The following is a 72,089-nucleotide window of genomic DNA, read 5'->3' on the forward strand; positions in this document are numbered from 1 at the left end:
AGTTATTATACCAGGAACCATTTTGAACCTGCCATTATTGACTATGTAACACCTCTGAAGTATAAATATGGAGACATGCATCATTTATTATAATGAAAGTACTTTACTACCATTGACACTTTAAATCAAGAAATGTGATTTAGAAAAAAACTATTTTTAGAACATTTCTTTTTCTCCCTGGAACTCCATATTTTATATGTAAAACTTATGTGAAGCTTTCAAATTATTACCTTACTTTTCTCTTTCCAGTTAAATATAGTAGTATCTTGTCACAAAAAAATTCAGAAATTATTTTAAATATTTATATGGAAAAACTGATATCACTGAATTAAAAACACATTGTGTTACAGATGGCTAACTCTCTAAAATAAAATTTCATTTTCTTCTTTTGAAAAAATGATTTTCCAAAGTTAGGCTCAATTTAAAAACTACCTATGTGTTGGGGAGTTAGGGGTGTATTTCAGTGGTACAGCATTTGCCTAGCATGCACAAGGCCCTGGGTTCAATCCCTTATGCCACAATAAATGAATAAATAAGAGAAAGTTATACAGGAGCAAAACATACATATGCTTCACTAAGACATATAAAAAGATATTCTATATATACAAGATTTCTTTTCTTGCTTTCATTATCTGTAATGTAGATTATAGTATTTCCTATTATATAGACAATTTGACAATTTAAAAGGGCTAATATCTGTAGCACTATGGAAAGTAGCTAGATTAATATGCCTGTTGAATAGAGCAACTGAAGTTCTCATTTATGATTTTGCATTTTATACTGTAAACTTAAATGACAACAAAATATTTTATTGAATAATATCATATGCTTAACAAAATTACTTTGTTTTTATGCAAAAATTCAATTAAAGTTCTATAGATATTTTCCCCTTTATTAATAAATAATAATTCTCCAAGTATTACTGTTTGAAGCAGGTGTTTTATGAAGATTCTGACAAGTTTATTTATTATTATCTACCTAAATAATATACAATAACTAGAAATTACATGTTTTATGCAAAATTAAAATATATACTATCTTAAAGATGTTATTTGATATAAACAAACATAACACCAATGTTTATTTTTATTCCCATAAAATAACATTGTTTTGTAAAGCTAATATATGATCAAAACATGCCTAGTTACAAATAAATTTATCTTCCTGAATGTAATCTTAGATTTCTACTCCAGGTCCATAACTGTTTTTCTAGATTCCTTGGGGCTGGATGTGCTCAGCTGCATAAACTGTATATTATGTGACACCTCCAAGGAGGGTCTGAGGCTTGACTTTGCTATCAATTACAGTAGTTTTCTATGTCATTATGTATCAGCATCACCACTGAGTAGGTTAAATAAAGAATCTACGGTGTTCAGATCTGGTTTTCCTGTCATGAGTTATGAAAACCATTTCAGTTTTCTGAGCAGCTTGAATTTCATAATTACAGATAAGGACTGTGAGGAACACATCAGAACACACAATTGATAGGTTCCCAAATGCTACTGTTAGGTGGGGGCTGAGCCTTGATGAGCATTGATGAGTCTTGATGCTGGAATTTCAGAAGGCAGAAGTTAAGTCATTGGAATGACAATGGGAGACATTAAAATCCTCTGGTTGACATTGATAAAGGTGGTTTCAACAGGTGATGGAAATAAAATTCTTTTGGGAAAAGATTACAAGTAGAGGGGATAGTGAACAGAAAATAATGGCAGTGAGGAGCCTGGCTGTAAGAACAATGAAAAAAAGAGCATTGACAGCTGTGGCAAGGGAGGAGGCTTCCTTTTGAAGAGAGGCATCCCATCAGAGTTTTATGCTGATGGGAATGATCTAGCAGAGAGAATAGAGGCAGACACAGGGAATAAGCAGCTTGCATAGTGACTGAGACTACGCATCTAGAACCAAGTGAGGGGCTTGTTTTGGGTGGGAGTGTGGGCTGCACCCATTTGGGCACAGGTGAGATAAGCCCACCCATGGTGCTGGGAGGGTGCTTGTGGAGGAAGAGTCTTTGAACCTATTTCCTCCATGAAACAGGAAGCAGCATCATCATTAGAGAAGAAGAGGAGGAGAAGAGTTTGGGATTTGAGGAGAGAAGTGAAGACGTGAAATCATTTCTGAGGAAAGTGGATATGTGGATTGTTCAGCCACTGGCAACAACTTCGCCGAGCAGCTCCAGCGTGCACCTGCATTTGGGAGGTCATGAGTTCAGTGATGCCAGCCAGTGGAGCCACAGGTTCTCCAGCCTTTGCTGGTTTCACCACAGAAAGAAGAAATAGATTGTTAAAAGGAAACTAAGACAAAGGAAACGAGAGTCCAGTGAGTTGAAGGTATCTTCAAGAGACTGACTACAATAATGGGCCATGGACAAAAGCTGAATAAGGAGAAAAACAAGGAACAAGGTGGTGGGTCAGGAGCAATGGAAATTTAACATAATCAAAAATTATCAGGATGGAAACTTGGCACACCCAAAAGTTGGGTGCCAGAAGGAATGAACAAGGACAAAGGCTGAGAGAGAGTGAGATACCTAAAATTGACAATAGCAATGGTAGATAATGATAATGAGAGGGTCCAGCATATGATAGAGGGAATGAGTGGGTCAGACAAGGTGGAATTCAAAACCAATAATGAAGAGCAGGTGAAACGAGGGATCAGATTTGGGGAAGAATCACTGATGTTTATATTGATTTCACCAGGAAGGTAAGGATTTAGGGAAAGTGCCTAAGTGGGAAGGGGAAAAGACCAGGGGATGGTCAAGCATGGCTTCAAGAACATGTGGATGATGATCAGGCTGAAAACATGATATTCTGGAAGCCACAATTCTAGGGAGAATTTTTTTGAGGGGTGGTGGTGCGGCAGGTAAATTGATAGATCAAAATCTGTAAGCAGCAGAGAAGCAAAGACTGGTCCTGCCTCTTCTCTGGCCCCACAGGCTGAAGATCAAAGAAGCAAAAATAGCATAATTACAAGAAAATAGCCTCAAAATAAAAACCTTCTTCTCAGCAAAAGAAACAATCAACAAGGTGAAGAGGGAGCCTACCTTTTGGGAGCGAATTTTTGCCACATGCAAGTCTGATAGAGCATTAATCTCCAGGATCAGAACTCAAAAAAGCAAACAACCCAATCAATAAATGAGCTAAAGAGATGAACAGACACTTCTCAGAAGATGATACATAATTGATCAATAAATATATAAAAAAAGTTTAACATCTCTAGCAACTATAGAAATGGAAATCAAAACTACTCTAAGATTTCATCTCGTGCCAGTCAGAATGGCAGTTATCAAGAATACAAACAACAGTGTTGGTGAGGATGTGGAGGAAAAGACACACTCATACATTGCTGGTGGGACTGCACATTGGTGCTACCAAACTGGAAAGCAGTTTGGAGATTCCTTAGAAAACTTGGAATGGAACCACCATTTCACCAGGTATCCCACTCTTGGTTTATACCCAAAGGACTTACAAATGGCATACTATGGTAATGTAGCCACATTAATGTTTACAGCAGCTCAATTCACAATAACTGAACTATGGAATTAACCTAGATGTCCTTCAATAGATGAATGGATAAAGTGTGGTATATACACACAACAGAATATTACTCAGCATTAAAAAATAAAATAATGGCATTTGCAGGTAAATGGATGAAGTTGGAGAATATCATGCTAAACAAAATAAGCCAATCCCAAAAAACTAAAGGCCAAATGTTCTCTCTGATGAGTGGATGCTGATGCATAATGGAGGGGATAGCATAGGAAAAATGGAGAAACTTTGGGCACAGGGGAAGGTGGGGTAGGGTGGGGGTATGGGGGAAGGAAAGATGTTGGAAAGAGATGGACATCACTACCCTAAGTGCATGTATGACTGCATATAAGGTGCAACGCTATATTGTGTACAACCAGAGAAATGAAAAGTTGTGATGCAATTATATACAATGAACCAAATGTGTTCTGCTATCATATATACCTAATTAATATTTAATTAAGTAATTAATGAGAGAGAGAGAGAGAGAGAGAGAGAGAGAGAGAGAGAGAGAGCGCACCATGTTGTGGGCAGCCAGAATGCAGAGAGCAGTGTTGAGTGAAATAAAAGGAAGAGAGGACTGAGGTCTTTCGAAGAGCATCTAAGGGTTCTCAGAGCCTTCATCTGGCCCTCCCTTTTCCAGCTCTCAATCCTGGAACTCTTGTGCAGAGAGAGGCTGTAAATCATTTAAGGGCACAGAATTTGGACCAAGAGAGTCCGGTAACCAACCTTGGAACAGAGAAACAAACACTCTGGGACTTGGTTTCCTCATTGCTACAATAAGGATAATAATAATGCTTTCATAAAGATAAAGCGAATCTTAGATTTCATTTCATTCCAGTCAGAATGTCAGCTATTGTGAAGACAAAGAACAATAAGTGTTGGTGAGGATGTGGGAAAAAATGATACACTCATACACTGCTGGTGGGACTGCAAACTGGTGCAGCCAATATGGAAAGTAATATGGAGATTTCTTGGAAAATTGGGAATGGAACCACAATTTGACCCAGCTATCCCTCTCCTCAGTCTATTCCCAAAGGACTTAAAAACAGTATACTAAAGGGACACAGCCACATCAATGTTACAGCAGCACAATTCACAATAGCTAAACTGTGGAACCAAATTAAATACCCTTCAGTAGATGAATGGATTAAAAAATGTGGCATACGTACACAACGGAATATTACTCAGCAATAAAAGAGAATAAAATCATTGCATTTTCAGGTAAATGGATGGAGTTAGAGAAGATCATGCTAAGTGAAGTTAGCCATTCCCAAGAAACCAAATGTTGAATGTTTTCTCTGATATAAGGAAGCTGATCATAGTGGGATAGGGAGAGGAAGCATGGGAGGAATAGACGAATTCTAGATAGGGCAGAGGGGTGGGAGGGGAAAGGAGGCAATGGGAGGTTAGAAACAATGGTGAAATGTGATGGATGTTATTATGCAAAGTACATGTATGAAGACACGAATTGGTGTGAATATGCTTTGTATACAATCAGAGAAATGAAAAACTGTGCTATATATGTGTAATAAGAATTGTAATTCATTCCACTGTCATATATAAATTAAAAAGTTGATTATAAAAAGGATAAAGTGAATCAAGATAGAATGCACAGAGCAGTCTCTAAGTGGCAATTTAATAGATCATGTGTTCAAAGAACACCAGGTGGCATCCTGAAGATTTGCATGGCTTCCAACATAACAAGAAAGGGAACATTTTGGGAGACCTTATGAAAAAAAGCAGCAGTCAATATTTCCATTTGGTGTTAATATATTCAAAGAATCATTTTGCTTTGGTTTAGAAGGGTAACTTCTAAACTGGAGTTAAATGGAAACATAAAAGTTTAAATTTAGTGGCCAACCTCCCCTACCTCAGCCCTCGTGGGCCTATCAGTCCTGGTGAAACCCCTTCCAGCCACTCCACATATCCCACCTCCTGTCTCCAGTCTCTCCCATGTTTCCAACCTTGCTCCACTCTGCATCATGCTCTGTCCCTGAGCACAGATTGGTAAAACTCATTTAATCTGGCCTAGTGTCTCTGTGTGGTAGAAATCTGGATGATGTCTCTCAAGAACTAAATCTTGAGCTTGTAGAGTGCACCTTCATGGCATTTGAGAAAGAATCTATCTCTTTTCTTAACTACAATTAGAAATTAAGTGGCTGCCTTCATATTAAAGCCCAGGGAGTTTAAGAGATCATAAAGTTTCATGCTTAGCTGTTGTACTTAGGTTTTTATGTAGAAGAGCTTAAAAAGCTAAATGCTATGTTTTATAATCAATTTAGTGAATGTTCACTTATTAAATGCTTAAAATGCCTAGCAGTGTGGGAGCTGAATTGCAGAAGTAAGACTCTTCTTTTTCTTCTCCTTACTTTCTTTCCCTCTTTCTTTCTCATTTCCTGAATGTTAAAGAAGCAAATGTTTTGAATACAGTATTTTTTTTCTTTCATATTACTCTTACCCAGTATCTAGCACATTATCTGCTATTAATGTTCAATAAATATTTAACAAGTTGACATTTTTCTTTTCGAACTACTTTTTTCCCTCTTACAAACACATGAAATAAATTCAAAATTAAAAGGGATCCATATGTCTTTAACATGAGAGATAAGAAAATCCAGGTAAATAGGAAGATTGATACTAAATCAAAATTTAAAAATAAATAAATAAATAAAAGAAGAATGGGGATGAGCCTCAGGGGATAAGCACCCCTGGTTTTAATCCCTAATACTACTAATAATAATAATGAGTTTTCTAAGGAAGGTATTCAATTAGGATTGCAGAAAATGATTTAATTAGGATTCCCCTTTATTCAGCATTCCAAAGAGAATAAGAGCTTCCTCACTGAAGCAAGGAAGAACATAGAAGCAGTAAGATAGCCATGATTATTATTATGATTAAATAAAAATAAAATGAAAGCTGACATTTCTCTATTTTACATTTAAGAACTAAATATCTACCAATGAATAAAGATAAAGTTCTAGTGGGTGTTATAAGTCTTATATTAAAAATAAAATTACCCTCATTGATAGGTGAAATTGATCTGGCGTTTCACAGAAGAAGATTAATGGATTTTTAAAAATGTTTTCTCCTCCTTACATAAGACACTTCAACTATTTATATTATTTAAAAGTTATTTCTCATGGAAATAGAATCAATTTTATATATGTCTGAAGCACATTAATGAGTATTTTGAACTTCTTTCCCTCCACCCAAGTTATAAGTCAAAGCAAAGAAACTCTGAAAGCTATTACATGTAGAAAATGGTTTTCTCTTTGAGAAAAAAGTATTCATGGACTGCTGCTAAATTTAACAGAGGCAATACCAATTTAGTGTGGCTGATTTATTCATAGGAGCAAGGTTTTTGTGGTGGTCAGCTAATGACATAGAAAGTTCCTATTACAAGTTCCTGGTACATTTTAATTATGAATATTTAAATCTGTTTTCTCAATTTGGTGTCAGCCACGCCTCCCATAATGCTTTCCACCCAAACTTCCTTGAAGTTTTCATTTTGCTTTGAGTTGCACTCTCAAAATGATATTACAAAAACAACAACAACAAAAACAAGATAATCTTGAATATGCTCTACCTAATAAATATGATCTGGACATTTCAACATTACTTCACTTGTACCAGAATAAGAATGCTTAAGGCAAATTCGCCACCATTTGGGCATCAGGACTCTGAGTAAGAGTTATATGTACTTGCAAGTTTAGAATAGTTTTAAAAATTAAATATATTATGGATAATTATATTCAATCATAGTTTTCAACTATAAACCTAAATAGTTCTAAAGCAAGATTTCTATTTTCTTATATTTCACATTTACTCTACTTCTTACACTATATTATGCATTTAAGTTTTTTTTTTCTTCCTGATGATGAACTACATCATTCTGATACCTCAGGAATCCCCTCTCCAAGTCTTAACAGCCAGCCACTTGCTGCCCAGTGTTATAGTTGGTCTTGACTAACAGCTAATAACCTTGAAACTATTTTCCCTTTTGGTTTTAGTAGCAAAAAGATGGTAACCACCTAGATGTGAAGAAAAACACCCAAACCAAGAGCAAGCCTAATGACACTCTAAGTTGACATGTAAAACTATGTACTTATTATGTGTGATGTGATGTTTTGAAGCATACACAAACACACACATACACACACACACACACACACACACACACACACACATCATGGTAAAATTAAATCTAGCTAAATGTTTTATCCCACAAAAAGCTTACCAGTTTTTCTATATAAAATTACTATGAGGTATCTCATCAAAATCCTGCACTTGGGTTTATTTTTCATTCATCTTTTAGTGACCAGTCATAGAATCCCAGAAGGCATCTCTGCTTACCTTCCTGCAGGGCTAGAGCCACTGTCTTCACTTTCCCATTGGCCATTTTTACTTATTGAAACTGGGGGCTGCAAAATTCCAGCAGCTAGTGGATCAGCATCGTTTTCTTCTCTACCAATCCATTCTCCAATCACTCGGGGCCTCAGAAGAGAGGAATTGAATTCCACTGTTTCCTTAAGAGAAGAAAATAATGTGCTGCTTTAGATGGCTTTTTCTTGTTCATGGACAACAGGAAAATAACCCTGTCTAGAGGGTTGGCTGCTCACTCAAACCAAAATGTTCTTTTCTTTCTCCTGAATTGACCTAAAACTTCAGTTCTTCTCATCTCTACTCAACTTCTTGTTCTGTGTGGTTTATGCTGATTCCTGAGCATCACTGTGATACAGGATTTAGTAATAAAATCTTGGATTTGGATTTGGAAGGCCACACATGTGTTCTAAGATGAGGAGTAGGACTAGCATTCCTGGTGGAAGGAGGAGGGTGCTTTAGGGCCCACAAATTGAGAGAGTGGTGTCACTCCTGGGAAATGGTACACAATTTCTCTGGAAAAAATTGGGTTGGGGTCAACAGACAAAGTGAAGAGGCAATAGGGCCAGATGGACACATCATCTCCAATTGTGAAGACTCCTGGACTTTTAAAGATCCAGTAGAGGTTTGAAGCAGGGCAATGTCAGGGAGAGGTATGTCATACTAATTCAAAAAATGTTAATCTTTTCTCATAGATTTAAAATGAGGTAACTCACTCAATTGAATGACTTGAACATGATTCAGCTATAAAAATTGTATTGCATGAATATACTGAATATATGTAATTGCTAGGGATATTTTAAGTGAAAAAAGGACAAGTTAAAAAGAAATACATATACATTGATCTAATTTTCGTTTAGAATTCACATGGATTGACATCCATCATTCATTCATTTTCTAATGTCCATTGATTCTTAGTATGTGCAAAAAGCTGCTCTTTACTAGGCAAAACATTGAGTAAAACCAAAGTTTTATAAAGGTTTTATTTGAAGGGAAGAATTGAGGGTGATCTTAAACTTTTGATTTGGTATTTCCATGTCTTTTTAACATTTTATGATAAATATAATCTGGTGATTTTGAAAATATTTTGATCTCAGAAACACATGCTTTATTTAAATTATGTCTAATGATAAGTTTTAGTATTAGAAGTGTCTTGAACAATTTTGAAAATGTAGATCTTATGTTCTGAGTCTTTACAATTCACAAATATATAAATCCAATACATGATACAACAAAAATAATAATATCATATATGTAATAAAATGTGTAGATAAATATAATTTCAAAAGCAGAATATAAAGAATAATGTAGATAATATTTGATAAGAATTTATCAAATATAATTTCAAAAGAAGCATATAAAGAATGATGTAGATAATATTTGATAATAATTTCTCCAAGAGTGAATAAGTAATAAAAGGTGGTTGGATACCTAAATACTGTTTTAGCCTATGAAACATAGTAGATATACTTTAATAAGAGTGTGTGGGCTGGGGATGTGGCTCAGGCGGTAGCACGCTCGCCTGGCATGCGTGCGGCCCGGGTTCGATCCTCAGCACCACATACAAACAAAGATGTTGTGTCCACTGAGAACTAAAAAAAATAAATATTAAAAAAATTCTCTCTCTCTCTCTCTCTCTCTCTCTCTCTCTCTCTCTCCCCTCTCTCACTATCTCTTAAAAAATATTTAATAAGAGTGTGTAACTTTTTTTTTTTTAAAGAGAGAGTGGGAGAGAGAGAGTGGGGGAGGGAGAAAGAGAGAGAATTTTTTAATATTTATTTTTTAGTTCTCGGCGGACACAACATCTTTGTTTGTATGTGGTGCTGAGGATCGAACCCGGACCGCACGCATGCCAGGCGAGCGCACTACCGCTTGAGCCACATCCCCAGACCCAAGAGTGTGTAACTTAACAAGTAATTTGAACTCTCTCTGCACTGATGTTCCCTGGGTTAGAAAAACAAAGAACTCCAATAGATTTCAGCTGTGAAATCATGTAATTAAATTAATTTTTTGAAATAACTAGAAAGTCATATTTATCTGCCAAAATTGAATGTCATTTGAAGTAAAGGAATTAAAATTGAGTATATTGGTAAAAGTTAAATCTGCATTTGCTTTTCAAAGCAGACTAGGGAAAATACATGTTTCAGAACCTAAAAAATGAATGTATTTACAGAGGCAGAATCTAGTTTTGGCAATTTGAAATGTTATTCTCTGAATTTTATTTCATCCAAGCATAAAATGTTGGTAATGGGAATTATTAAATCTACTATAGCAAATTAATTCATAAGTAAGGGTGGAATCATAAAATTCTGTGCATATGCTAAATATAATTATTTATGGACATGAACTCTATTCAAACCATTTCTATGCATATATCTGGAAGAGCAGAATTGCTGCAAGGGTTGAGTTGGGTAAGAAGAGATGTTTGGTAATCAGTATGGGCAGGTGATCAGAAGAGGAATTTGATGGTGTGGTTTAGCAACCTACAAAGTTTTATTTTATAGGTGATGTATCAAAAAGGTGAGATAATGAATTCAATGTTATTTATTTTATTTACATAATGGAGAAGGATTTGGTTTGAAGATTTGTCCTGTTATTGGCTCATAGTAGCCTAATGACTGGTACAAAGAAAGTAACAGCACAACAGAATGAATAAACTTAGGATCCATAAAACAAAAAAAAAAAAAAAAAGAAAGAAAGAAAGAGGATTTAAAGTTGGGTATGATCAAAAACTTGTGAACTGCAGAGAATCAGAAATAACTCTGCAGTTGCTTGCTGGGAAATTAAATAAAATTATAGACTCTACTGGTGGTGGAAAGTAGAGTGCAAAGAGAAGGATAAATGGTTTGGTATCCAGGATATTTAACTCCTCTGGCAACAGAAATTTAATGAGAAATAGCTGACAAGCAAGGCAATAAAAAGCCACAGAATCTTGGAGTGAATTTTTAGCTGGTAGGTAAGTGAGATATGGTGTTTTAAAATAAAAGACTAAATTAATGCCTTTGGCTTTGCAATATAGTGGTTGGCGAAAGCTGTGAAATGCTAAGGAAATTATCATGGGAGGCTTTTTTTATTTTTTATTTTTTGTACTGTTATAGTTAAAGCTTTGTCCCAGGGTTTCATAAACGGACTTCCAGACCACTCACGTATAATCGAATCAAGCCTTTATTGAAGCACACCAGTGGCGGCTGACCAGAACATAAAGCTGTTCCCCTGATCAGCCCTGAACAATTGCAAGAGCACTCCTTATAAGCCTGAAAACCGCAAAAGGGATGTTCAGGGGGCCTAGCCAATGCAAGCAAGCCAGGTAACAGAAGCGGGACAGTGCAGTCAAGCGGAGGGAAGCCTAACCAATCACAGTTAGCCCAGTCACCCCAGTTATAGAAACAGAGCCCCATTACCCTAGTTACAGAAACAATACCCCATTAGGTAGTTCCGTGTTCTTAAAGGTTTCTATAGCAAAAGGAAAAGAACATCTTGCTCCAGTCATGACTCTTCTACTTGGCATGGTTGTTTTACAGGATGAAGTCATAAAACAAAATGGAGTCACATTTGCACCTACTATCACAGTACCAGGGATTGAACCCAGATGTAATTAACCACTGAACCACACCCCATCCCCCTTAACTTTTTTTTTCTAACTTTGATACAGAGTCTCACTAAGTTGTTTAGGGCCTTGTAAAGTTATTGAGGCTGGCCTTGCACTTGTGATCCTCCTGCCTTAGCCTCCCAAAATTCTGGGATTGCAGGTGTGCACCACAGCACCCAGCAAGTGGCTACATTTTGATTCTGACAATTTTCACCAAAAATAGAGGTGCAGAAACAGAATGTTCAATATAGAAATATGAAGAAAGAAGGAATTCAGGAGAACCTCTGGAATAGCCTGGCCCACACTCCCCAAAATAAACAAGAGGAAGCATCTTTATTACAAACAATGGAGCCAGATCTGAAGTTTTCTCCACTCTGCTCTGAAGCATCTTATGGTAAAATTAAACCATGCCTAGTTCTGCTACAGCCAACATTTTTCAAATTATTCAGAAGGTCTTATGTAAAATAGTGTTCAGAAAGCATTTTAAATGAAGGGACCTGGGTTTTGGCATGCTAGAAACTATTGTCTCTTGAAAGCACAGTTCATCCCAGACCACCCTTGGGAAGGAATAAGGGAGACAAACAGACTGTTGTTCAACTCATAGCTTTAGGTTGCTCCAGCTAAGTTTCATTAGAAGAATTCAGTCTCTTCTCTGAGACAGGTGGCAATTTGCTAACAACCGTCAGAAATCATAGTTCAATCCAAAGTGATTTCTACTAAGAAATCTTTATTTGGGCATTTCTTTTGGTCTCATTTTTCCATTTGGCCAGGAAACAACATATTCTACAGTTCAAAAAGTCAAATAAAGCTAGGCAGAATCAGGTGATGCCTTTTATGAATGGATGAATTTGTAAAGTGACCTCTTAGGAACCCTGTGGTTATACTTCCTCACAATGCAGATATAAAAGGCCCAAATCTCACTTTCCAATCAGTTTCAGAGGTCTGGCAGTATTGATTCAAGAAACAGAAAATAATGTCTTGTCCATTTCAAAATAAATAGAACAAAAATGAAGCTCACTCATGGTTTAGTGCCTACGACATTTACAATAGCACAGTGCATACACAACCTTCAAGGCACCATCTATCAATGACATGGCCATCCAACAGAAGAGCCAAAACAACTGCAGGGAGCTATCTAAGGTCTCCTGCCATGATCCCAGTGCTGGGGGACAGCCAGCTCCTTAAATTACCTCCCCAAGTTACCTGGAATTTAAATTTCATTTCACTAGGAAACAGGAAATGTTTTTAATTGATTTAAATGAGCATTCCAAGTCCCAAACCAAATGATGTTTGGTAAATTTTTGTAGATAAGGGCAACATTGTCCTGTTTGAGTGTAGGACAAGAATATATACATGACGAAGAATGGGGAATGGAGGTGATGGGGCAGATAACTCTTTAGGATTTTAAATGGGAGCAAAGGTCTCAAAAAATGGTAATGGTGGGCTGGGGATGTGACTCAAGTAGTAGTGCGCTCGCCTGGCATGTGTGCGGCCTGGGTTCGATCCTCAGCACCACATACAAACAAAGAGGCTGTGTCTTCTGAAAACTAAAGAATAAATATTAAAAAGAAAATCCTCTCTCTCTCTCTCTCTCTCTCTCTCTCTCTCTCAAAAAAAAATTAAATGGTAATGGAAGTGAGTCTATGCTTTAGAAAGTCATTAAGATCCATTTGCTCATATCAGAAATCAGCAAAGATGTGATGTGTTAAGTTTGATAACCTATTGCTGAGATCAGTGAGAAACTGCACAGCTCTGAAGACCAGAGCCTGTATACCACAGGCAGGTATCAAGAATGTTGGACAATCTGAAGGGAAAGCTGGGTCTCGTCTCCAGGCATTCCAATAGATGTCACAAAGAATCACAAACCAAATATGTAGTGGCAGGGGAAAGAAGAAACAAAGGAAACACTATATACATACTTGGCTGAGCTAATAATGCACATTTTATTGCTTATTATTCTCTGAAAATCTCTACATTTTTATTATTTGATTGATGCTTGTGTATGAGGCATACTCACCTCCTGGTGAGTTTAATGTCATTAAACTGACTTTGGGCCCCAGGTAGAAAATTCAGCAGTTAGGTTAAAAAGTGTTCTATAGTATATTTCATAATTATTGAATGTATTTCTAAGAATTACCAAAGAGTTAATTAACTAATCAGAAACCCCTTATTTCTAACAAGCTGCTAATTTATTCCAATTCTTCTTCAAAGATCAATTTATTTTTCCATTTTTATACTTATTTATTCAATTTATTTAAGTCAGGCTTTCACTCCTTCTCTTTTGAATATTGCCTTTAACTGTTCAAAGTTGGCCTGAAGTTGAGCCTATACCTTATTGCCAGATAAAGAGTCCTGAAATTTTCATCTTATTTCTCCTGCTCAAACACTCTTTTCTGTGTGCACTCCAATTTTAACAGAATAATACTCAAATTCTTTGGTGTCTAATTTTTAAAATAGGCCAACATGCCAACATATCATGCAGTATAGTAAGAGTCTACATTAAAGGAAAATGTAAAGCCAAGGTGCCTTCCACCCTGCTTGTAGCACATGAACTTGCTGAATTCAGATGGACTTTGCTCATTATCACATTTTGGGTGCTCAGTAGCTAATCCTTTCTAGACTTCACATCTCCTTTAGCTTATATCTCACCCTTTGGGTTTCATTGCAGATTCTGCTTTTGGGTTTCATTGCAGATTCTGCTTTTTTCAATTTGTCCTTAATATTCCCTAGTGGAATTCGACAAAGATTAATATGGGACTGTAGGAAAATTTTGTACAAGTCAGCAATGGTGTTCTTCCTTTACAACTTCTACAGTTTTCTCTTTCTTTATTTTTCTTTTTTTAATGGTGTTTAGATGTAGTTGGACACAATACCTTTATTTTATTTATTTATTTTATGTTGTGCTGAGGATCAAACCCAGGGCTTAATCATGCTAGATGAATGCTCTACCCCTGAGCCACAACCCCAGCCCTCTACAATTTTCTTTTGATATCTTAAACCCAGATGTTTGAATGAAGCCTCTATTAGGCTTCCTTTTATTTGCAATTTGTGTAGACTTAACTTGCTCATGTCCTGCGTGGGCGAGGAGGGTGGGTACCCCTAGGAGTGATGGGCTGACTGTGCAATAAAAATTATAAAACTAATATATCAAGAAATTAAAGACAAACAGGCAAGAATATATGTAAAGCAGGGACATGGCCACTTGAGCCTACTAGAAGGGTCTAGCTTCTAACAAAGAAGAAGCCTGTGCCTGCTTTATTTATAGTGGTACAGATCAAAGGGTATCAGTATGTATAAGGTTTCCATGTGGGGGGAGTCTTTTCTTGGTACTTGCTTCTTTAGGTGGCAGGGATGCCACAATAAACAGGTTATTTGGCTTTTGGCAGGCAACACCCATCCCCAGGAGGCTCTTTGATCCTAAGGCTGTGAGTTAGGACAGCATGATCCAGGCATTCTTGTTGTGGGGGTGGGGGTGGGGGTGGGGGTATTCCACACAGGAGTTTCTGAAAGAGTGTCCTCTCTGCCTTAATAAATAGAATAAATATATATTTATATATAATTATATATTATATACATGGCCTCCAACAGACTTGGTCAAAGATGATTCTTTATCTCAATACTCTGAGTCTAGGAAATTTAGAATGTTACAATACTTGTGTTATGAGTTGGAATTTTTAAAGGAGTCATTTGACTGATGAGAAACCACTTGGAAATAAATTCAGTACTAATATATAGCTACTGTAAATGAAGTGAAATCCACAATTATAAATATATAATAAAATACATACCTTCATTAATGCAATTAGGCATGTGCTGTTTAACAATGGAGATATGTTCTGAGATATAGAAGTATATCCCCTAATGGGAAAATATAACAAACTTGAAAGTGTACAGGTCATTTCATTTTCCTTTTGCTTAAAATATTAGTTGAAAAACACTGGTACCTGAATAGAGCATCAGGTTACGTAACTAATTTGGGTGCAAAATCTACCATTGAGAATAAAAATTTTGAGCTTACCTCATATCATTAAAAGCAAAGAGAAAAATCACTCCACACAAAGAAAATCTGACCTATGTTCCCAGCCTGTTAGTATATTATTAATGTCATGATGCCATTGTCCTCTGGAAGGTAATATTTGGTTGCTGTTTGCATTGTTATTATTGAGTCTTTATATAGCACATTCATCTTTTATTGGTTTTAAAAGGTCACTTGTGATCTAAGCATTTTCCAGGTTACCCTTCTTTTCTTTTCTTGAACTTGGTGATGGTGTTTGTTTGGTTGGTTGTAGTCTGAAAGATTCCATGCTCTGAAAGATACTCTGGACACTGAGGATATATCCAGGATACCTGTCTTTAGAGCCTGCCTCTGTATCTGTGGGAAACATTAAAGATCCATGTGTCCTCATCTGGTTAGAACAAGGCTCCCATCCTCAGCATTCATCATCAGTCTCTGCAGATTTTTGTCCAAAGTAGATAGGTGAAAGAGGTAAATTGTGTCTGCCTCAAACTTCTCTCTCTATTGGAGAGAATAAACTTGCTCTTCTTCAGTAGGTAAAATAGACTGTCTCTAAAATTCATACACTGTTTTGCAATTATTTTTAAGGACTTGCACCTAAATGACTTAGATTGTCAATGTGTTCATAGCCACAATTCTATTGATCTGTGCCACTCTTTGACCTGCTGCCTCAATTTTATCTGGTCATGCAGTTCAAGGGAGCTAGATTTTGAAAATTTTTATAAATTCTTGCCAAACGTGATAGGGATCTGATTTCAGTATTGTGGCTTCTCATGGTTATATAGAATTTGAGTTTCCTGTGTACAGGAAAAACTACAAGACAACTTATCTTTTCTTTCTACATTCTTCCAACTCTCCATTTACCACTTCTGGTCAACTTTGAATTTACCTCAGATCCATGCTAAGAATGGAATTAACCCTGAATCCTAACACAAGTAAACCCATGGCTATCACTTGGATAAATTTTCACCAAAACCTATGTCTGAAAGAATTGTGGTTATCAGCCTTTAGTGTTTCAGGGAGATGGTGGACCCTTTAGGAGGTGGGGCCAATTGGAGGGAAGTTAGGTCATTGGAGCAATGCCCTTGGAGGGTATATTGATATCCCAGACTTTTCTTGTCTCTCTTGGCTCTCTGGCAAACGTGCAGGAGTGCTGCATATTCCCACCATGATGGACTGCCTCACCTCAGGCCCAAAAGCCATGGGGCCATGCAACCATCTGAAACTGTGAGCCAAATGAAACTTTCCTTATTAATGAAGATTATCTCAGTTATTTGGTTACAGCATTGGACAAACACCTATTAACATCAACTGATCCAGCTAATGCCCAAGATGATTCCACCTGGCAGTCCCTACATAAGATAGCACTCCTTTGTGTGCAAATCTGTTTGTATGAAAACAGAAAAACTCTAAATGTGTCACCATGACTCTTACCTGGCTATGCCTACTTCCCTCCTAAGAGGCCTCATATTTTAAGGCAGAAAGTCAGCCACTGGGCAGAGATTATTGTCTGGCTTATAGAGCTGAGTACTCCTGTCTGCATCAATAGGGAAACATTTTAACATTCAAGCTCTAGAAAGAGTTTGAAAATCAACTACCATCAAGACCTTTATCCCTGGCTTTAATCACCTTTTTCATTAGCCTGAGCCTGTGCAGTTCCTTTTCCATTTCTATTATTCTCAACCAAGGACTTGTGTTTCCAAATCTTTGTTCTTTTGAGCACCTAGCTATTTCTTCCCATTTTATTCCACTGAACTCCACCTCATACACAATCTGTCCACTCCAGGCTCACAAGTCCTTGCCTGAAGTATGGCCACCTCTTTTTGATTAAGTCAGAGCTGCATCCTGTCTGCATTTCATCACTTCTAAGCAATTCCTTGTTCCTCCTTCTATAGGGGATTGTATGCTGCTTATTAAATCAGATTCTTGCATATACCCTGTTACTGAGATTTACTTCCCATTTGATCCCCAACTGGGGTAATTTTCAGATTTTTGAAAATATTCACACATGACTTAAAGCTTTGACAGCACCACTAAACCTCACCTTCTTCCACCCATGTCAAGATACAATCACAGTTACTTGCTTTTCTCCATTTCTTTCATCCATTTACTCCCATGGCCACACCCTAAAACCTGCCATCCCCCAAACTATACCTTTTCTGATGCTTTATATTTCAGTACCTCATTCCTTAACCACTTTCTTTGGTGATGTTTGTCACTCATTGTCTTCTCTTCAGTTTTTGGGCATCTCCCTTTTTGCACACTCTATCAGCAATTCTCTGACCTTTCATCTTTTTTCTATTGAGCCTAGACCTCTTCATCAATTCTACTTTTCCTGTAAATCCATTAGGCTTATCTCATTATATATTTCATTATATACTCCAGTTGGCAAATCTTGCTACAGAAACCCACAACTTAAAAAATATAGCATCCTACCTCTGGACTCTCATCAGATACTGAACATATAATTGGATGCTATTTTACCATCCAAGTGACATATATTATGTTAAAAACTGAACTTACTCTATCAAAATTTGGTTAAGCTTGAGTGAAGAAACAAATTGCGGTTTGTAAGATGTTTAAAATCATTATCTTTTTGCATTTAAAAATGAAGAAATGTCATGCTATATTTGGCATGGTATCTTCTAGACCAGGAATGGAAAATATACTTCTTTTTCATGCCAATTTCAATTGCTTAGAGTACCAGTAACTCATTTGTATTGACTACGGAACACATAATGCACAATTTGGTTAACAGGATTTGGACATTAGAGGATTAGAGAAGGTAGACTGTTTTCCAAGTAGTGCTTAGCTGATATGTATTCAATCATCAGGTTTCAGCTTAAACAGTATTTCCTCAAAGACAATTTATCTTGAAACTTGATCTAGATCTTACCATGTGGTCCTTATCATAGCTCTTAACTAATATCCCTGCCCTAATAGACTAACAGGTTTCTTAAGAGAACTTTTCTATCATGCTTACCATGGTATCCTATGCTTAAGTGTCTAGCAAATGCTTAATAAATATTTACTGAATAAGTTGCATGATTCTAACCTGCAAACCTGCTTTGTACATACATTTTCTAGCCAAAAGAAGCCATTTGTTGTCTCCCTAAGGACACCATATATCCCAATTTTTATTCCTGCCATTTGCTCAACACTTATAAATGAACCTTTATTAAAGACACTTCAGTGCCGTTTGTTAGACACTTCAATATTTTACATGTTTTCAATGTACATTGTACCAAAATTTCTATAAATAAATAAATTTGTACATAAAACTAATACTTCCTCTTTCACATTGCCTCTCAGAAGCAGCAAATTCACATATTTTGTGGAAGTAACATTTATCAGTTAACTCTTGAGGACAAAACAATGGATCAATGATGACCTCTGGAACAATGATGACCTCTGACAGGAACATCTGACATAGGTAGCCATTTGGCTAATATCTCCCTTCAGCTTTTTGGCTAAAGAAATGTACTTTGAGATTTTTTTAAGGACCTTATTTGTTTCAATGTAATTTTCAGTGAATTACACATTGGCACTCACAAGACAGTTAGCTACAGGTCTCAAAAGTGCAAACACACCCAGGTCTAGGGCTCAATCTTATGTAGTCCACACCCAGTCCCGTCTATGTGAAGGGAGGGCATGGATGGGCCTGCTCAGGCTCCTCAGTAGACATGAGCTAGCCCTGGAAGGTGAGAACTTGATCTTTTTTACCCCCAATGTAATATTATATTAGCAGAATTAAAACATCACTATTGAAAAATCCACAGGTACCAACACCAGCAGTCTTTGCCTTAATAAAAAGCCTCAGCTAACAATCCGGCGACATGGACAAGATGACATTTGCTTTTAAGAAAAAGTGAGCTTCAGAGAAGGGAGAAAGGCCTACCGTCCTAACTCATGGCTTATGGTGGATTAGCAACCTTCACTCCACCCCTCAAAGAAGCAAGCCTCCAGGGAAAAGCCCCTCACAGCAAAGACACATTGCAGGAGCCACCAACACAGGCTAAACATAACTGCAAAGAGCACACAACACCAAGGACTCCCCGTCCTTCCAAACCCACCAGGAACCCCAGGAAACAAATGTGGTTTTTGTCTCTAAATTCCCACCATGCACTAAGGCACCAGAACTATTCCTAACCCCCCTCCAAGGAAACAGCAACCTGCAGGAAAGGCCAAGGAGGCCTCTGGGAGCTCTGTGCTGCCTGAAGGGCACACAGGGCAGGGCTGAACATCTGTGGGGTCCACGTCGCACAGCCTCACTATAGAGTACAGGCAAAGCCCCCTGGGGAAAGAGAAGGCCGTCAGAGCCAAGTTCCAGCATGACCAGCTGTAGCAGCTAGTGTAGCTGCCAGGGAGGCCAGGAGGATAGTAAGGGATCACCTTTTCCATCTAGGGACACCGCCGGCTTCCTCAAGGATGTCGGCATTCTATTGTTTGCTGGGGTACAGGGACCTGTCCCCGGCCCCACTGCAAGGATGATGTGGAGAGTCTCCTTGGTCGCCCTGGCTGGGATCCTGGCCACACAGTGCACTTGGCTGTGTGCTGTCCCTGCATGTGGGCTGAGGGTGGGGGGCCTGCTCCTTGGAGTAACTGTCCACATCAGCATTGCAGTCACTGCACACAAGAGGGCCACTGGGTTCTGAAGGAGAGATGGGCCAGGTCAGAGCCACCCCCACAGAACAGGCCACCCACCTGCACCCAAGTGGGGTCCTGCCCCCGGCCTGCAAACGCCCCCTCCCCAAAGACCTTCACAGAAAAGGCTGGACACATGCCACACCGTTAGTGGAGATGGGCTCCTTCTTGCTCACATGCCCCAGATTAAGCTAATCTTGTACTTAGAGAATGTAGTCACACTACTGTGATCAGAGGCAAAAAAAAAAAAAAAATAGAAAAAAGAAAAACCCCAACAATTTAATTAGGTACCATGCAGGGTTAAGAGTCTTCTGAACAATTAGAAATTTAACCTCAAAACAGCCCTGGTGAACAGATACTAAAACCCCCTATGTTGCTTATTATTCTGGAAAATTATTGCTCGGGTTTACTGTACCATAAATAGTAACTAAGAGACACACTCCTCTAGAATTAAAAGGGCACCAGGCCAGAGCTTCCTGTTTATATACTAAATACCCAATTTAGAGAGTGCTAGACAGAAATGTAGGCGTCTCCCCTCTTCATTTAGTGAGTGGGTCAACCCAGATCTTGATTTCAAAAAGGCACTGCTTTTCCTGGTGGAAGCATCACCTATCCATCTTAGGTGGACCAGGTGTCCCAGTGGCTTTTTCTGACACTTTCCAGGGCTCTTTACTGTATCTAACACAGAGCTTGGGCTGCCTCTGCATGATGTTGTGGACATAACCTCTGGGAAGAAGCCCGCATCTCTCAGACACACACCTGCAACACACTCCCCAGGTTAAAAACTGCAGAGGAGGTCTCAGTGAGTTTGATGAGCAGGACTGGTGGGGCTGCTGCTGTAGTCTCTCTATCAGTGTGAGTTACTACTGTGCCACCACAAAGCTGGCAATGGGCCTGTTTTCTAGTACCACTTTCCCAGCAAGCAGTCTTTGAGCATCTGCAGCCATGTTAGAGGAGCAGCTCTCTCAGGCCCGGCCTTCAGCTCAGCAAGCACTCACAATCTCCCACCAACTGAAATAGCGCCCCCTGCAGAGAGCTTTCCCTGTGAGTCTGGAATACAGAGCAGGTCTGGGCACTGCCGCTGCACTCGCATCCCTTGGTACCTTCATGGTGCCAGAGCCCCCACACAGATCCCAAAATTCAGGGATGCTCAAGTTCCCTTGTATATAATAACACACCATTTGCACATAACCTGAATACACTGTCCCATGTAAGTCACCCTAGATTAAGCATTGTGACTAGTAAAATGTAACTTTGTGTGCACAGCTATTGGACTGTGTTTTGGGGGAATAATGACAAGGAAAAGAAGGCTGCATGTGCATGCACCTTCTCCGCCCTGGATATTTCTAGTGTGTAGAGAATCGAACCCACAGATACCAAGGGCCAACTGTGGAAGCAGGGCTTGGTTTCAGGGCCTGGGGGTACCCTTCAGCTGTTTCTGACAGTGGTCCTACCTTATCCCAACTGGGAGGCTTACTGCTAAGCCCAGATGGTGACCTTCCGGAGAGACAGGATGTTGAAACCTCTGAAGAGCTTGCACAGACCAGGACTGAGCTGAACAACAGAGGCCTGGGCCAGCAGCTGCCTTGTTCACCTGATGCTCCCTCCCACCTAATGCCAGACACCTGAATAGGGAGCTAGAGGCCATCTCCACCTACGGAGGACAGTCACCTAGATAGAGCTCCATCTCACTGTATCAGAGGCCTTACTGTTGCTCTCGATGTGCTTGTTGGCCCAATGGCCACCCTCAGTCCTGATTGAGGTTTCTCACCAGTCAGAAAGGGTCCCCTGAGAAGAGAGGTAGCTTGGAACATCTGGTGGCACAATAGTTTCATCTGCAAGGAGATAAGACAATGAAATATTCAGGATTGCGGTGACAACAGATGCAGATGTGCATTCACTGTCAGGCCCCGAACAGGATCCCCTGGCAACAGCCATCGAGGCTACGCAGAGACCAGGAGTTGGTGCAGGTAGGAGGCCCTCCCAGACCTGAGCTGAACCTGAGCCCAGGTCAAAAGCATGTGAGACCACAAAAGACGGGGAAGAATGACAGGAAGGGAGACAAAACTAATAAATCCACAGCACTGTGATGCTTCAGGGACAATTCACCTCCGTTTATGAGGAGGACATCAGCAGGAAGTTCTTTTTTTTTTTTTTACTTGTCAATAGACCTTTAGTTTATCTATTTATATGCTGTGCTGAGGATCAAACCCAGTGCCTCACTCATGCCAGGCAAGTGCACTACCACTGAGCCCCAGCCCTAGCCCCAAGGCAGTTCCATTTCTGGCTCTGCCCTGAGTATGAACCCAGTGTCCGCAGGACCAAGGCTTCAGTTCTCCAGAACCACATTCCCAGAGGTCCTGGAGTTCCCAGAGCATGAGAGCTCTTGAAGAGTGTGGACCTGTCTTCTCCTGCCCCGGAAATGAACGGCCACCGTGCTCACCTGTGTTGGTGACACTGTACTCCTCGCTCTTCTTCCTGGTTTGGTAGATGATGCACACCCACACCAGCGACATAAGAACAATGCTGCACACCACGGTAATGGTGAAGATGCCATGGTGGTCCTTCCTGCAACCAGGCATGGACAAGATGCTCAGCTGGCTGTGAGCGTGCTCCGTGCCCAGCATGTTGAACATCTCGCAGGTGTACTGGCCCGCGTCCTCCACCACCACGTTCTGGACCACCAGCAGCTGGTTGCCGGAGGTGAAGTGGTGCCTGTCGGTGAGGCTCAGGAGGCAGTTCCCCTTGAGCCAGGTGATGCAGGGGGAGGGGCTTCCAGTCACTGCACTGGAGGGCCACCGTCTCCCCCACAGACACCATGATGTCTTCCAAGGACGGGGTCTCTGCAAGAGATCAAGAGACAGCACACTCACTCTGGGGCCTCAGTGCTGTGGTCTGCTTGGTTCTCTAATAATCCCATCTGAGGGCTTCCATCAGCGTGGCAAGCTTTTCAGAAGATGGCTGATCTCTGGTCATAAAGGTTCCTGTTCCCAAACTGTGCTGTGTCCCTGGTTTTGACTAAGACCACACCCCTCCTGCATGCTCGTTGGTCACCAGTTGCTCAAGGTTCTGGCACTGCACTGGCCTTTAGTCTTTTTAAAGAGATAGGAGCCAGGGTGGTGGGGCATGCCTGTAATCCCAGCAGCTCAGGAGGCTGAGGCAGGAGGATTGCAAGTTCAAAACCAGCCTCACCAATTTAGCAAGGCCCTAAGCAACTCAGTGAGACCCTGTCTCTAAATACAAAATAGGGCTGGGGATGAGGCTCAGTGGTTGAGTGCCCTAGGTTCAATCCACAGGACCCCAAACAATTTTTTTTAAAAAGAGGAAAAAAATCCTAAATGCAGCCCCAAATTTCAAACAGTAGCAACACCTTCCCGTAACCCCAGGGTTCACAGAGCAACTCCGCAGGCCTTCCCCTCAGTGCCATTTCAGACTCCTACACATGCGCGCACACACACACCCCCCAGAGTATACCAAGGGTCGAACCTAAGACAGTCAGGGTGGCATTCGCTGACACAGAGCCTGCTGAGTTCTAGGCGGTGCAGCTGTAAATGCCCATGTTATCTATTTTCACATTAGTGATGAAAAACACGTCGTCGTCTGGCATGACATGCATGTGACACTCCCGAGCCGCAGGGAAATATGTGCCTCCGTCATTCTTCCAGGCAATCTGGGGGTTGGGGTGGCTGGTGGGCGCACACTCAAGGGGAGCCATGGTGCCAGTCTGGATGGCAATGTCTCGGGGCATTTTGGTAAATGCCCCGAGACATTTCCAGTGCTGCCGCACTGGAAAACACACACAAAGGGGGAGGTCAGGGGACAGCTGGCTGCAAATGCAGGGAACACCTCTGGGGCAGAGACCCCCAGTGTGCGAGGGCCACTGCTCAATACCTCTCCGCCCTGTGCCACCACCAGCCCAGGACTGCTACAGCCACCTCAATCAAGAGCAGTAGGCTTCCCAGGGAAAGTGCCAGCCTCTCCCCACCACGGCCTGGCACTTCCTCCACCTGTCCACTTCATCTGGGGATGGATTCCCAGGCTATGGCTGACATTCTGCCTACTGCACCTCATAGGAAATGGGTCACACAGGTGGGACCCTGGAAGTCGGGGCCTGAGGCTTACCTGCCTTCACAAGCCACAAGGACAGAGCCTGGGAAACAGAAATACCTGCTCACTAAGCTGCAATAACAGAGGGAAGGTCCATGCATCCCCAGGGCAGCCTGAGGGCCATGCTGCTGAGCACACATAGGCAGAAGCACTGGGCTCACTGGCTCAGGTTCAGCAAGCAGTGGGACTCCAGAGTCAGTGTCCAGCTGCATGGCAGGCATCGCCACGCTTCCTGTCCAAGCTGCTCTGGTCCGCCAGGTACCATGGCCCTCCCCTGTCATCCCAGTGGCTCCTGAGGCAGGAGGATCATGTTCAAAGCCAGCCTCAGCAACTTAGTGAGGCCCTAAGCAACTTAGTGAGGCCCTAAGCAACTCAGTGAGACCCTGTCTCTAAATAAAATATAGGAAAGTGCTGGGATGTGGGTAAGCACCCCGGGACCTTATTTACCTGGTGTAAATAACTAATGCCCTGGCAGAGAGTCACTTAGTTGCCTGAGTCTTGAGGTGGCAGTGTGGCCTCTCTAAGAATACACCAAGACAACCTGAGTGTGGTCAAGTTTGTTCTGTGGTCTGCGGGGCTGACTGAGCGCAGCCTGCTGGCACTTCTGATGAACTTCGAGCCAACTCTGTCACTGGCACTTTAATGATGAGAAAAATTTCCCCGGGTTCTCAAGGAGATGCCCACTCACACTCCTCCCGTCCCCCTCCAAAAATAGCAGCCCTGAAGAGAGCAGCTCTGACAAGCTGGTTTCTGAGTACAGGACCTCATCCCACCCTCCCCCACATCTGTCTTGCTCTCTGCTGTCTTGAGAGGTGGGGACCTGCCCCTGCCCAGGCTGGCCTGTGCTTCCACAGCTGTGCCACCCACTCAAGGGCACAGCTTCCCCAGGGTCTGGGATACGGGACCTAGAAACTGAATTGTGTGGTTCCAGAGAAGTTTAAGGCTCAGCTCTGCCACTCACCCTGCCTCCCAACAGTCACCCAAAGCCCAGGGAGAGGGTGCTTTAACCTGCAGAACCTGCCCTGGGCAAACCCAGGGTACAGTGCAGTCTGATCGCAGGTCTGCCTTCGTCCTCTCCTAGGTGGGCAGCTAGCAGGGCAGGGTGCCTGGGAGAGACCAACGGGGGCACCTACCATTCACCGTGAGCTGGGCCTTGTTAGAGTAGGTGGAGCCAAAGTGGTTGGTGATGACACACTGGTAGCAGCCCTCCTGGCCAAAGGTGACCCTGTGGAGGTGCAGGATGGTGGTGTACTCCATCACTTCCCCATCCTGGCTGCGCACATGGAAGAAGTTCTCCATGTCGGCATTGGCCAGAACCTCATTGTCCTTCTTCCAGGCAAAGGTCATGGGGGAGCTGCTGCTGCTGGCTGCTGAGCACGTGAACCAGATGTCCTTGCCTACCACAGCTGTTGTCGTCTCCGGCTGGGTGATGATCTGTGGCTTTGGGAAGTAGACTGGGGAGAGAATGGCCACCATGAGGAGACAGGGACCAGCTGCTGTCACACTCGCACAAAACCAGGCCAGGGACACCAGGCCCCACCCAGGTGAGGCCATGAGCACGCCCCTGGACTAGAAATGGGCCACCAGCACTTGGTCACCCAGCCCTCTGGAAGCTTCCTAGAGGCCCACACCCACTGCACCTGTTGACACGGCTACACAAGAGGTGCCACTTGTTGTGGCTGCACAAAGGACTTTGGCACAATGGCTTCCAGAACGTTGGGACTCCCAGAAATCTGAACTCCCTTAAAATGATGAAAGTACTGCAAAAATTGGTCAAAATCATGGGTTCCAATTTCTGGAAAATCAAACACAATGATCCACAGGGTGTGGACTCAAGAAAATGGAGGCCTCTTGGAAAGAGATAGGAGCTCTCTGGTGTTATGAGTTACCCAAGTCCTACCTGCCTCCACCCCACTCTGTGACAGCCTTGAGACTCAGCAGCTAGCAACCATTGAGGGGGCAGGTGTAGCTCCCCCAAAAGCCCCATCTGAGCAGTGGCACTGTGTGATCTGTCAGGCCAAGACCTAGAAAGCCCCACTCATGAAGAAGGCTCACCACAGGAAGCCCTGTCCCCAGGCATCTGATGAAAATAGTGGCCACTGTGTAACCATGCCACTGTCCAAGGTGACTGTGCCCGTCGGGGTGAACAGGACAGTTCACTGAAACTGAAGGAAAGTCAGGTGGAGGAGAAAGCACCAGTAGGCCCTGTGAGGTCCACCAGAGTCCTGGGAATCAGGAAGTGCACGCCCACATGCAGGGTGGACACACACCCTGGAAAGACTTCGGGGGAGCCCTCATTTCTTGCCTGGGCTGAGATGGCAGACACACACAAGCAGGAAGTGAGAGCACACGCCAGCACATACATACCCGGCCTGGGTGAAGGACCCAGGATTTGCTGATGGGCGTGACTTAAGGACTTCTGTGTCCAACTATTGGCTACACACTAGCAAGCCAAGCAGGAACTCAAGGGGTTGTGCAGAGCAGGCTCCACAACACTCATCTAGGAGAGGCCCTAAAGGAACGGTGATGGGCTAGCAAGCCCTGGGGGAGGACAGGAAGATCTGACTCTGGACTTGCCATGTCATTTTACTTTTTTTTTTTTTTTTTGAACTGGGGATCGAACCCAGGGTCACTTAAACATGGAGCCCCATCCCCAGCCCTATTTTGTACTTTATTTAGAGACAAGGTCTCACTGAGTTGCTGAGGACCTCCTCTAAGTTGCTGAGGCTGACTCTGAACTCAAGATCCTACTGCATGGGCCTCCTGAGCAGCTGGGATGGGGCCTGTGTTACCGCACCCAGCATATTATTTTATCTTAAATGTCCAATTTTCAACAACAAATTATGAAACAGGTAAAAAAAACCATCAATACAAATTGTCCCTGAGGAAATTGAGATCTTGGATTCATTAAACAACCTCAGAGGGGCTAGGGATGTGGCTCCAGTGGTAGTGCGCTCACCGCGCATGCGTGCAGCCCGGGTTCGATCCTCAGCACCACATACAAACAAAGATGTTGTGTCCGCTGAAAACTAAAAAATAAATATTAAAAATTCTCTCTCTCTCTCTCTCTCTCTCTCTCTCTCTCTCTCTCTCTCTCAAAAAATGTTTTAAACAACATCAGCTATTATAAAACTACTTGAAAAACTAAAACTAGTCTAAGAGAATTAAAGCATGAGAACAGAAACTATAAAAATGAACCACATACAAACCATGGCATTTACAAGTATAGTAACTGAAATTAAAAATCCACCCTAGGGTGGATATAGCTCATTGGTAGAGTGCTTGGCTTGCATGCACAAGGCCCTGGGTTCAATCCTCAGAACCAAATAAAAACAAAACAAAATCCACCCTAGGACTAGGGCTGTTGCTCCCTAGTAGAGCCCTTGTCTAGGATGGGTGAGACCCTGGATTCAATCTCCAGGACTACATAAAAAAAAAAACCTAAGTAAAATAAAGGTATTGTGTCCATCTACAACTAAAAATATTTTTTAAAAATCCATCCTAGAGGGCTCAGTAGCAGAACTAAACTTGCAGGTGAGTCAGTGAACTTGAGACAGGTCAGCGGAGATATCCAGTCTGAGAATCAAAGAGAATGAAGAAAATACACAGAACTTCAGAGATCTGTGCAAGAGCATCCAGCATCTCAACACACAGATCATGCAAGTCCAAGCACAGGACACAAGGAGGAGGGAGAGTATGTTTGAAGCCCTGATGCACCCAAACTTATAAACTGGATGAAAAACATGAACCCACATATCTGAAAAGTTTAATCAACTCTAAGCAAAATTCATTCAAAAGGCTAGGTTCATCATATTCAAGTGTTAAATGCCAAAGACAAAGCATTTTCAAAACAGCACAAGAAAAACAACTTATCAAGTACAGGGGATCCTTGAAAATATTTGTAGCTGATTTCTTATCCAAAACCAGGAAGGTCAAGAGGGAGAAATATTCAAAGTATTTAAAAAGTCTGGAAATCTCAGGTGCAGCAAAATTATCTTTCAAAAATAAAGATGAAATTAAAACATTCCCAGATTTTAAAAAATATCCAAACTGAGAGAATTTACTGCTACCAGACCCTACCCACAAGAATTACCTGTGGTGGTGCATGCCTGTAATCCCAGCGGCTCAGGAGGCTGAGGCAGGAGGATAATGAGTTGAAAGCCAGCCTCAGCAAAAGTGAGGCCCTGAGCAACTCAGTAAGACCCTGTCTCTAAATAAATAAAATACGAATTAGGGCTGGGGATGTGGCTCAGTGGTTGAGTTCCCCTGAGTTCAATCCCTGGTACCCCCTCCTCCAACAAAACAAAACAGTAAATGAATTAAACACTCTGATCAAAAGGCAAGGAGAACCATAATGGATAAAAAACTATGATCCAGTATACACTACCTACAAGAGGCAGTTTAGATCCCAAGACAATTAAACAGTCACCCAATATGAGACAAAATATTTTATCATGCAAATGGGTCAATCCATCAGGAAGACATAAAAATTATAAATATGTGCACCTAACAGAGCTTTACAAAATGTAGAGCACCACCTGTCAGAACTGAAGAGAAGAACAGACAATGTAACAATAATATTCTTATTTCCAATGAAAAGCTAGGCAGAAAAACTAGGCAGATGAACAAGGATAAAGAAGACTTGAACAACAGTATAAACCAACTAGTTCTAATATACACCCATGGAACTCTCCACCAAACAATAGCAGAATATTCTTTTGAAATGTACATGGAACAATCTCTAAGATAAGACTATATTTTAGGTCAAAACATAGGTCCAATAAGTTTAAAAAGATGGAAATCACACAAAGTATCTTTTTTGATGACAATGGAACAACGTTTAAATCCACAGTGAAGAGAGTATTTGGAAAGCAACTTGTGGAAATTAAGCAGTGCACTTCCGCATAGCAGAGAAGTCACAGGGACGCTGGAAGATGCTCTGAGTTGAATGAAAACGATGTGTTTAGTTTTCAAGTCTCGGAAGCTACGCCTAAAATGGTGCTCATGGACTTATTGCTGGAAAAGCCTGTATTAAAGAAGTTTAGGACTAATAATCCAGTTTTTTAACCCAGAAAAAGAAGAATAAACTACACCACCACAAGCAGGAAAAAGAAATTAATCATGATTTGAGTAGAAATGAAAGGAGGAGGACAGGAAAATGAGAAAATCACTGCAAAGCAAAAATTGGTTCTTTGAAAATATCAACAAAATTGAAAAACCTTTAGCTCAACTAGTAGGCAGGAGGGAAAAACAGCAGGCACAAAAAAGGGCACCCTACTACTGACCTTCTTCCAGCCAGAGGAAAATAGGGAACACTCTAACAACTCTATCCAGCTAACCAGACCACCTGGCTGAAATGACAAATTCCTAAAACTGACTCAAGAAAAAACAAATTCTGGCTCAACACTAAGGAGACACTTTAGAATTTAAGAATTTTTAAATGGGGCTGAGGATGTGGCTCAAGCGGTAGCGCGCTCGCCTGGCATGCGTGTGGCCCGGGTTCGATCCTCAGCACCACATACAAACAAAGATGTTGTGCCTGCCGAAAAACTAAAAAAAAAATAAATAAATATTAAAAAATTCTCTCTCTCTCTCTCTCTCTGTCTCTGTCTCTCTCTCTCTCTCTCCACTCTCTCTTTAAAAAAAAAGAATTTTTAAATAATGTAGAATTAAGAAATTCCTATAAAGAAAAGCCCAGACTCAAGAGAATTCTACCAAACATTTAGAGAGAGAACCAATCCAAAACTTCCAAAGCATTTTTTTTCCTCTTTCTTTTATTGGACAAGTAGATGTAAAGAGAATATCTTCCAACTAATTTTATACAACTATTATTCTAACAACAAACACCTAAGAAAAACATCACACACACACACACACACACACACACACACACACACACATCAACAACAACAACCTAGAGAACAATGTCTTTTATAAGTATAGATGCAAAAACTTCAGCAAAAATCCCAGCAAACTGAAATGTACAGCACCTAAAAAGAATCACATACTATAATCAAGTTAGGTTGATCCCAGGAAAGCAAGGTTTACCATTCAAAAATCAATGTACTAGACCATTATCAATAAAACAAAGGGGGGGAACTCTATACAGTCATCTCAGAAACACACACAAATATATTACACACAAGACAGAATCCAATAGATTTTCATAATAAAAATATTCAAAAAATTAGGTTTAAGAAAGGAACTTATTTAACCTCATAAAGGTCATCTTTGAAAAATCCACAGTTCATATTACACTTAGCTGGGCTCAGTGGCATGCACCTATAATCCCAGCAGCTTGGGAGGCTGAGGCAGGATTAAAGCCAGCCTCAGCAATGGTGAGGCACTAAGCAAGTCAATGAGACCCTGTCTCTAAATAAAATACAAAATAGGACTGGGGATGTGGCTCAGTGGTTAAGCACCCCTGGGTTCATTCCCTGGTACCTGCCCCCCCCCCAGAATAAAATTATTGTAAATGGAATTCTTTTCTTGTTTGTTTATTTAGTGCCTTGCAATTGCTGAGGGTGGCTTTGAACTTGCAATCCTCCTGACTAAGCCTCCCAAGCTGCTGGAATTATAGGCATGCACCACTGCAACTGGCTCTAAAAATATTTCTAAAAAAATTTTTGCACAACTGTCTAGAAACTGAAAAACCACCACCACAATTCACAGACTAGGAAATTGTATTTACAAATCATAGACCCGATGAGGTCTAATATTCTGAATATTCTAATATTCAGAACTGACAACTCATAACAAATATAGATCTGAATGTGCTAATATTCAGAATTGATAACTCATAACAAAATAGAGAAATGAATAAATGACTTGAGTAGCTATTTTTCCAAAGAAGCTATGCACAATCCAATGAGCATCTAGAAAATTATTCAACATCATAAGTCATTGTGGAAATGTTAAGACTACCATGAAATTCTACTGTGTTCCCACTAGCAAAATCTGAAATAAAAAAGATAGCAAGTGTCTGCAAGCATGAGGAGAAACCAGAATCCTGTACATTGCCAGCAGGTGTGTAATATCCTGAAGCCACTTTGAAAAAACAGTTTGACAGTTCTTTGGTCACACCTAGAGCTACCACAGGACCCAAAGATTCCATTCCCAAGTGCAATCCCAAGAGAATTCACATAACTAGTGCATGAATGTTCACATCAACATTAATCATAAAATCCCCAAAGCACTATCAAATATCCGCCATCTGATGCATGGATGAAACAAAACCTATATCCATACAGCAGGATGTCACTCAGTCACAGAAAAGGAACTGATGCTTTAAAACTATGCTCAGGGGTTGGGGCTGGGGCTGGGACTCAGTGGTAGAGCGCTCACCTAGCATGTGTGAGGCGCTGGGTTTGATCCTCAGCACCACATTAAAAATAAACAAATAAAATAAAGGTGTTGTACCCAATTATACCTAAAAAAATATTAAAAATATAAAACAAAACTGCTCAGGGGTTCGGGCAGCTCAGGCCCCAGATCCAATCCCCCCACTCGGGGAGAAGACCCAGCAAAGTGAGAAAAGAAGAGTTCCTCAGGCCACATGCCATCCACCAGCACTCATATTAACTGTCCAGAGCAGGCAGGTCACACACACCCGTGGACTAGTGACCGCCACGGCTGGTGGCCAGGAGAAGAGGGAATGCCTGCTAACTTGTGGGGTTGTGGTTTCTTTCAGAAGTGATGAAAATGTTATAAATCAGTGAGGACACAAATTTTGAAGACTCTAAATCCAAAGTTCATGTTTTAAAGAGACACATTTTTATGACATGTAAAAATTATATTTATAACACACACACACACACAGAGCTTTACTGAGCAACAATTCACCTATACTACAGCTCGCCCATTTCAAGTTCACAACTTAATGGTCTGTGGTGCATTCACGAGTAGGTGTCATCATGACCACAGTCAATTTTGAGATATCTTTGTCACCTCATGAAGAAGCACTTTGTAGCTACTCCCCTTCTCTCTCCATCTCTCCCCAGGCTGGAGCACCTCCTAGGGCACGTCTTACCTCTACAGATCTCTCTGTCCTGGGACTTCCCTGTGACTGGGTCATAGAATCTGCGGTCCTTTGTCACTGACAACTTTCCCTTAGCTTATCATTTTCAAAGTTAATCCAGGCTGTGGGAGGGATGGGACGGGTGGCATTTTATGGCCTGATAATCCTGCAATGTCTGAACCCAGAGCACTTAAGCACTGAGCCACATCCTCAGCCCTTTTATTATTATTTTTTTTTATTTAGAGACAGGGTCTCACTGAGTTGCTTAGAGCCACAATAAGTTGCTGAGGCTGGCTTTGAACTTGCAATCCTTCTGCCTCAGCCTCCTGAGCTGCTGGGATGATAGGCGTGCATCACCAAGCCAGCTTCCCCATAGTATTTTTTTAAAACAGTTTAACTTGCATCTACCCATAAACGATCATAGCTATTAAAAATGTGAGCATAAAGCAATTACAAGGGTTTGTTACTCTGGAAGTTCTTCCTCATAATCACAAAGGCCCCAGGAAGCCTCAGTTTCTTAAGATTCCTCATTTTGATAAAGGTGTCCAGCTGCACAGACCTGATGGCATTCTCTCCCAGGTCCCTGAAACACAACACAAGGACTTGTGCCAAGAAACCCCAGGTGCCCTTCCAGCCAGCCCTGTGTCTGAGCCAGGAGACTCGGAGGTTTTCCGTGACAGCCTTGGTTTCATGTGACCCAGAGGTGATAACTCCACAGGAGGTGGCTCTCACAAGTGTTGATACAGCACATGCAGTGACACGGGGACCCAACCTGTCTGAGGGGCAGTGCAGAGGCGGGTGCAGGCCTGCTCAGCAAGTCAACTGCCACAGGCTCTCCCAGAAGAACAGGGGTTGAACTTGGTGCAAAGAAAAAACAGACTCAAGCCCACCCACTCGAAGGAGCTACCCCAGAAGGATGTGAAGGTCTCAGGGCTGGCTGGTCCCCTTACTCCCAGGGCCAGGCAGAGAAGCTCCCAGTGGGGTGGGGTATGTGTCACTCTGATGGCTGGCCTTCTGGGGGTGATGAGGAGACCAGGGCCCAGGGAGGAGAGGGGGAAGCAGCGACACAGGGCACTGGAGGGAGGAAGGTATTGTCTACACACCAGCTGCATTCATGGGTATCACATCGACTGGCCATGTGTTTTGTGATTGCTCTGGCACAGGCAAGATAAGGGCCAGCAGCTGCTGCTTCTAAACAGTCTGTTTCTCAGTTTACAAAGATGCCATTCAATTCTAGCTGACTTTGCCATGGCCACCCTTGGCAGGCCTGGGGGTCAGGCAAGGTCTGGCAAGATACTCACAGGTGCTCCAGTCCTTCCAGCCCCGAGAACGCTCTCTTAGCCACGGACTTGATCTTGTTCCCAAACAGAGTCCTGCAGATTCCAAACATCCAGGAAGAGACAGGGTGGGGGAAAAGGGGGGAGAAATAACACACAGTCAGCCTGTCTAGTGAGAGGCAGGGGAAGCTGACCTGCACTAAGATCCCAGGGTGGACACACACAGTCCTGCCCCTACTGAGAGGAAACACTTTTCCCTCTATTAGAATTCAGGAGCAATGACAGGCTGAAGGTGCATTCACTTTAGGGCCTACAAAGGCCCCCTGCAGACTCCATCTCACTTCGGTCAGAATAGCGATCATTAAGAATACAACTAACAATAAGTGTTGGTGAGGATGTGGGAAAAAGGCACCCCATACATTCCTGGTGGGACTGCAAATTGGTGCAACCACTCTGGAAAGCAGTCTGGAGATTCCTCAGAAAACTTGGAATGGAACCATCATTTGATCCAGGTATCCCACTCCTTAGTCTATATCCAAAGGGCGTAAAATCAGCATACTACAGTGACATGGTCACATCAATGTTTATAGCAGCCCCATTCACAATAGCTAAGCTATGGAACCAACCTAGGTGCCCTTCAACAGATGAATGGATAAAGAAAATACAGTGTACATACACAATGGGATATTACTCAGCCTTAAAGAATGAAATTATGGCATTTGCAGGTAAAAGGATAAAACCAGAGACTATTGTGTTAAGTGAAATGAGTTCATCCCAAAAAACAAAGGTCAAATATTCACTCTGAATTGTGAATGCTAGCCCACAACAAGGACGGTTGGGGGAATAATAGAAATCTATTGCATTAGAAAAAGGGAAATGAGGAGAAGGGAGAGGATGGGAATGGGAAAGACAGTAGAATGAATGGGACAGACCTTTCCTGTGTTCATATATGAACACATGACCAGGGAAACTCCACATAATGTCCAACCACAAGAATGGGAAGTTAGACTCCATGATGATCTGACATATGTATGATATGTCAAAGTACACTCTACTGTCCTACATAACTAATACCCATTGGACACACACTTGTCCCACCTGGCCCTCTGTCTCCAAGGGCCCCTGAAGGGGGTTGGGGGTGAGGCAGGAAATAGAATCACAAGAGGCAGGCTGGGTAGTCTCTCAGTGAGGAGAAACAGAGAAGGTAATGAAAACTATGGATCTGAAAGCTGCTGCCCACTTCTTAGAACTGTGTTCCAGGGATAATGGTTCCCAAAAGAGGCAAGAAGGGGATAGGAAAATGGGTGGCTTGTCAGGGTGGCTCCATAGCTCTTTGCACCTGAGATACATCCTGCCATCTCAGCCTGCAGAAGATGCCCTGTGCTGTGGTTTTTGAGCAAGATCCCAGATTTTATATGATGTCAATCCATCAGACATGGGTCCTACCAAGAACCAGGTAAGAAATGTGGAATACAAAGGCCAGTTCTACCTCCCTCCAGAGAAGCCCTTGAGCACCAAGTCCTCCTCAGGGATGCCAGGAAAGGGAAGGTGAGCTCCCCAAAATAAAAAATGGCAGGGTCAGGCCATTGCCAGCTGTCTGAGCTTCAACCTAACAGCAACAGAGCAAAAGCAGCAGGTGTCCTCGAGAGTACAGGCCAAGCCAGGACCCAGAGCTCGGACAGGGAAGGCTGCTCCACCTGCTCCCCAGACACCACCAGCCCACAGGCCAATGTCTGGGGCAGCCATGCCACAGGGCTCCAACAAATAACGACTCAGGGGGGGCACCAAACTCCAAGCAAGGCTGAGGGCACTGCCAAACTCTCCACTTGCTCAGATCCCCCGCAGGCTGAGGAACCGTGCACCCCAGGTCCTAGTAAAAACGCATGGCGCTGATCATCTAGACTGTAAACCAGATCCAGGGAAATGCCAGGCTTTATTTCATCCACTCCATATTAGTCACGTTGACCCTTTTTACAGTGAGGCCAGGCTGTTATTCCTAATGGTGACAATAACAATAAAATGAATTCTCAATTTCGCAGGGCACGTCGTGCTGTGTGTGGACTAAAACAGGCCTTCACCTTCTCCCTGCTGGCGTGTGGGGGCTGGGTGGCGCTCCAGCTAGACACTGCAGTGGTTCTAACAAACAGCCACTGGGTGGGCAAAGGGGAACTGGAGCTCTCTGCTGGAGGGATGTTCTTGTCCCACAGTCAGGGATCCCAGGGAAGGGATGGCTGGCCCCTCATGAGTCTCCTGGCCAGTCAGTCATAGGCTCCCAAAGGCTGGATTAGTGCTTTCCCAAGCCACAGTGGCAAGGCACAGGGGGATGGTGCAGTGGCACTCATGTCCCTGGGACTAGCAATGACATGCACAAACCCCTTTCCCCATGAATCCCACTATGAAGGCCCTGCCCACTAGCTACAGGACCTCCTACCTCATGGGAACCCAGTGGCTCTGCATCTCCCCCGACACTCCCTTTACATGGACCTCTGCTCCCACCCAGCCTCCCAAAGAACGCCCCAGGCACAGGGCAGACCCCTGCATCGCCTGTCCTCCCCATGTCACTAACATTGCCATTGAACTGCCTCTCCTGGGGTCCAGAAATTCTTCCTTCTCTCCTCATATACTACCTGTGCAGGTCCCCAGCAGGTGACACCAGAGCCATTTTAGAACAGGATCTCTGGAGTGGGAGAGTATGACAATCCCACAAACCTGGGGGAAAGGAACACTCCAGCAGCACCAGAAAGCCAGATTGAAGAACTATCAATGGCTGGGCTTGAGGGACTACCTGAGCTCAAAACCTGGAACAAGGAAGGGCAACGTCCACCTGGTTGTCACAGAGGGCTCTGCTGCTCTTAGTGAGAAAACAACTTTATTTAGGCCTGCCCAGTGGTGAGCTAGGAAGGACCTCAGGAGTAGCTCACCTCCCCATTCAGAGGCAGATCCAGCAAGACCAGCCTCTCAAGCTCTCCAAAGGCAGGTCCAGGCCACCTCTCTGGGACTCCACATGGCTCCTCTGTGCTGGCATGCTGCACACTGCCCAGGGGAGCCTGCAGACTGGGGCCAGCCCATCGAGATGGGGCAACGCAGTGTGGTGGCCACATCTTCCAGCACAGCCATGCCACAGAGCTCCCAGTGACACTGGGAGGAAACCCAGCAGAGGAGGGGATCCAAGCAGCATGGTTCCCTCCTTAAGTGGTCACTCAACACCAAGCACAGTGGTCAACCTAGAGCTGCGCACCAAGATCCACTTTTCTCTTTCCTGTCTAATGCAAAGTCTTCGCATACCATGACAGCAGACAAAAGAGTATCGTGAACCCCAGGTGGCTGCCACACACCCACAGGTGTCATCAGATTGTGCCAATCTCATTATCACCTCTACCTCTACTCTTTCACCATTTTCTAATCCAGCTGGATTATTTCAAATCCAAATCACAGGCATCAAATTATTTTCTTTTTTTTTTTTTTTGGTATCAGGGGATTGAACCCAGGGGCACTTAACCACTCAGCCAAATCCCCAGCCCTATTTAATACTTTATTTAGAGACAGGGTCTCAATGAGTTGCTTAGGGACTCGCTAAGTTGCTGAGGCTGGCTTTGAACTCGTGATCCTCCTGCCTCAGCCTCCTGAGCCACTGGGATTACAGGCATGCACCGGCGTGCACCACCACACCAGGGTAGAGCCCACTTTCTGCTGCAGGACTCAGACACAGGACAAGGGAGCTGTCCAAGGGGGTTCCAGTGCATGCCAGCGCTCAGAGAGCCAGGTACTCAGAAATACTCACAGCTTGATAAGGCTGTCGAGGCCTGTGAAGGCACACTGGTGTCCTCTAATGTGCCTGAGATCTCATTATGGTCCAGGTCCCTGGGGAGAAGACAGAGCATGAACCTCTCAGTCACAACCCTCAACCTACTTTATTTGAGAGAGAGAGAGAGAGAGAGAGAGAGAGAGAGAGAGAGAGAGAGAGTTTTAATATTTATTTTTTAGTTATCAGCAGGCACAACATCTTTGTTTGTATGTGGTGCTGAGGATCGAACCCGGGCCTCACGCACGCCAGGCGAGCACGCTACCACTTGAGCCACATCCCCAGCCCTCAACCTACTTTTTTTCATTAGTTCTACATGACAACAGAATATGGCATCATTTTTAAAGCATGGGATATAGTTTGTTCTAATTCAGTTCCCAGGATTTCCCTCTCCCACTCTCTTCGGGGACAGAAGAACTGCTTTACACTGGGTTTCTACTTCACTGCTCAAGGCACCCAGGTGCACTCTAGGGGGCCCAGTGTCCTGTACAATCATGAGGAGTCCGGCTCTGTGAAGCAGGCCCCACTCTGTACAGCCTGCAGCGTGGCTAGGCTCCCACGGCCTTCCAATGCAAATGATGCACACCCCAAACAAGCAGCTTTCCCTGGCTAGGCCTGGGGGTGGGAAGCAGTACAGAGCACATTTAGGAAAGCCCAGTTTGTAATCTGCCTGCACAGAGTAGACACCTGGCCGTGGCATGGAGGATTGGTTGACAAGTTCCTTGAGGTTCCTATCTTTTCTAACTCAACCAGAGTCCCTTTTTTTGACCCAACCAAGAATCTGGAACAAGGCACGTAGAAGAAAAAAATTGAGCAGTAAAGAAAGGAACCCTGGCCTTGTGCCCTGCATGCTGGCTGGTGAGTCTGGGGCCCAGAGCCCATCTCCTTACATGGCCTGCAGAGAGCTAGACATTGAGCCAGGGAGGACATCTGGGTGCTGAGTCAGACTTGTGACTCACTCGCCAGGGTGGGAGAGATGGGGCCAACTAGACAGGCCAGGCTCCTCCAGCAGAGCAAATCCCAAGGCCAGTGACTCAGCCTGCTTCCCAGAATCCAAGGGCAGGTCAAAGTGCCCAGGCGGGACATCGCACCTGGTAGCAAGGCCCTATTCTGCATGCACTCTGCCATCTCCAACTTTCCACCAGGCCCTCATGCCTGCCCTTCCCTCTCCTGAGCCCTTGCACAAGGGCCAGGAACAGAAAGGGATGCTCTTGGCTCCCAGGAAGAACTGGAATGGATGGTGCTAGAGGGAAGGGAGCTCTGACTGAAGGTGAACCATTTACTGTGACCTTGCTTGAGCAAAGTCGGCTGCTGGAGGGGCTTCTCCTTCCCACAGTTCCTGCCTATTATCTTCAGACTGAATGAACCCAGGCCTGGGGCGGTGCCTCTGTGTGCCTGTGTGCCCACTCCTGCTGCCAACCTTTTCCTCTTCCTCCGGCCTGCTAAGTCTCAATGCCTGGCCTCCTTATCCTGGCCTTGTAGGACTTCAGCTTGAATAGCTTTGCCTGGGGTGCTTTGCTCCCCCAGGCAGTGACTCCACTGCCCCCACTTTAAAACCAGCTCCACCAGGTACAACTGCAGAGGAGCTTCCTGTCCCAGTTGCCTGCAGCAAGCCCCTGTCCACCGGGAACTCATGCCTAGGACAGGGGCCTCAGAGCCCACCACCACTGTCTGCTGAAAATCACACACCCCGCTCTGGGTGCTTTCTGCTGATGGTTTGGAAACTGTCTGAGGCCAACAATCCCAGAAAAGCATCTGCGATGACTTCTGGTGACTTACCTAATGGGACACTTAGAGGGACATGGCATTGTCACCTCCACCTGGTTGAATGACTCCCTAATGAGGACAAGGAAAGATACAGAGTCCCCAACTCCACCTCTTTTGGAAATGAGGCACACTGGACACCAAGTGTAACAAAGGAGTTTTTGCACTAGTTTTTGAACTAGTTTTCTGCCATGACTTTGAGAAAAGATATAGAGGGTTTAAAAAAATGAAGCTGGGCCCAGTGTTGCATGCCTGTAGTCCCCAGGGCTCAGGAGGCTGAGGCAGGAGGATCATGAGTTCAAAGACAGCCTCAGCAAAAAGCGAGGCACTAAGCAACTCTGTGAGACCCTGTCTCTAAATAAAATAGAAAATAGGGCTGGGGACGTGGCTCAGTGGTCGAGTGCCCCTGAGTTTCATCACTGGTACTGAAAGAAAGAAAAAAAAAATGATTGCAGGGACAGTGTGGCAGTGGTTGCCGACCTGGGGACACTCACTTCAACAGCAGGACCCAGCGTCCTGACAGGCACAATGTGCAGCTTCTGCTTCATGGCACCACACTTTAATGTTGTCATTCCCTCAGGCACCATCCCAGGGGAACAAGACATTCAATATCAGCTATGCACACATAACACATCAGCTTGGGGTCCAATTCCCACCCAAAGCCATTGGGAGTGGAGTTCAGAGAACTCCCAGAGAGGCCTTCGGGGGCCGGCTCTGTCCTCTTCTGCTGTCCTGCCCAGGACCCCATCGCTTGGTCACCCTCACAGTGAATGCCATACAAGATGCGCAGGTTCTTGAGTCCCTTGAAGGCGCCTTCGGTGATGTGGCTGATGGAGTTGTGGCTGAGGCGCAGGATGCTCAAACTGCCCAGCTTGGCCAGGCTCTCCTTGTCCAGCCGTGTGAGGTTGTTGAAGGACAGAATCCTGGGGAGGTGGAGGGGCACAGGTCATTATCAGGCTTCACAGACTTGCTTACAACAACCCATGGGGTCTCCGTGGGCAGGGAGTATCTCACAGTGGACGTGCAGCTAGGTCATCCACCTGGCCTAACAACAGGGATGGCTGTGCAGGTCCCAGTGTGATTAAACTGTGGGGATGGCACAAGGTCATGCAATACAAAACCTCCCTGCTGGTGTCCAGGCTGGTCCTGATTCAGACCTTTCTTGGCAGAGGCCCGACACCCTGGATAGGCCCCTTGTGGGTCAGATGCTGCCACTCCACGCACTGGACAGCAGAGGGCGCCATGCATCCCTGCCTGGGACAACCACTGCAGGGCCTCAGCCTCAGGCTGGAGGCTCTGGCCTGAGTGTCACCTACCCTCCCTGTGAGCAGGACAGGACACGCCCCAAATCATCCATTTAGCCTGCATGTGAGACTCCAACCCTCCTTTCAGACACCCTTGCATTTCTGACACAACCCTGGCACTGGTCTCTTGGCATACGGTCACCTCTGGTTGAAAAATGGGAAGTTTGGGCTGGGTCAGGAAGAAGAAAAATAGTATCAGTGAAGATTAATGAGTTTTTAAAGGGGGCAGCAGGCAGCCTTCTTTCCCTGCTGGAGAAATAAGTCATGGTGTCTGTCAGTCACAAAACCTGGCAAAAGACCAAAATTATATCCTCACCTGCATTTAAGGAATTTGGCTTAGGGGAGGGGCGGGAAAGCAACCCTCAGCCTGCCTCTGAGGTGACCTGAGAACGGGACAAGCTTCTAGGACTGGTCATGGCACGCTGCAGTGACCCCCGGTCCCTCTAAAGGGCACAGCAGACAGCGGTCCACAGCGAGAAAGGGGAGCAGGGAGCTCAAAGCCCCATCAAGGCTCTGGAGCACAGCTTCTCCCAGGAGGTCACACACCCTCTGCTGAGTCACGGGACGGTGGCTCCTCACCCTAGGAACTAGACAGGCTCAGGACTGTGGGACTCAACCTGCCCTGCTTCCCCAGGGCTCCCTGACTAGGACAACAGAGAACCACGTGTCCCTGGAGTTCCCTCATGCGGTCCTCACCTGAGCAAAGAGTGTGCCATCCGATACCACAAGAGGAAGGAAGCAGCACCCTAAAGCACCAGGAGGGTGAATCTAACACCCCAAGTCCAAGGGCAGTGAGCGGGAGGGAGAGGCAGGCTGTTGCATGGCACATGCTCTGACCACTGTCCCAAAGAGACTGAAACGCCAGGTCAGCAGAGGGATGCTTGTGGGCCCGAGATGCAAGGGACACACAACGGGAGGGACCAGTTAAGGACTCGGGCTGCAAGCGCAGCATGAAGTTCCAGGTCCCTGTGAGTGTGCCTGGCACCCATACGCTTGCTCACATTAAGTGACGATTTTTCTAGGCCAAGCCTATGAAAAGTGGGAAAGGAGAAAACCCTCCCAAACTCTCCTGAAAAATAAGGAAACCCAACCGGACTAAACTAGAGCATTATGAAACTGAAAATTTCCACCTAGCGAGGACCTGTTCCCCCAACACAAGCAGAAATCTAGAAACGGGTGCAGACACGGGAACATGGCCATGTTCTCTGACCTTTGGCTATGCAGCTCCGGCTGTGCATGCAGGACAGAGAGGGGACCACAGAGAGGGGACCCAGGTTCCCTCTCCAGGGGTCACCACTGTGGCTCTCAGCTTGGCCAATAGTGAGCTCAGGTGCCCTCAGGCCCAGCCTGGGTGTCCTGCCTGGGTATCTTCCAAAGGAATGGAGGGTGGGGGGACACTGTGAGCCTCCATGCACATCCACCTCCTCCACCAGGCACGACAGGTAAAGGGAAGAGCCAGGTCCCTGGGGAAGCTGACTGAGGTGCAAGCGCTGAGGACACACAGATTCTTCCAGTCAGTGGGTCGCCATTGCTCTGTTCATGATCCCAGTGTGGTTCAAACACACTGTTTCTCTCTCTCTCTCTCTCTCTCTCTCTCTCTCTCTCTCGTACTGGGGCTTGAACCCAGGGGTGCTCTACCACTGAGCCACATTGCCAGCTTCTTTTTTTTTGAAATAGGTCCCACTAATTTGCTGAGGCTGGCCTCAAACTTGTGATACTCCTGCCTTGGCCTCCCAGGTCACTGGCATTACAGGTGTGCCACACCATGGCCCAGAGGCCTAAGGTACCATCACTCTGCAAGAAGCTACAGTGAGAAGGGTTCTTTAGGTTGCCCTTCCCAGACAGAGCCCTTGACTTCAGGAGCTTTTTCCACACCCATGAAATCCCTGGGGACAGAGGCTCTTCATGGGGACCGACAGGCTGCACCTCTGTTATTTCAAAAATAGGAGGTAGGAAGGGCCTGGAGCTCAAAGACCTGACATTCCTGCTTTGGGCCTGGCTGGCCTGGACATCTATCCTTCTTTCTGCCAGAACAGGGCCACTGGCCTGCCTGCCTCTGAGCTGCCTTTGCCCCCGAGGCCTACACCCCTTCTTAGTCCACTACTCTCTGGGCTCTGGAGGATCTGCCTCCACAGACCAAAGCTGAGGGCACTTACAACTCACGCAGCTTCTGACAGAAGTTCCAGCCATCGTGGTGGATGCATGAGATGGAGTTGTGGCCAAGGTGCAGCTGGTGCAGGGCCGTGAGGCCAAAGAGGGAGCCGCTGTTCACTTCCACCAGGCTGTTGTGCTCGAGGTGTCTGCAATGACAGTGCCCGGGGTCAAAGGGGTCCAACCTTTACCCAATACCCGGAGTGTGCCTGGTCAGCACTCCGATCAGACACGGCGGTCACACTGAGGGTGTAAGAGCACATGGGAAGCATGGAGACCCCCTGGTGTGCATACACATGGTGGAGAGAAGACAGGCAGACCCCAGTGGAGGGTCTGCAGGCCAAGACATACTCAGAAAGTTTGGAAGGGCAGGGGATGTTAGCCATAAGTCACTTTCAGCTAAGTCAAAGTGAACCAGGCAGATGAGTGGGCAGAGGAGCTCTCAGCAAGGGCAAAGCCAGGAGAGGAACAGAGAGAGGAGGGGAAAAGGGAGGCAGCCCTTATCCTCATCCAACTGAAAAAATCCACTGTGCCAGGAGACATGGCATTAGCTCTGGGGTCCAATGACTGTATGATTTTTGTTTTTCTGGTACCCAGGATTGAACCCAGGAGTGCTTAACCACTGAGCCCCAGTCCCAGCCCTACTTATATTTTTTATTTAGAGAAAGGGTCTCACTGAGTTGCTTAGGGCTTTGCTAAGTTGCTGAGGCTGGCTTTGAACTCACGATCCTCCTGCCTCAGCCTCCTGAGACGCTGGAATTACAGGTGTGTGCCACTACTCCCAGCTCCATGACTACAAGATTTAAATCTTGATTTTGCTATTTTGATGGCTTAATGAGTCTGAACACCTGCAAAATGGAAATATCCAGAAGAATCCACCTCATGGTGCTGTATGGAGAGGGAATAGAGAATGTACCTCGGGGTTGTGGGCAGTGTGAGGATCTGGCTCCCAACAAGCTCATTAAGTATGCAAAGTAGGTCCCTGACTTACAGTATTCCAACTTGTGATGTCCACACTCAATGAAGGTGTGAGACTAACACACATTCTGCAGAAACTCCGCTTTGAATTCTGAATCTAGATCTTTCCTAACTGGTACAATCCTTTCTCAATGCTGGCGGTGGCAGACAGATGGCTCCCCCTCAGCCCTGTGGTACCCAGAGGAAACAACTGACACTCTACCATGTGTTGTGCTACAAGCTAGGATGCCCTGGGGAATAGGAATTAAGTGTATTTTCAACTTATGACATCCTCAGCTCACAGTGGGCATCTCAGGATATGACCCCACTGAATGAAGAGCATTCATGTGCCATTCCCTCACTTCTCAGAATCCTCACCAATGACAGCTCTGCCTAGACACCTGGTTTCTCTCATGGAAGTTACTGATGCACATTTTGCTCTTTTTTTTGCTACCAGGGATTGAACTCAGGGGTGCTTAACCACTGAGCCACACCCCCACCCTTTTTTATATTTGATTTAGAGACAGGATCTCGCTGAGTTGCTTAGGATCTTGATAAGTTGCTGAGGCTGGCCTCAAACTTGCAATCCTCCTGCCTCAGCCTCCTGAGCCACTGGGATTACAGGCATACACCACCATGACAGGCCCTAATTTGTATAAATTTGTTCCACATAAAAATGAAATGGTTGAGCCTCACACTGTTTTCTTCTGAAAATTCTCTTAATCCTCAGACCATCATCAACTTAGAACTTCAGATTCTAAATGACAGACTTGAGGAAGGAAGAGTGTTCTGAAATATGCACCACAGAGCTCCAGCCCAGCTGAAGTGGCAAAGGAGGAGAAGCCACTAGCATCCTGGTCATGCAAAGCAGAGATGCTTCTGCAAAGTACACTGTGGGGCCTGGACCTAAGCTTCTGGGCTTGGTTTCAGTTATAAAGACAAGTAGTAAAGGAAAGAAGTGGGTAGATACTGGTGAAGATGTGCCAACTTGGAAGTAACCACCCGCAAACCTGAAAACAGAAAAACCAAGAGGAAATGCTAAGACCCAACTGTCTTCTGGGAGAAGAACAGGGATGGGGAGGGAGGGGGAGAGAGGGGACGAATGATGGGTAGGCAGCAGCTGTTTTCCTTTACTCTCTGATTCATTCACGCAGAGGCATGACCTCTAATGAAAAATAAACAAATTAAATGTTGAAGGACAGCAGATTACATTCATCTCCTTTTTTTTTTTTTGATGTTGCCTTTGTTTCTGGCAGGCCTCAGCTCCGCTATTGGATTTATCTGGCCAAAGAGAATGTTCCTTTGATAAAAGCTGCACATCTGCACCAAGTGCCTTGATGAGCTCACAAGACATAAATAAATCTCCTGTGATGAACTATATTTTGGGTCAACCTACACATCAAGGAAGACTGTCAAACCCAAAATGGGGAGAGAAGGAGCTTCCTGTGGAGTGTGGGAGTGGAGAGGATGTGAGGAAGGATCTGTTCTGCAGCGAGGAAGTGGCGGTGGGAGGAAGCCCAGGAATGGGGCTCCTTCCTGCAACACCTGACCTGATTCAAAAACCTCCTCCAAGAGATGTTCCTACTCTGCTATGGAAACATGAACAGATATGGTTGAGTCTGCAGAGACACTGAGTTGGGACCACAGGAAGACTCAAAGGACAGGTGGCCTTCTGGGTGCGATGGCACAGGACTGTAATCAAGGCAGCTCAGGAGGCTGAGACAGGAGGATCTCAAGTTCAAAGCCAGCCTCAGCAAAAGTGAGGTGCTGAGCAATTCAGTGAGACCTTGTCTCTAAATAAAATACAAAATAGGGCTGGGAATGGGGCTCAGGGGTCGAGTGCCTCCCCAAGTTCAATCCTGGTACCAAAACAAAGAAACAGAAAGAAAAAGGAAAGGTGGCCTGCTCTTCACCTAGTGCTCAGCTGAATGGACACACACAGGCTGCCCCACTCCCCACAGAGGCAGGGTGCAGAGGCCACGGCCTCACCCTTGGGCTGGAGCCCTGCCAGGGCCCACCCACATTTACAGCACATGCATATTGGACAGCCCACAGAAAGCGCCATCCATCAGCTTGCTGATGTTGTTTTTCTGGTGCTTCAGCACTTCCAAGCTGTCCAGGCCCTGGAACGTGAGGCCCTGGATCAACCGAATCTGATTCCGATTGAGGTTCCTAAGAGAAGAAGCCCACAGGGTCAGAGCCTTCCTGTGCACATTACACACACACACACACACACACACACACACACACACACACACACACCTGCCGAGTTTCCCAGCCAGTGAGCCTGCGGGTATCTAATGCAAGAACACTTGCAGTCAGGGCATCTGACGGGATCTCCATGTATGGGGCAAGAGCAGCGGGGGACCCCCATGAAGCACACACATTCAGCTGCTGGCTCTAGTACTAGAGAGCCTCGGGGGACTAAAAGGACTCTGGGTGGCCTGGAGGGGCAGGGAAAGACACATGGAGCTAATGGGAAAGCCCTGGTTTCCCCCAACTATTTCTGGAGCATCTCATGACCCAACCTCCTCAGCATCATGGAGACCTTCTCCGCAGACAGCCCAGGATCCACACCCCACTGAGCCTCAACAACTGTTCTCGTCAATTTAAACCAAATTTCCACTACTGGCTTGTTTTCCTGACATTTATTCTTCCAATAATAAAAAGAAGTCAAAAATCAATCAATCAATCAATCAATCAATCAATCAAGAGCCAAGCATGGTAGCACAGGGTTATAATCCCAGTGGCATGGGAGGATTGTGAGTTCAGAGCCAGCCTCAGCAACTCAGCAAGGCCCTAAGCAACTCAATGAGTCTCTGTCTCTAAATAAAATACAAAATATGGCTGGGGAGGTAGCTCATTGTTTGAGTGCCCCTGAGTTCAATCCCTGGTACCAAAAAAAAAAAAAAAAAAGCGAGAGACAATCATAAATCAACCACCTTGTAAGATTTAGGAGATACAAATTGCCATCTCCTGCTTACCGCCTTTAGCCGTGCTAACTTCCTGCCAAATTCAAGAAATGTCGAGGATGCCATCAAGGCTGAGGTACTTATTTTATGGGTACCTTTAAAACCAACACTAAAACCTCTGAGATAAATAAACAGAATGCATGCAGCCTAAGCACTAGCCACGCCAGCTAACCAGCAGGATTCCTCATGTCATCGAGGAGGACACTAGCATGAACCTGCACGTCCATACTCAGTGGACCTCATCCCTGCAAGATGAGGTGGCCCACCGGCCCCAGACCCAGCTCCAATCTGCTTTTACTAGGTGTTGTCATAGGGGCATTAATTACAGTTCATGCAGAACTTTACTGGGGGCAAGGTGGGAGGGGGAAGTAGGGGTTGCATTTGGTGCTAGGTCCTTGGGGAAGTTTGGCCCCCATAAAATTGGGCTATAACCTTAATTAAAGTGCTGGTTTCTGTACTCACAGTTGTGTCAGCCTGGGTAACTTGAATGCTTTTATAGGAAGCTGGGTGATTCTGTTTTTGCTCAGACAAAGAGTTAGCAGCGACTGTGATAGGCCATCGAATGCTCCTGACTCCAGGGTGCCAATGCAATTGCTGGCCAGGTTGCTGGAACGAGTCAGGAGAGAAAATGTCACAGCTGTAGGAGGCCTTCCTCGTTCTGTTACAGACACCAGACCAAGCTGGATCCGAGCTGGGAAATCACGCTAAGACACACCCAGAGGGACAGGTTTCCTGAGGAGATGTCTGTTATCACGAGGCTTCAGAGCCTGCCCTGACTCCCGGATGGGAAAGCACTGCAGGTGGCAAGACAGTCCAAGGTCAACCTCCACTCAGCCCAGAGCATACAGCACCTGTGGCTAGTGGGCCCAAGAGGGCGGGAGTGACCGTCAGACATCTCCACCCCCAGCCCTCCTGCAAACCTGCCAACCTTGGGCCACACCTGGCCCGCCACCCTAGGCCGACAAGAAAAGCCCTACACAAAGCACAAAGTCAGCTCAGAGACCAGGTCAGATTCCATTCCACGATTTGGGGAAACAGTCTTTAATCCTGAAGTGGGTCTCATTTTTGGACTTACATAATAAGTAGGTACAAGCCAATTCCTTTAAATGATTTTAAATACCTGAAAGAAACCCTCTAGTTAAAGACACTTGAGCCAAGTTCTTTAGAGAGCAAGCCATTCCACGCCTGTAATCCCAGTAGCTTGGGAGGCTGAGGCAGGAGGATTGAGAGTTCAAAGCCAGCCTCAGCAAAAGCGAGGCCCTAAGCGACTCAGTGAGACCCTATCTCTAAATAAAATACAAAATAGGGCTGGGGATGGGGCTCAGTGGTTAAGCGTCCCTGGTTCAATCCCCGGTACCCCCGCCCCCGCCAAAAAAAGACAAGCAATACTTTCTCAGGGCCATCTCCTTTGACTGTACTGAGCAGACGGACTGCAGTGTATAACACAGACAGGTGTGTCACACTGTGTGAAAGCATAGCAAGCAGTGGAAAAGAAAAGGGAAAAAATAAACGGAATAAAATAAATCAGTATTCCTATGAGAAGTTACCCCTCAACACCCTTCTTACTGCTTTTCCTAGACAAAATTTTGGTGTTTTTTTTTTTAAACAAAACACCAACAACAAAAAACAAAAACAACAACAACAACAACAAAAAAAACAGCGCCTAAGTGAAAAGGAGAAAGCTCAGAGAATCTTCTACCCTGGGGGGAAGGAACAAGGCTCCTCTGGATTCTTTACCAGGCAGAGCCCCAGCACAGGGCACATGAGGATTCTCTACAAACTGTTTGTTCTTGACATTCCAGATTAGAGAATAACAGCCTCTGGGAAGAAGATAGAGCAGCCACAAGCTGCCAAAAGAGAAAGTCCCTCCTGCTTTCTTGCAGGGACAGAAGGTCAGTGCAATTCCATTTCGCAGTTGGTGGTTTCTTGGTTCTGAACAAGGGAGTGTTGGGCGGCAGCTGGACACCTCAGGACAGGCTCCACTTGAGGTTAACAAAGGCCAAGGCCTCCTGTTCCTGATTTCGGCACCTTGATGCAGCCTGAGAATAACTTGGAAAACCTAGGGGCCAAGGTTCATCTTCCCTGAAGAGATGGGTCATGACCACCTCTAAACAGGACTCGCAAATGAGCTCCAACATGACTCCAAAACAGTGATGACAAAGCGAATGTAAACTCACTCAGATTTGGAAATGTCTCTTCAGATTCCTCCCCAGAGCAACACTTTCCTACCCACAGGCCATGGGTGCTGCAGGTTTTATCATTTTTAGTCTTGTCTACCATCCACATCGCAGGTAAGATGGGGCCCGAACACAGGTAAGAGACACATCAGCACAGTCCTGAGAACCCACAGGACCAGGAGCTGCCTTCCCAGACAGATCCCTTGAGCTGTGTGATCACTGTGGGACGCTGGAGCGTATGCAAAGCGCTCTCCCTGCAGAGTGGGCCTCTAAGCTCCCCTGAGCCTTCTCTCCAAGCTCTGCTGGGAAGCAGCCCAGTAAATGGGAGTAAAAGCAGGCTTTGTTGTCAGGGCAGACCTCAGAGTCTTAAACTCTTTTGTCTGAGGGGTGAGCTCCCTGGACAGGCAAGTCCACCTCTCCCTGTCAAAGGTGTCCACCTTGGGTGTAACACAGATGAATACTATGGGACTGGAAATGTTCCATCAGTGGGCATCAGAGGCCAATCCCTCCTGTCTTGTACCATCCCCAGAGCTGAAAAATTGTTATGGTTTAGATGTGAGGTATCTCCCAAAAGCTCACGGTGAGATGGTGCAAGAAGGTCCAGAGGAGAAATGACTGGGTTGTGAGAGCCTTAACCCAACCAGTGAATGAACCCCTGATGGGATTAACTGGGTGGTGGGGCTGGAGGCAGGTGGGTGTGGCTGGAGGAGGGGGCATGGGGGCATGGCTTTGGGTCTCTATTTGTCTCTGGAGAGTGGAGTCTGTCTCTGCTTCCTGATCACCATGTATGCTGCTTCCCTCCACCACACTCTTCCTCCATGACCTCCTGCCTCCCCTTGAGCCCTGAGGGATGGAGCCTGCTGTCTATGAATGGAGACCTCTGAAACTGTCAGCCCCCAAATAAACTTTTCCTCCTCTACAATTTTCTGGTCGGGTTTTTTTAGTCACACAGTAGTGAAAAAGCTGACCAAAGCGGAAGTGAAATATGCAGACTGTGTACAGACCTGGGCAATGGAGAGGCCTCCAGCTGACCTAGAAGCAGAGAGACAGCCCCAGCCACAGAAGCACTTACAGCTCTCTCATGTACAGTCCAGGGGGAAAGCAGGCGCTCCAAATTTCCATGATATTATTCGAACTCAGATCCAACACTTCCAAGGAAAGGTAGGCCTTCAGCTGCCTCCCGTTCACACTGCGGATCCTGTTGTGCTGCCTGAAACACACAAGTGGAGGTGACTCGGGCATTTCTTTTTGCAGAGTAACTACAGGAGCCAGGCATAGTGGTGGATGCCTGTAATCCCAGTGGCTCAGGAGGCTGAGGCAGGAGGAACTTGAGTTCAAAGCCAGCCTCAGCTTATTGAGGCCCTAAACAACTCAGTGAGACCCTGTGTCTAAATCAAATATAAAAAAGTATAAGAATTCTCTTTCCTATTTTACTAGTTGTTTCACTCTTTCATAACATGACCCTCTAGTGACATTCAAAATGAGCTTTCCTGTTGTTCTTCCCATCCATGATCAGCTGCTGGCTTCAGAGAGTATGCTGGATTTTCTCATATGGGACAAGCTGTTTAAAAAAGTATGGGAAAGAACATAAGGGTGATCTCTAAGTACACAATCATGGCGTTACCTGCATCTACCTATATACCCACCATAAAGGATGTACCAGTGCAATTGGGCAGCTCCAAACCAATTACCTTCTGCAATCATCAGGACCCAGTCCACTGCCATAATTTAAAAGGCTTGTAGGCACCAGCCTAGGTTTAGTCATATGGCTGTGTGCAGTATTGGGGATTAAACCCAGGGCCTCATGCATGCTAGGAAAGTGCTACACCACTGAGCCACATCCTCAGACCTCTCTGGGTCAGTTTAATCCAACTTCACAAATCACTACGTACTTTCAGAAATCACTACTGACACCTCCCATGTGCCAGGCCTGGAGACATACAGGAGATTAAACACACACACACAACACACACACACACACACACACACACACACACAGATAAAATTATGGTAATCTGCCACAGTCTGGCTGCAGCAAAATAACTGGGGGGGGGGCTGGGGATGTGGCTCAAGCGGTAGCGCGCTCACCTGGCATGCATGCAGCCCGGGTTCCATCCTCAGCACCACATACAAACAAAGATGTTGTATCCGCCGATAACTAAAAAATAAATATTAAAATTCTCTCTCTCTCTCTCTCTCTCTCTCTCTCTCTCTCTCTCTCTCTCTCTCCCCTCTCTCACTCTCTCTCTTTAAAAAAAATAACTGGGGGGTGACAAACAACTTGTGTACATTGATACAGCAGGAGTGGGAGCCGTTTATTGTAGGACAAGAGCGGTATACATACATTCCACACAGCTTATCTTAATTAGCATAAACTAGATACAGCAGTCAACCAATAAGGAATCTCCACACGTAATGGCTCCCTGGCATTACTTCACAAACCACTCCCTCTGGCAAAATGCCAGGCACCATCTTGACTTGTTTACAGACCCTAACAGTAATCTTCATACATTGCTGGTGGGACTGCAAATTGGTGCAACCACTCTGGAAAGCAGTATGGAGATTCCTCAGAAAACTTGGAATGGAACCACCATTTGACCCAGTTACCCCACTCCTCAGCATAATACCCAAAGGACCTAAAATCAGCATACTACAATGACACAGTCACATCAATGTTTATAGCAGCTCAATTCACAAAAGCCCAGCTATAGAACCAACCTATATGCCCTTCAACAGATGAATGGATAAAGATAATGTGTTATATATACACAATGGAATATTACTCAGCCTTAAAGAAGAATGAAATGATGGCATTTGCTGGTAAATGGGGGGAAATGGAGATTATCATCCTAAGTGAATGAAACATGCCAATTCCAAAAAAACCAAAGGCTGAATGTTCTTTCTGATATGCAGGTGCTAATTCAAAATGGTGGGTGAGTAGGGAAGAATAGAGGTATATAATAGAGGAAGAATAGAGGCAGAGGGGAGCAAAGGGAAGGGAGGGTGTTTTGGGGGTAGGAAGGATAGTATAAGGAATGGGACATTATTACCCTGTGTGCATATATAATTATATGACTGGTATGATTCCACATCATGTACAACCAGAAGAAGTTATATTCCATTTATGTTGGATGTTTCAAAATGCATTCTACTGTCATGTATAACTAATTAGAACAAATTTTAAAAACTAAAATCCTGGCACTCTGCAAAGGGAGAGAGGAGCTCACTGCAGGGTCTCACTGGAATCAAATCCCCTGAAGCTCTAATGGCGTTGTTCCTCAGTTTTCTCATCTAAATGATGGAGCTGAAACCTGTCATTTCTGGAATACGGGCAACCCAACTTAAAACCATGCTAAAGGGGTAGCGGACATTAAGGAAAGTGCTCCGAGGGTGTCCTGCCCACCTAGGAAGGCACTGTCCACTATGACTTATTTGCATCTTTAACCCTCGAGGCCTCTGGCAAAACCCAAATCTAACCAAGGAACCAGCAGTCATTAATCAGGACAAAAGTAACTAATGCTGAGTGAGGTGGGGCCATGGGCCTGTTGTGAACATGGCTGTGCCTCACAGATTCAAACTGGGACAGGAGATGCATGAGAATCTGCTTGGTTTCCAGGTGCAGTGTGCCTGTCATCCCAGTGGCTCTGAAGGCTGAGGCAGGAGGATCGCAGGGTCAAAGCCAGCCTCAGCAACTTAGTGAGGCCCTGAGCAACTCAGTGAGACTATCTCTAAATAAAATACAACATAGGGCTGGGGATGGGGCTCAGTGGTTGAGTGCCCCTGAGTTCAATCTCTGGTACCCACCCTCCTCTCCCCACCTTAAAAAAGAATCTGCAGGGTGGCAGTGCTGTCCTCAGGCTTCAGGCACACACTTCTGCCAGGTTGAGAAAAGAGGGGCAGCTGTCCAGCCAATCGGAGTCAGGAAGCCAGCTGTTCCTTACCAAGTGGCATCTCCTTTATACCAACCCTTGAACATTGGTTCCAAAAAGGCAGGAATGAGGACCTCTCTCCCAGAAGTTTGGGGGCCTCCCTTGGCTCATTTTGTTGTTGTTGGTGTTGGTTTTTCTTTTCACAAGTCTCCCAGGCCCTAAATTCAAAACTAGATTTACAAGGGCCCAACTCTGCTGACAGAGGGAGCCTCCTTCCAATGAAAGGACCTTTCCCCCCACCTCCCCTACTCACCCCCGCTCAACAAGCTACTTCCTTTGAAGTCTGTATTCAGTTCTTTAATAAACATAGCCTCTTACAGTTTTCAGACTCCCAAAGCAAAAGAACAGAAAACCTTTTAGATAGAAACAAAAGTCAGTTTGACTTGCTTTATCTTAAACACTTAGCAAAGACAGTCAAAGCCAAAACACAGCTATTCCTGGGCATTTTAAATAAAATAATAGTTAAATGTAACTTCCATAAATAAGTAAACTGGAGGCTTCAAAAGAGATTCTCAGACAGGAATGCCTGATAGCTATCAAAAAGAACTCCCAGAGTAGTTTTTAGTTCAAGGCCTTTATTTCTAACCTACGCAGGTAGGCTTAATGTTTGCTAGTATGGGTATTCAGCCCTAAGTAACAGAATTAAATATTTCTCTATTAGACACAGAGGTCATACTAGTAAAAGGATTTTGCAAGCTCAGATAACATTAAGTTATTAAACTGTATCTTAAGGAAAAGGACATCTGTAACCCTAAAAGTTAAATGCTGTGTTTACATCCCTGACAATTCTGGCAATGTGACAAATACCCTTAAAGATTTACATGCTCAGACAGAAGCCATGTCCTCAGCAAATTTGTCATGAAAACAATATCTTAGCTCCTGGTTGTTGGTACTTCCTGGTGGAAAACATTGTTAGTCTTTGTCTTTGCCATCATACTAATTGGCATATTCCTGTGCTATGGGATTTATTGCTGCATCAATCTGGTTCCAGTACTAATTAATTCTTGTTTCTCTTATAGACCACCCATCACTCAAATGGCCTTCCAGTCTATTACTTCTCAATCAAACTTCTATCATGGACCACTCGATAGACCCGATTTTTAAAGGGGGACTCCAAACTGCTTGCCCCACACCATCCCTTTTCAGCCTGAAGAAGCCAGAAAGATCTTCTTCACCCCCCTTCCTTACAGCAGTAAGGAGTTCCCAAATTAGAGGGGGGAATGAAGCCAGATTTAAAATTAGGTAGTCAGTGTAGTTAGGTAAATTGGGTCTAATATCGAGTGAAATCTAAAATGGAGACCATGCTGGGAATGACTCAGGGAAAACACAGAACAACTCATGGAATGTTAATGAAGTCCCAAAAAGGCCCTAGGCCAAAGTCCACCTCAAAGAAATGTTAATGGAGCTCAGGAAACAGCCCCCAACAGATTTGGAGATAGCCCATCCTAGAAAAGTGATAAGCCCACCTGTGCCCCACCCCTCGAGACTCCAACATACATTCTGTCACCAAAGTATAAAAAGGGGAAACAACCGCACTTCCATGGATTCCACCTCTTGGGTCCCCTTCTTCCTCTGGGAGAAGTCTTTTCTGCTGTACTTTAATAAACTTTTAATTTCTATTCTGAAAAAAAAAAGACTGCAGGCCAAACCCCCAGTGAAAGACTCTGATGGTCATTAGGATTCACAATTATAGGGACTTGTGTCACTGTTACTTTTAATATCTGCTCAATTTCCCACAAAAGATGTTTTACTCCTTCTCAGATCAACTAAAACTCATTAATCTCAGAAGCTGGGCAAAGATAGATTTTTATCTTATCCTTTAAACTTTTTTTTAAAGACTCCCTTAGCCAGCAAGAGTGAGGGCATGCTGCTAAACTGTCTCACCTACTTTTATCATACTGTATCCACTTTAGGGATCCAATTTATGTGGTTAACAAAACTTTCAACAAATTCATTTCATCCTCACAACAATTATACAATGGGGAGATCAACTTAATCTTCATTTTACAACATGGGAAACTGAAGAACAAAAATATCCCATAACTTATATAAAGTGGCATGCCAATAGTGGCACAGAATGGATCTGAACAGTCTTGCTTCAGTAGCAGGATTTTTCCAACCTCAATAGACACACAATTCAGTTAGCAATCTTATTAAATTCAGATTCAGACTCAGTACCTCTGGTTAGGGGAAAACAACATTCTGAGTTTTAACAATCACACCTGTGATACAGATGTTGCTAGTTTGAAGATCACCCTTTAATTAGCAAAGTTCTAATCTACACTGGACAATAGTGAGAGATATGGCAACCATTAGAAACACAGTTTATCCTCAGAAAATTACTCTTATGCGCAAATTGCAAACTTCTGATTCAGAACTTAGGCTACTTCTGTTTCTTTCTTTTAAAAAGGGAAGTTAACAAAATTTGCAAGTATTATAGTATTTACAAGTATTATAGTAGCTGATTTCAGGTTTTGATAGTCAACATATGATTAACATAAAATTGAAACTCTAATATCTACCCCCCATAAGACCTTCCCCTCATCCAAAAACAATTTACAGATTTACAATTACTCTTGAATATAATCTTTAACATAGATTCAGTCCAAACCCATTAATATTTATGAGTACATGTTTGTACCCTCTATACAGGAAAAGAAATTCAAGATTAACTTAGTAATCCAGCACCTTTCTAAACTTTTGTTGTTTACACAAGTGCTGACCGTAAGTGAAGGAAGCACATCCTTTGATAAATAGAACGTAAATGTCAACAAATTACTAAACAACTCTCGTCCATAACTTTCTGTAAAACAAAGGGTTGTTCATAATAATTTCCCTTCACACTTACTGGTGAATTGATTTTTATACCCTAATCTAAAATATAGAATGTAAAAAGTATAAACATAAACCAAAAAACATATATTATTTCCCTGTGTTTAAAATGCATTGGCCCACAGGTCTTCAATACTTAAAACCTAAAATACCATCAAATCATTAGAAATTAATTGTTTATCAACCTTTTATACTAAAAGAAAAAGAAGTATTCCTATTGACATATAATCAAACACTTTTAAAGTCATGCATTTAATTTGACAATGATATCTACCCAAAGGCCATCCTGGATGTGTATATTAGACCTAATTATGTAACTAAAGAATAACTTATTAATTAAAACAAAAGATGGGATTTAAGACAAATCTCCCTAGTACAAGTAATTCTGGTTTTCCTATATCTCATTCAACATTTTCCTGAATGTACCCAGATACACTTAACATTTCTTCCCTGAGGGATAATTAACACTGTCACATACTTTGACAAGTTTATACACACACACACACCTTACCAAAAGCCATAATTAAATAATCGCACCTGGAAGTAGCAAGCATAAGGTTTCAAAGGTCTCATGCAATATTAACCCACAAATTCTAAGTGTACTTATGATTGTGGAATCCCATTTTTAATTACAACATAAATTAACAAATCTAAATAATACAACTACCATAAAGCTAAAATTCTCATTTATGCAGCTATGAGTTAAAAGAATTATAATACCAAAATCTATTGCATTTTCTGGCATGAAAGCAAAAACACAATACAAATTTAGACTTTTCTATCAAAATTACAAGAACTAACCTTCTACCCAGAAGAATCCAAAGACACACAAAAGCATCTGCATTATTTTACAAATGAGGTATATGGAAAAAGTCTCTCCTCAAAGTAGTAAGAAACAACTTCTAATTTCCTAAGAAACTTGTATTTTACATTTTTTTTCCTGAATCACTTACACAGCCACAAAGAAACTCAGATATTAAAGAACTAGAGAAGTTAAAAGATTTTCTTTTCAATAGCCAACAGTGACCAAAGACTGTGACAAAAGAAAATAGATATAAGTATTCCATGTTACTGTGCACAAGCAAGCCCAAAGTTTTACTGCTTCACTAGTTAAATCACTAAATGTTAAGCAGTATTTCATGAATTTAAATGAAATCTGGTATATAAAGAGAAAAAATATGCAATAAGTGAAACTTACTTTCTATTTCACAGAAAGATTTTACTCCATCTAAAATAATCCTGTGACCTTGTGGAAACAGTCCTGGGTTAAACACTTAATGTACATTCCTTTACCAAATGTACCAGTAAATTACTGCTCTGAAATCATTCAATATGTCTACTATGTTCTTTAGATGTATATTCATACACTGGTTTAAGCCATTTGCAGAAAATCAACAGAAACCCTTAAAAACGTTTGACCTGACATGCAACTTTAAGACATGTGAGTTTTAAATAGACAGATCTTTACATCTTTCGTAATGGAAATTATCAGAATATACTCTGAAAGTTAACTGATTCTTCCACAGAGCAAATTTAACATGACCTCCTAAATGGTACAGATTTGACACACCATTTAGAAGGCTAAAAGAAATACTGATTTACTTCTTCTCTAAAGCAATACTGTTCAACAAAATTATAATGCAAGTTACACATGTAATTTTGAATTTTCTAATAACTATGCTAAAATGATAAAAATACAATTTTTAAAACATTTAATAAACATGCCAAATATTATTTCAACATGTAATAAATATCTTTAAAATATTTATTCTTTTACAAATTGTACTAAGTTTTCAAAATCCAGTATGCATTTTACATTTACAGCATATCACATTTTCAACTAACCACAACATCCTGGTCCATAGTCAGAATGTGGCTAGTGGCTACACTATTGAGCAGTATACTTTTTAAGTAATATTTTGAGATCTGACATACCACTCTGTTTATAATCAGTTCACTTTCATGTCTCCTTTTTAAACTGAAATGGCTGCGACTACAAATATAAGCAAAACTGTTAATTCACTAGATAAATCAGGATCAGATCCCCCTTATCTGGGATCTGGTTAACACACACAAAGTAGTAAATGGATTATTCCTTATTATGTCTCAGGTAGACTTCAGAGATGGTGCTGATCAACAAGAGCAAACACAATTTGTAGCCCAAACACAGGTTAAACACCAAAATATTTTTATATCAAATCACAACACTGCCTTAATTATAGCATTTCTTCCCCTCTCATTCTTGAGCAAATATTTCTATGCAATTTATTTATAATATTGCTCTCTAAATTTGATAAATTTTGTCAACCATACAGTCACCATTCAAAAAAAAAAACCAGAACACTATATAAGACACAAATGAAAAAAAAAATCAACCAGCTACTTTTAATACAATTTGTCAACCAATCTTAAATTCTGAGTTCCACTGAATTTGATTCTTCTCACAATTGCAATTAATTTACTGATAAGAAATTTCCCAAGTCGTCAGGATATTTGCTTAAAATGTAAACAATTCCAACAATGTGCTTTCTAGAAAATAACAACTACAACCATAGCTTAGCACATAAAATTTGTCCTTTAGGCAGGTTATTGAATAAATCCAACAGATACAACTATACTCCTGTTTAATGCTTTTACATTTTGTAACACCATATTCAACAATTTCTAAATTTGGAAAATCAATTCAGATTGCACACAAGCACTAACTTTAAAACTTAAAACCTTACAGGTTTCTACAAAATACTTGTGAATAAATATATTCCACAGAAAAACAACAGAAAAATCAACACCACTCAAACAAATCTCAGCAAGAAGCACAAGATCACTATATTCATAAGTACAGAATATATGATACATGCTAAGAGTATTTTTCTCCTAATTTAATTTAATTCACCTAGGCAATTTTTGTTTAAAGCACTTGCAAAGCTTTAAGGAAGCAAACATAGCTAGCTAGCCTCTTCTGCTGCACATACATACAAGGATAATACATTCATCTGATATTATTCCACAATTTAGAAATCAAAACAACAAAATTTGTTTCTTACCTGCAGTTAGGAGAGGATTAAGGGTTATTTCAGCTAGATCCTTCTGAATTCCGTTGGTGAAATGGGAACAGACAAAAAGGATTTGAGACAGTCTACAGAATAACCAGAAATTCAGAATGCCCTCTACCATCATGCAGGTAAATGCAAGGCTGGTTTTGCCTTCAGTAATGCTAACATGGGTGCTTCCTCTTTGTTCTCAGAGGCATAACTCAAACTCCTTAACAGAAAATTGCAGCTTTTTTCTCACTTGCTACTGAAAATAGGTAAGTCATTTACACCTGATTTGAGAAAGTCCTCCACTACCACTAAACAAAAGGATATAAAATCTATTTTAAAACTCTTTTTACCAAAGAAATTCTCTTTTCAAACTTATATTCAAATGAGACAAAATGGAAGGAGAAAAAGCACCAGAATATTTTTGACAATGACTTCAATCCACTTTTATTGTGGTAAAAAATAGAAAGTTATTGCAAAAGCACATTAATAGTTTTATCAATATTTAGCTGTTTAAAAAAAGTTTAAAATTTACAAATACCTTTACCAATGAAAAACTTCCAAGGACTATTTTAGCAATCTTACTTAACCATTTCTTTTCTCTGATCTTAGGTTCAGCACGTAAATTTAAATTTCATACTCTTGGAGGAAAGAGGGCCTTGAGGTAAGGGGAAAAAGAGCATTTCTCTGATTTTCTTGAAATTTACCACAGTGTCAGGGAGGGTTCCATTGCCTTGGGGCTGGATTGCAGTTCTGGCAGCAGGTGAAGAATGGAGTCCATTAGGGCCACCATCTGTCCTGGCCATGACGGGTCCTCGTGGTGACATCCAGGAGGTATGAAGATGGAACATCTTTACAGGGAGAGTTTTTTCTTGCCAATTGTCAAATAAGAAGCCAGACACTTGTCACACCTGTCCCTGTGTCAGCCTGTGCCTGACATTAATTGGGGTCAAGGCAAGGAGATGAAAGACAGCCTGGACATGGCCCAGTGTGAAGGGCCAAGTGTCAGACCATGGAACACAAAGAATTACTGGCAGGCCTCCCACTGAAATAGTGGTGGGAAGGTAAGTTCTTCATCTATTCCTCTCCCCCGACCCCAACCCACCTAAGGCCAGGGTAACACTCCCTCCATATCCTCATGCAATACCTCACTTATGCCCTCAGAGTGGGGGACTGTTCAGCATATTTTAGTCTTCTGCTTTGGGAATTCTGGCAGCCAGGGACACCTTCCCTTTGGCCAGCAGATGCAGTACCTCCATGAGACCTGGTGTAGGCCCTATGGTTCTCTCCACAAGCCCTGCAAGACTTCATATTAATGAAAGAAGAACATGCATTATAATTCTACAGATAGTTCTCCCTGTTGAGATGATCAAATAGAAATAAATTTATTGATGGTTGGATCTATGAATTAGGGATTTGGAAAAGAAAATTCATGGGCATTAAATCTCAAGATACCCCTTACTTTTAATATTTACAGAGGCTGTAGGCAACTATTATTAACTATTTTTTATACAAAGTTTTTGGTAAAATAATAGGAAAAAATAAAAATAAATTAAAGATGGAATATAAATAAAGAAAATGTTGAGGCTGAATTTGAACTCAAGAGTCTCCTGCCTCAACCTCCCAAGGAATTACAGTTGTGGGCCACCACATCCAATTCCAGGAAAAGATTTCATAATATGCAATAAATTTGGGACAAAAAAAATGTAGTGTCCTAGAAATTAACTCAAGCAGTATTACTTTGTTGTGGGCAATAGCCTTCATTCAAAACCAGAGTTTTCTATCCTCAAGAATTTCTAAGATGGTATAGAAGGGAAGATAAAAATATGCATAATTCTATACTACAATGTATAAAGAAAAACAAATACATCCAAGTATATACAACTAAAGAATAGAAGAGGCCTAAAATAGAAAAGGCCTCTTTTTTGGACTGAGTTTTGAAATGCCAATGATACATGAAACATTAACTATTATTACATATCACATTAAAAAGGCTTAGTGAAACCTAGTTACCATATCTTATGCCTCGTTGACTTTTGAACATTGATTTCAATTTTGGAATTTTACTCTGCTTTCCTTCCAACATAAAAATATTTATGTTTTCCTTGGCATCCCTAACTAGCCCAGGAGCTGTAGTCTACTAAATGTTCTCAGAAGACAGGGTGACCTGTCATATAATGAATTAAAAACCAGACTTTGAGATTTTAGGGATTCCACGGAGTTTCCTTATGTATACCACAGGAGAGGGAAACAGAAGGACCAAAATATTGTGGATTGTTATTGTGTTGATGGGGGATAAATACTTTGGCCACAACATAATATTTATAAACCTGTAGAGTATACAGGCATTTGGAATCTTGTTGAAAATCTCAAAGCAAGAGTAGTTAATATGTAACCCACATATGGTGATGCATGCCTGTCATCCTGGTGGCTCAGGAGGCTGAAGCAGGATATCCTGAGTTCAAATCCAGCCTTAGCAAAAGTGGAAAACTAAGCAACTCAGTGAGACCTTCTCTCTAAATAAAATACGAAATAGGGCTGGCATTTAGCTCAGTGGTCAAGTGCTCCTGTGTTCAATCCTGGTACCTTCCCCAAGAAAATAGTTAATATGTAAAAATTGGGTTATTTTCTAATTTTCAGAGTAACTTAATATCTTTTTCATCAGATTACAATTGTTAATAGGTATTATTTGTGAAGCATTATCAGTTTCTAAACTTAGTACATTTGAGGAATTAGTATTTCTGAGAAATGAATCTAATCTTGCTTTTGTTGCAAACTAAAATTAATTTTTCACATTAAAATCATTGAAGAAAACATTAACATTGAATTGTCACTTTATAAAATTACTTTCCACTTAGTGTCACGTGATGGTGATGTTAGTTTTAAAAATAAGTCATTCTTCATCAAATCCAGCTCTTGCTTTTTTACCACTTTTTCCTATTGTCAAAAGGTGATGTGAGAGCAAAGATAAATATTACCCTGTGTGCTGTCAAGGACCTCATCTATTAGTGGAGAAAAACAGATTAAAATATCTCACAATAATGTTTTGGAGGTAGTGACCTATGAAAGCAAAAGGTAGGAAAGGATGATTTTGTTGTTATTGTTATTGCTTAGGAGAAGATATTGTTCTGAGAAGGTTTCATTGACTCAACTGTGGATGACACTATATTGGCAATAAGTGTCACTTTACTTATATAGTTAAATTCACTTCAATATGCATACACCTGCACATAACTGCTGTACAATCCTGTTTTTTATAGTGTAAGAAATATCCAGAAATCCAGATGACTCAGATTTTTGGGAGCATTTAAGGTATATCTACCTCTGTTTTATTTTAGAAATTAACAAATATTTGGATTAAGAGTATGGTTTAATCTGTATATAGAGTATTTTATATATTAAACCTGGTCAACAGATGCTCTGAATAGTATAGAAAAGCACTAGATGCAACATAGAAGCAAAAGCTTCTTTTACTTACTGAATTGTTTTAATTCACTACATTTTCATTTACTCTGAGGGGGAGAAAACTGGAAAGGATTGCATTATCTGAAAGAGCCACTACACTTTTCCTTTGGTTGAGCATGATTTATATATGTGTGAATCATATTGCCTGTGATATATGCAGAGTAAAACATCTCTAACATTGTTATGTATTTTCCTTTCTAAGCTTCACAGTAAAAGAAACCTCATTAATTATGTGCATTTCTGCAGTTTCTCAACAAATAATAAGACAATTGTAGTTAAATAATTTTTAGTCAATTTAACTTGATTCTCATCACCACAACAAGTTCATCAAAAGCTTATTTTATATCATATGGCTATTTATTTATGATTATGATTTGGGTGTTGGTAGAGAAAAGAAGGAAGAAATTGTAAAAACAATAAAAGAGAAAAAAATCCATTATTCTAGAAGAAACTACTTGAATAATTTTATTGTATTGATTGACTGGTTATAAGTCATTTGTTCTAATTCTCCAATGTTCCAAACTCTAAATTCAGTGTAGATCAGTAGACTGTGTCTTCTGGGATACAACATGACTTGGATACAAGTTAAAAAATTAGTATATTGGTTATTTCAGATCCCTTAGTACAATTAAGTACCATTAAATAATATTTCATTGAAGGTGCGTTACCTGATTGCCAAATGATCAAATAACCTTTTTCTCTCCACCACCAACTGAGAGATTTGTTGTATTCACAAGTATGTGCTTTCTTAACACCTACTTAGAAATTGTGTTAAGTATTTATGTAGTTAAATTTGCTACTCTGGGGTTGGGATTATAGTTTAGTAGTTAAGCACTTGCCTCTAATGCATGAGGCACTGGGTTTGATCCTCAGCACCACATAGATACATAAAATAAAGATATTGTGTCCATCTACAACTAAAAAAAATTAAAAATTGCTACTCTGAATAGTAGCGATTTATAATAGAATATATTTGAATCGTGTTCCACAAAAACATTATGATTGATTGCAATCAACCTTAGTTGTTCCTCTTTGGAGTTTTTATCAGTGAATATGACAGATAAATGGCTGGAGACTTTTCATGTATTCCTTTCTCTTTAGAAAGCAGCAAAAAGGACTTTATTTTCCTCTGATAGTTTGCTAGATCCAACTTCAGAATTGCATAAAAATACAGAAAAGAAAAAAACAAAGAGAAATACAGAAAACCTAGTAACACTCTGGAGATTAATTTACATGCAGTAATTTACATGTGAAAAAGACAATTTTTTTCTTACTTAACTTTCAAGTTACATGTTTTATTTCTGCCAGTTTTAAACTTCCCGGCCTTTAAGCACAAAATTTATCTATAAATAATATCAATTCATCTCTTTATAGTATAATCTAAAGATGTTAAGTTTTCCTCAGTTATCCCTGTGAGTGATTAAAATATGGGTATTAGACTGGTCATGGTTGTGTATACCTGTAATCCCAATGGCTCTGAAGTTGAGGCAGGAGGATTGAGATTTCAATGTCAAGTTCAGAAACTTAGGAAGGCCCTCAGTAACTTAGAGACACCTTGTCTCAAAATAAAATAGAAACAGGCCTGGGATGTAGTACTAGAGTTAAATACCTTGGATTCAAATTTCTGTACCTTTATCCCACTCCCCACCAAAATGGGTATTAGAGGGGCAATGGGAATATGAAGGGATATTAGGGGCACATGAAGGAAAGTCCATTAGAATAAAGAACAATGCAATATCTTCACTAACACTCATTCAGAATGAAGTCAATTAGGCTTTGAACAGAAATTTCAAAAAAAAAAAAACCTATTTTTCCTTTCTTGTCCCTTTCCATTGTTCTTATATTGTTGATTTCCCACTTTCACAGAAATACTTACATACAAGTAAATGCATATATACCCTCAAGGACAAAAAAAATATATATATTTCATTATAGTTTAGAGAGTAAACACATTCTTCTGAGGACCAGCATGGAATACATAAAAATGTGTACAATAGTTGTTTTAATAGTAAACCAAATAGCAAAGAGTACCCAACTCTGATAAGAACAGATATTTTACCTGTTTAATTGGAAAACTTAAAAAATTAGTAAAAATTTAAAAGTGACATATTGTGTTTAAATTGAGGAGAATCGAGATGGGGATTTAGCTCAGTGGTAGAGAGCTTTCTAGCATATGTGAGGCACTGGGTTCAATCTTCAACACCACATAAAAATAAATAAATAAAATCAGGGAATATAATAAAAATTGAGGAGGACAAAACTTATAGTATATTTCTGGTTTTTATTTTTTGAACAAAAATCTACTCTTTTTCATGAAACATTAAGATATATGCAATGTCTGAATTTCACCAATTTTAATTATTCACACTATACATTGCACATTGCTCTTATTTGTGTAATTTAAATTTTATTGTTTATAAGGTAATCCAAGTTGTTGGGGTTTGAGTGTGCAGAGTTTAGATCCCTCAGGCCTGACATCTTGCAAGAGCTGTGGCTGTGATTTAGGTCAGCTGAGGCAAAACTCAGTTAGGAGGAGGAAAAGTTCTCTTCCCCTTATCGCAAGTCACAAGTTCTGCATGGTTTGGCCAAGAGGAAGAAGCTTCCTGCATACTTATCTTGGGAACAGTACATTCTAAAGAAACAAATGCATCCTCAGGGGAATAGATAATGTCTACAAAGAACTTTAAGAGGGTACTTATCAAATAAACAGGAACGATCTGAATTTAGCTCTGTGTATCCGCTGAGGCATGATATTTGGGCAATGTGGGTAAAGGGTTATCGAAGAATTGCTTGGGAAGAATTGCTTGCTTTGTTAGAAGAAAAATATAAAACGAACTTGCAAATAAACCTCAGCATGCAGTTGAAATTGCTGCCTTTGATCTGCATCCCCTGTGTCCTGGTTATTTTGCGACCCTTACCCAGGGACCCGAACGCTCTAGACGTTCACACAAGTAATACTATTTGGTAATTAGATCCACCAATTTCAGAAATTGAACTAGAAGCTTTTTAAAATAAAAATAATAGCTTTTAAATACTGAGCACCTCCTATGTAATATCCAAGTGTTTTTAACCTTGGACATCTCTTATTCATCATATTTAATGTTATGCCAGGTATTATTCCCTTACAAATGTCTTATCGGGGTAAATGTGTGTACACACATGTACTAGAAAAATTGGGTAGAACATAGATAAAACCATTAGTGCTAGAACATCCTGAGTGGGCTCAATCCTGGAGCTCTCTAAATGCTTTAAGATCTCAGGAAAATGTGGTAACCACATTGTGTTTTAGCATCCTCACCTGAGAAATAAGAATAGAAATAACATCTTCCATGTTGGCTTGCTATAAGTATGAAAGGATGGAAATATTAATACATGTGCTTAGACACATCTTGGAAAAACAAAAACAGTGTTCAGTAGTACTATTAATTTACTTTTTTTAATTTCACTGGTGTTGTAACTGGGTTAAATAATTCAGTATATTGTAAAACCAGTATATTATAAAACCAAAACACAAAATTCCTACATCAGCTGTTCCCTTTGTGTAATTCTGTATTTTCCACTTCTCAAATATCTAGTTCATAATATATTGCTGATGACAGTAGCTGTATCACTTCTACCATTTGATACACTATTTGCCCTTATAGTAAAGTAATTTTACTCACATGTTACTAGATCTACTTAACTTGGTTGCTTTAATTCTAAGGTTTCTCCATGACCATATGGAATTCACTCTATGTAGATATATTGATCAACTTTTTTCATATTATCATTAGGTTAGTACTATCTGAGCAAATTATAACATGTTCAAAATAATATCAAACTAATCATGAAGAGCAAAATGGAATCTTAGAAGGCCTTAATCTTTGATTGGAGCCTGGCAGCCAGGAAATAGTGCCTTATCATCATCTGAAATGACATTCTACTTAAGAAAATATTATGAAATTAATTATACATCTTCATAAGATAGGATTGTATTTTGTGTCAAAAGTAAAAAGATACCAAAAATGTTTCATAGAAGTAATTTAAAATAAAAAAAGATTTGTGCCATATTAATGTATTGAACCACAAGCTTCAGATCAATTCTAATTTTCATTTGAAAAACAAATCTCCATCATCTGAATATACATATTTCCTGGAAGGATACTTCATATCATAAAATTTTGATTGGTTCTACTTATATTGGTATGAGTAATTACATATATATTTATATGTTTTAAAGTATCTTTTGAATTCTGGAAAATGTGATATTTAAATAAAGGTGTCTTCTAAATTAAAGACCTCTGTAGGAATGGTTGTTAATCTGAAATTCTACTTATCCTTTAAGTGTGTATCTTGTTCTAAAAGCATAGAATGTGTTAAATAAAATACAACATGGAAATTTAAATACATACCAAATTTTAAAAGACATAATTGTACCCTAGTAGTAGAAAGAAACAGAAATGTTGGCTGAGTTTGTGGCTCAGTGGTAGAGTTCTCACCTAGCACATGCAAGGCCCTGGGTTCGATCCTTAGCATCACATAAAAATAAAATAAAGATATTGTGTCCAACTACAACTAAAAATAAATATGTTTTTAAAAAAGAAATAAATATAAATGTTAAAGCCAGCCTATATTTGTACAGTAATTGAATATTTAGTTCTAAAACATCCATGTTAAAAGCAGGAAAATTTGAAGTACCCCCATAGAACTGGGTAATATTATAGAACTGAAGCTGAAATTTTCAGTTGAATTTAACTGTCTGAAAATGAGACAGTGTTTTAGATCCTGTGTACACTATTCTCCCACTTATCAATGTTTTATTATGAAAAATATTTGAACCTAAGATCAAAAATAAAATATATCTTTATTTTTGAAACAATTAGATATTACTGTCATGGACAGAATTTTATCCATTCCCTCATTAAAAGAACTTACTACCTGACTTTTAAATGTATTTATAGTGTTTTCTTGCATTTTTGATTTTTAATTTTGTTGAATATTTTACTTTTATATTTGAGCAAAGCCAAATATATCTCTTTTTTCCATTGTAGGTAGGATTTGTTTCTTGACTATCTTTCAAAGAATTCTTACCAATTCCAAAATTACACACAGAATAATATATACTCTATGTGAATTAATGTGTTTTGGCTTTGAGAAAACCTTTGTCTTAACTGAAAATTTAAATAAAAACTTGAATCTGAATTTGACAAAGAAAAAATTTACATATGTATATACTTATTTTTATAGACACACATATATACACACATATATATGTTACACACATATATATGTATTTATGTGGCATATCATATGTATATGCATGACCACATAAATACATATATATGTACATACACACACATGTACACACACACACACACACATGCACATATATCCTTACCATTGACTTCCTGGTTTAAGTTCATATTACCAGGAGTATTTTATATTATATATAATTTTTATTTATTCTTTTTAGATACACATGGTGGTAAAGTATATTTTGGCATATTATACATACATGGAGTATAACATTCTAATTGGGATCCCATTCTTGTGGTTGTACTTGATGTGAAGGTTTAGTAGTTATGTATTCATACAGGAACATGGGAAAGTTATGTCAGATTAACAGGGTTTTTATAGACTGCAAAGTATTTTCATATGGCTCACATCATAAAATACATCAGGAAGTAAAACAAAACAATGGCTATTCTGACCATTTATATAAGGTTATTAAGAAAATAACACCACTTATAGCTATGGAATTTTGTGTAAAATACAATTAATTTATTCTTTCCACAAATTTAATCACTTGTATTTTTTATAATGATTGCTAGGGATTCTTCCACATCTCATGTCTACATTTACTACCCAAGAAGGAAGATAGAGGCATATAGGTAATGAATCTTTTTTCTCCCATTTCTCAGATGATGACAGTAACATGACCAAAATATATCACATTGCTGTAGGTTTTTTATGAAGAAAGTGACTTGTTTCCTCTTTTTTAATGTACTTAAGCATACAACTTTCCCCCTGAAATAGTATCCTAAAACATGAGATAATACAATTATATTGAGGAGAAACATACTTTCTTCACTTAAATCAATATAAATATAGCACTATAGTGCTGAAAGGTGATAATCTTATAATACCAGGTACTCTATTATGTACATGATATGAATTATTTTAGTTATTTCTAGTTATAATAGCGATTAAAACATAATATAGTGAAATTATTAAGTCATGTTAATGTTCTGAGTATGTTCTAAATATATGTCATATGTATTCTAAAGTAAATAATTTGGAATTTAGATATGAGGTTTTTCATAGAAAGAGTTAAATAACCCATTTGAGCATTTTAAGGTAATTTTCAGAATACAAACTATTACACAAATAGAGCAGTTTGAATAATTCAAATTCACTGAAATTTTTGTTTATGTAAATAATGATTTGTTACATATGACTTTTTTTCTTTCCATTGTTTAGAAAAATTACTAAAATTATTTGTAAGACTTTTGGGAGAATAAATACTAACTGAATTTCTACACAATACTATCTTAAACTTTAGATTCAGAAAAATCAAATTTTGAAACATACATATTAGAGGCAAGCAAATATATTAAATATATACACATGAGTTTATGTCCATAATTTTTATGATTCAGGAGTTATTTTTAGTAACTCTGGGGCACACATCCTTATTATCTACACATTTATGCTACACGTTATATATCAAAATAAGTGCATAAGGTACACAGAAACTATATGTATCTGTACAGTGAATTATATGGGACACTCCAGTTAGAGTCTTTTAAATTTTTTTTAAATAAATGACAGTTGATTGCATTACAATTCTTATTACACATATACAGCACAATTTTTTATATATCTGGTTGTATATAAAGTATGTTGACACCAATTCGTGTCTTCAGATAATGATGTCTTCACATTCCACCATCCTTGCTAACCCCCTGTTTCTCCCTTTCCCTCCCACCCCTCTGCCCAATGTAGAGTTTCTCTATTTCTCACATGCTTCTCTCCCTACCAACTATAAGTCAGCCTCCTTAGAGAAAATATTCGACATTTGTTTTGGGGGGGATTGGCTAACTTCACTTAACATTATCTTCTTCAATGCCATCCATTTACCTGCAAGTGCCATGATTTTTTTCTCTTTTATTGCTGAGTAAAATTCTATTGTGTATATATGCCACATTTTTTTAATCCATTCATCCACTGAAGGGAATCTAGGTTGGCTCTACAGTTTAGTTATTATGAATTGTGCTGCTATAAACATTGATGTGGCTTTGTCCCTGTAGTATGCTGATTTTAAGTCCTTTGGGTATAGACTGAGGAGAAGAATAGCTGGGTCAAATGGTGGTTCCATTCCCAGATTTCCAAGGAATCTCCATACTACTTTCCATATTTGATGCACCAATTTGCAGTCCTACCAGAAAAGTATGAGTGTACCTTTTTTGACCATAGGGAAAATAGAGGCAGATTTCATCTTCTTACTACTCAAAAATAAATTGCCTGATAAATTGCAGTAAAATTCTAAGGAACATTTAAAAAGTTTTATGCATGTATGCTTTTCAATTGTTAGCAAAATTTCAGGTGCCTTTTGAAAATAAGTTTGATATAAAACAAATGGCTAAATTTATATTTTATAGTTCATTGTATGATATACCAAGTAAAGAAATCCCTTAAGGATCTTTTTTTTTAATTCAGCATAAAAATAAAATTTGAGATTATGAAACGTGCACCAACTTCTGAATTCTAATATCCTGTAGAGGTTCACAATAACACCTCTCTTAAGTAAAGTCTGCAATTTGAACATGCCACAGCTAAATTTCCACTTGCAGTTTGTTTTAACCTAAGAAACCACTTACACCTTGTTAGCAAGCTCTGGGATGCTATGGAAACAGTACAAAAATTACATTAGCAATAAAACAATAAGTGTATTTAAAATTAGTTCTTCTCTTTCTTCTTTTTTTTAGTAGTGGTTAGGATTAAACCCTGGGCCTTATGCAAGTGAGGCAAGCACTTTACCAACTGTGCTATATCCCCAGCCCCACAATTGAGTATTGTGGTTATGCATTAGAAGTTTTGTAATCCATATCAAAAACTTTAAAAATCAGGCTTTGTAAAAATCATTCATAGTATAATTTAATTTTATCTATTTCTTCCAGTAATTAAGAAATTTTCTCAAACTCAGTCATGGTATTGATCAGCTTAAAGGCATGGTGAGAGTCTTTTCCATTGTGCAGCTTCAATAAAAGTTAGAGAAACTACTATACCATGCATATTTCCTGGGGCTAGTGACAGAAATGTTATGGGTAATAAAAGCTGTGTGATGGCATTGGAAAGCCAGTCTTCTTGGAGAGAAACTACTAAAATTACATTTTGCATACTTGGCTCTTTCATGGTGACAGAGAAATATCCTGCATAGCAAATGTGTTCAATACTTAAAATTTGACATATGTCATAATTAAATGTGAATAATGATAAAAGGATATTTTTCAGATGTTTAATATTACAACAATACTTGTACTAGCATAAATAGTTTGAAACAAATCCATTCTACTTAATCATATTTTAGTAATTTAGATTGAGTTTGGAATGCATAATTCAATTGTTGAGTTAATTGAGTCTGTGTACATGTGGATGAACCAAGCTCTAATTGTTCTAAAATTGAGTAATTTCAGAGCATTCATTTTACTTCCTGGGTGATATTTGAACATTCCCTTTATTCAAAGAAAGAATTCTGGGGAGATGGATAAAAGAAATCTCTAAAGAAAACTTGAATCTGAATATGAACAAAAGTTAGTATTATGTAATATTAAAGATAAATTAGTCAAAATAGAAGCAGTCATAAGATGTGCTTTTCAAACTCAATGTGTATCCACTAATACATTGCATGTAATGACATAGCTAATCTACCACAAATGAATGTCAGTGTCAAGAGAGGCCACATTTAAAAACTCATCCTCTTAAGGAAGATTTATAATTTGAAATGCACTTTGTGTATGATATTAATTGAAAGAATTTATCACTCATAGTATGCAGAAAGAATCATTCACTTCACCAATGAAACTTAACAGTAAAGAAGTCTTTATTTTTATTTTTTATTTATATATGACACCAGAATCATTAAAATTCTTATTACACATATACAGCACAACTTTTCATATCTCTGGTTGTATAAAAAGTATATTCACATCAATTCATGTTTTCAAAATATACTTTGGATAATCATAAATGATAATCACATTCCACCATCAATTGTAACCAAGAAGTCTTATATCTAAGTCAAAATATTAATAATAAGTAAAAATACTTAATAATTATGATGTATAAATTCCTATTTTAAGCATTTTATTTCAATAAATTATTTAATTATTCCAAAAATATTATTAGATAAGTTAAAAACATTTAGACCAATTTACAGATGGGAAAATAGAAGCAAACAAAAGATTAAGTCACTTGCCTGAGTTTCAGAAGCTAAGTTCTGCAGGCAGAATTTGAACTCAAAAAGTTAGATGGTGTTTGTAAATCTTACTGAAGACTCTGTGTTTCTTCAGTCTTAGAATTTGTACTGAGACTAGCACCAATAACAACAAATTGGGCAATTAAATTGGAAACCTGCTTCCTGACCATCACCAACAGGCCTTGCCAGATAGCTCTGCCAAAGCTTCTCTGCTTCCATGTAATAACTAGTATAGTTTTTCCAAGAAAACTCTTAATGACAGGCAAATTATCTTCACTTTAGCTAGTATTATTCTGTCACCTACCACTCAGGCATCAGATCCAAGAACCTTTGCCAACAGGTGCTCTTAAAATAGTCTGGACTCTGAGAGTTCTGGCTTTTTTGAAGAAATCTTGCATCACTGAACATATTCTGGGAAGGTGGAGGATTTGAGACACATCACTCTGCCCAGAGATTTTTTTTTTTCTTTCATTACCCGAGATCCCTGGTGTTATTCTGCTTAGGTCAATGCCATTTATCCAAGACATATATTGTAATCAAATACTCAATTAAGGATGATGCAATTTGAAGATGACTCCCCATCTTGGACACCAGTAAGTATCACACCAGGATCAGTGGGTGGTCCACCCTTCACTTCTCAGAAATACAGAACTTTCTTTCAGTGATTAGCATGTTGGAAACTGAATATCAT

The 72,089-nt window shown here is 41.4% G+C and overlaps 1 pseudogene; it reads right to left on the bottom strand.

The window, feature by feature from the left end:
• Positions 1–19,853: 19,853 nt before the first annotated feature.
• LOC143410756 (leucine-rich repeats and immunoglobulin-like domains protein 1) lies at positions 19,854–49,880 on the bottom strand (annotated as a pseudogene).
• Positions 49,881–72,089: the final 22,209 nt, after the last annotated feature.

This window comes from Callospermophilus lateralis, chromosome 11 (assembly GCF_048772815.1).
Source record: "Callospermophilus lateralis isolate mCalLat2 chromosome 11, mCalLat2.hap1, whole genome shotgun sequence".
Taxonomy (NCBI): Eukaryota; Metazoa; Chordata; class Mammalia; order Rodentia; family Sciuridae; genus Callospermophilus; species Callospermophilus lateralis.